The following is a 72,089-nucleotide window of genomic DNA, read 5'->3' on the forward strand; positions in this document are numbered from 1 at the left end:
CAAACCAATGGGCCTACGGAACGTTTGAATAAGACTCTGTTAGACATGATGAGTATGTACATCGAAGTCGACCTCAAGAACTGGGACGACATTTTACCATAGGTTACATTTGCGTATAATACGGTGCGCCAAGAGACAACAGGCGTGACGCCTTTCAACATCGTTTAGGGCCGGGAAGTGACAACAAGGTTGGACGCAATGCTGCCACACGAGTACGGTGACGACGGGATTGGTGCCGAGGAGTTTGCGCAACGCGCAGAGGGAGCCAGGCAGCTTGCGCGTTTCCGATTCCAAGAACAACAGGAACACGATGCCCGACACTACAATATTCGACACAGACCCGTCACATACAACGTCGGTGACCAGGTGTGGGCCTGGACTCCGATTCGTCGGCGGGGGCTGTCTGAAAAGCTGCTGCGAAGATACTTCGGCCCGTATACAGTTTTGCGCCGCATCAGCGATGTGAATTACGAAGTTGCCCCCACAGCCATAACTGCTCCAAACGCCGGCGGCATCTGCCCGAGTTTGCGCACATGCTTCGTATGAAGCCATACTTTTCCTCACGACCTCAACTTTGCATCGTCTGTGCACAGCTTTCGGACGTTGGTGCATCGGGACAATGCCTCCTTTTCAAAGGAGGGGCAAATGCCACATCCTCTATGGTCATCGCGGGTATGTGCCAGGCGACGAAAACGACGCTGAAGTAGTGCGAGAGTAGAAAAACAGAGACAACGACGTCGCGTTGACGGCGCTGATAAAGTGCTTTTACGCGTCCTGGACACCGGCTTTCCTGTCTCCTACTAGTCAGTGGGAATATTGTTGACTGACTTTCTTTAACACTAATGAACTTTCAGCGATTTCTTAGAAAATCTTCGATCGATTGTAGAACTTTGCAGTTACCTAACACGGCTCTTAACTTCTGTAATAGTTTCGTGTGACTAACCGCCATCGAATGCATTTTTAAAATCTAGATAAATTATATCTACTTGTCCTCTTCGATCTAGCACTTCACAGATGAAATGCACTGTTTGCATAAAATGTGTCACTGTCGAGAGGTCGCTACGAAAACCATGCTGCGACGCACTGAAGAAATTTTTGCTCGTCAGAAATTCTTTGATGTGTTTAGAGGCAATGTGTTCAGAAATTTTGCATGGCGTTGACGTTAGTTCAATAGGCCTGTAGCTGGAAACACATTTAAGATCTGCGCATTTTGATATTTGGGTTATTTTAATTCATTTCCAATCGTCAGGTAGAGCCCCCGACGACAGTAATTTTTGAAAGATAACTAAGAGGCATTTGGCCATCCACTCTGCACATCTCATTAAATATGCGTTAGAAATTTGATCAGGTCCAGACAATTTATATCGTTTTAGATTGAGCAATAGTTTAAATATACGTCGCTCAGACAGCTGGAGTTTGCCTAGCGGAAGGGAGCAACGAGAAGCTCACAAAGTTTACTTCTCCATTCTCTGTAGTAAAGACACTGGAGAAGAAACTTAAGCTCATTTGCAATATCCTCTTCATTAGTAATAAAGCCTTCTGTCGCACTCAACTTAGAGATTGCCTTTTTATCTTTTGAAAAGTGTCTCCAGAACTTCTGGGTTGAGTCTTTAAGGAACTTTGGCATTGTAACACTAAAATACTTCTGTTTTGTTTTGTTATTCTATCCTTCAATTCTTTCTTGAGTGCAATAATCTGTTCTAACAGATATATGTCACGCACGCATTTGTACGTTGTTTTTGATCGTTGTATCTTCCTTTTCAAATGGATAACTTACCGTGATATCCAAGGGTTATGCACACGCTTCTTTTTTGCCCGCAAGCACACAAACTGTGTTCTGCATTTGTGTACAAAGGCTTCAAACGTTAGCCAAACTTTGTTGACATCCATACTTTCTTGAAGACAAAGCTCCTTAAACTGTTGAAAAGAAATGTCCAATTCGTCAATTATAGCGGTATCATCAGCCACATTGTAGTCCCTGTAAATCGAAATACGTCTGTATAAATTTCCATTTTGCTGCAACGTCAGTGTTATGCCAACGACGGCATGATCTGAAATCCTAGGGAAAATCGCAACTTTGTGTGGCCGGAGGAACAAGTTTTCACTCAGAAATATAGGGTCAAGGACAGATTTGCTGACTTGCTGGACACGAGTGTATTCATTCACAACTTGGGGAGGACTGTGCGAAAAACACATTTCAATTAGTGCAGTGGCAGACTCGCATTCCGTATTGCCCGGCAACATGCTCTCGCAGAATACTCCAGGAACTATAATATCACCTGCTGCAATGACGTTCCTCTACTTAACACGCAGCAATACATGACATCATTCAGTCTCTCGATAGATGCTGTGCTTGTAACAGGAGGGCGATACACTGCACCGATAACAAATTCGTTTACCCCCAAAACAAGTTTACACCACGCTGTTTCTATATCTACAGGATACTCAACTACTGTATACTGCAGTCTGCTATCAATGAAAATCGCCACACCCCAACCTCGGCTGCTACGGTCGTTCCTTATGATTTTGTACCCCGGCGGACAGATTTCGTGATCCTAAACTTCGGAGTAAAGCCATGTTTCCGTCACTATCACTACATCTGGCTCGTGCCCAGTCAAAACATACTCCCGTTCAAAGCTTTTGTTTAAAAGGATACGGGCAATAATATTAGCAAGTGAAGCCAGGGCGTCTGGGGACGTCAGTCAGATGTTAAAGCACTAGTTCCAGTTGCGTTCGTGTCTGTCTTTTGCTGGTACATCACATAACGTTGCTGCTTCATGTCATCCCAGGCGTAAGTGGTGCCGTCAATCTTCAACTTGTAAACAAGAATAACTTTGTTCCCGCTCTCCCTATACCCCAGAGCACGGTTCCATAGGTTCCGTCACTTCTGTCTAACACCCTTTGAGTAGTCGTCATTATTAAAAATACCTGTCCCTTTAAATTCCCGAGCACTCCTAAGTACAGCCTGCCTTTCATTAAAAGTATTCAGACGCAGAAATATTGGCCTTGTTTTGCCTTTCTCCAGTTCTGTGCAGGCGTTCAATATTGGTAACAGATACATTGAGCTTCTCCAGACAAATTTAGCCAACTATTTCTCCTTTCAATTTCTCTTGTGTTTCATTTTCTATCTCTGAGAGTCCAAACACGATGAGGTTATTGCTTCGAGTGAGGTTTTCGATAGCTTCATGTTTTTTCTGCATACCATCCAAACACGTGCGTAAATCAGAAATTTCTATTTCTGATTGTTCTATTTTCTTAATTAGCCCAGGAATACTAGACTACAATCTCAACCTTAGCAGCTGTGTCCATTAGGTCGGTCACATCAGTCTTCAACCCTTTAATTTCAGCCATAATTTGTTCTAGTACATCTCCTTCAGGACCCGGATACGTTTCATGGTCACCACAACATAACAATTGCATCATAACATCCAAACATTCACTGGAAATCGGACAAAGGGATTGTGGGCTCGGCAGAACTAGCAAACCAGGACGTTCGTTTTGGAGCAAGCATAAGAGCGTTTGTCACCGACTTGTGTGAAGAAAAAAAAGTGAGTTCGTCCGTCCTTTCGTCGCGGTGCCATCGTCGAAGAAACCGCCCCATTCGGTGATACCGATGACCTCGGTGCTTCCCGCGTGCAGTGAATGCCCAGGTCGACACATTTTTAAACCAAAGTAACAATTTCATATGTGATGTAAATTTGCTCATTTAATTTGTCTGCATACAATATTCCTACAGATGCAGCGTACAGAAATGTGATATTTGTTTCCGGAAAAAGGTAGTGATTTCTATACTTCATGCTTCAATTATAATGCAATATACAAATGCTCTATTCTACAGAGGAAAAGTAGAAAGATACCTATATTGAAAGGGGTCAAGCAAGGAGACGCAATCTCTCCAGTGCTATTCACTGCATGCTTGAAAACAGTATTCAATATATTCAAGGCACTGGAATGGCTTAGGAGTGAGGATCAACGACGAGAGAGAGAGAGAGAGAGAGAGGGTAAAACTTTATTCAATGTAAATAAAATAAGGCACGATGGTTGGAGCCCCTATTCCAGGGCCCCACTGGCACGAGCGACCCGCTGGGCTTGGTCCAGAATAGCCAACTGGCTCTCCCGACCCTCATCCGCAAGCCATGCCTCCCACTGCCTATTCCTCATTAGTGGATGTTGGTGTAATATGGGACTGTCTATGTGCGGAGGCCTCCTGGGGCACTCCCATGTGATGTGTTTTAGTGTGGGTGTGTCTGTGTACCACGGGCACTCGTCAGTGAACCTCGTGGGGTGTATTCTGTGTACGTGGTGCAGATTGGGGTATGTATTCGTCTGAATACGACGCCAGTCCCTCTCCTGTTCGCTGTTTAAATCGGAGTGAGGATGTCCAAAACGTCTCCGCTTCTGCCTTTGCTGCAGGAGGATGTCACGAGAATTCGGTGGAAGGACGTCGCTAGGCCATGCCGTTGCTCGGACGTTCAAACCTCGAGCAACACGGTCTGCCCTAGTGTTTCCTGCCAGTCGCTCGTGTGCCGGACACCAGACGATAGTGTGGTGCCCCTCTAGTTGAGTGCCCAAAATTTTGATTATTGATTTGGGTGCCGTTCCTTGTAAAAACAGGCGGCAAGCCGCTTGTGAGTCGGATAATATGACAGCCGAATTGGTTTGGCGCTCGGCGTCCTGAATGGCCAAGGCGATGGCTGCAGCCTCTGCCACGCATGCCGAGGAGGTTTTGAAGGATGCCGTTGTTATGTTGTTGTTGCATGTAGAGACTATGCTGAAAGTGTCTGAGCTGGCTCGACTGGCATCCGTATAATACACCCCCGGTGCCATGCCGAAACGTTTGTGAAGGGTCTTTGCCCTTGCTCTGCGTCTTCCGGGATGGTACGTGGGGTGCATGTTTTTGGGAATTGGGGCCACCGCGATGTGCGATCGAACATTGCGGTCTATCTGTGACGTTTCCTCTCCGCAGTACTGGGGTCTCAGGGGAAAGCCTAACCTCGAGAATACTTCCCTGCCCTGAGTTGAAGAACAAAGTCTATCTTTCTGGGCATATAACGTCGCGACTGCGTACTCGTCAAAAGTATTGTGCAGGCCCAGTCCCTCGAATCTCTCTGTGCTAGATCATTCGGGAAGACCAAGGGCGGCTTTGAAGGCTTTTCTTATTATTGCGGATATCTGAACAACTTTCACTTGGCAGACGACATTGTCTTGTTCAACAATGTTGGGGACAAGTTACAACAAATGATTGGGGACCTTAACCGAAAAAGTGTACGCGTAGGGTCGATTATATGTAAAAGACAAATATAATGACCAGTACCCTGGCAAGGGAGCAAGTATTCATGATCTCCAGTCAGCCTCTAGGTCTGTTAAAGAGTACCTGTACCTAAGCCAATTACTCACAGGGGACCCTCATCATGAGAAGGAAACAGAATAAAAATGGGTTGGAGTGCCTACGGCTGACATTGTCAGATCCTGACTGGAAGATAACCGCGATCATTGAAACTTGAAAAGAAAGGCTGTGCAATCAATGCAGTCTACCGGTGCTATCGTATGGGGCAGAAACTTGAAGGCTGACAAGGAAGCTCGAGCACAAGTTAATGACCTCAGAAAGAGCGATGGAACGAAGAATGTTAGGTGCAACTTTAAGAGACAGGAAGAGAGCAGTCTTGATTTGACAGAAAATACGGGAAAATGATATTCTAATTGACAGTGAGAGAAAAAAATCAAGCTAGGCAGTCCACCTAATGCCTAGGTTATATAACCGGTGGACCATAAGGGATAAGAAAAGAGCAGGTTGGGTGAGGGAAGAAACGCGAGTTAATAACATCTTAGTTGAAATCAAGAAAAAGTAATGGGGGCTGCATGGGCAGGGCATGTAATGAGAAGGGAAGATAACCCATGGACATTAAGGGCTACTGACTGAATTCTAAGGGAAGGGAAGCGTAGCAGGGGGCGGCAGAAAGTTAGGTGGGCGGATGAGATTAAGAACTTTGCAGGGACAACATGGCAATGATCGATACATGACCGGGGTAGTTGGAGAAGTGCGGGAGAGGCCTTTGCCCTGCAATGTGCGTAACCAGGTTGATGATGATGATTGTGATGATGATGATGATATTGAATATGATGATGATCATATATTGTGGGAACGGCATGGTACCTCACTCTATGCCAGGAGGCCCCACTCCAGGTCGGGCGCGCTCAAGAGCGCTCAGACGTGCCTCACGACCACTCGCCATCACGAGTCACCTTTGTCTTCCACTTCGAGAGAGGGCGTCAATTCTGGAGTTCCCATAATATAAAGAGGTGCTACGTAATGCTGTCGCATTTCTCTCGTGATGAAGATTTCTGTCGCATTTGTCTCGCCTCTGAGAATACACCAGAAGTGTCCATCGGCAGTGAGATGCACGATATATCGAGAACTGTCAGGAGGACACTAAGGGCACGAGATCCAAGTTTGTTGTTCCTAATAAGCACGTTAAGCTTGCAAGCGATTATGAAAATTTTGTGAAGTGCTGAAGCAATCAATTGAGTGTGGTGTCTACCTGACCTTCACATGCACTACTCTTTCATGCCATCGACTAAACTGCAGGATTGGGCTTCCACGAGTTGTTCTTACTGAAATTTAAAAAATGCTACTTGAACAGCAGAAAGCATTTGCAAAAATGGAAATGAAATTGAACTAAAACGAAACTTTGTGCGAGTGTCCGCACGCGTAATTGGCAAAATGTAGGTTCGGCTCGTGCCTACACTAGGCAGCCTTATCGCCTAATTTAGCTCCATTTTGCTTTCTATTTCCCCAATTCAATGCAAAAAATCGTTTCTTCTGGAATGGTTTCTCTTCATTCGATGTTGCTCCATGGGGGTGCAGCAAAGGTAAGAAACTAAGTAACTCGCATTCCTTTATCTTGCGCGTCTCCATTATCAAAATTATAGGCTAAATGCCTCGGGCACTGGGCAGATAGCAATCCCACTAATGCAGGTTGCTACAAGATTTGATCATGGCCGCCGCATGGCCTGTGACCCAGTGAGAGGCTATTTTGCAAAACAATAAATGCGAGCCCGTTTCACGGCTTGCCTGAAGCAAATAAGCAACTTTTGCTTAACAGAGCCGTGATCCACTGTAGGATTCCAACGCATGCGGCAGGCAAAAAGTAAATACAGGTACATAGGGTGTCGCCGCTTACGTTAGACAACCTGTAGAAAAAATTTAGTGCCCTTCCACTTTGTGAAGAAGGATAACCAGCGAAGCTCTATTGTGATCGCTATATTGACAACTGTATTGATTGCTGTGGTTATTTCTATATCGAATAAAGAAAGACACATGCACGTAAGTTTGTGGTTTGACAGTTGATCTCCACAGCGCACACGTGGCACCGAACGGGTTTGCGACAAACGTTCCGGCGGATTTTAGACACGTTGGGATCTTGCGCGTTCCTACTCACGGTACTCGGGGTCCTGACGGACTCATCACATGGGCTTGGCGTTGGCGACGCGCGCTATATACATATGCATACAGGGTGACTGTAAGCCCTACCACGGTGGCTGCAAAACAAACCCAAAAACACGGCGCGAGCTATCCGGGCAGGGGGCATGCGTCTCGACGAGATTGTTTGGCACACTTGAGTAATTGCTGTCAACGGTTGACACAGAGCAGGGCCTTGACGGCAAGTAAAGCAACCACGCTGCCGGCTCCCATGGCTGACGCTGAGTTAGGGCATCTGAGAGGACCACCAGCGCCACAGTAGTGGTCGCGCATCACAGTGAAAGGGAGCTTAGGACCCCATTTGCGTTTCACTTCCTCGGAATCCCCGCAGGCGTTTTCCTTGCGCGTAGCCTGCTGGCGGGTGTGAACTCATTCACAGCTTGAGGTTCCCCGAATGGGCGTCAAACGCCCTTATAGGCGTGTGCGTCTCACTTCCGTGCTGCTCTCGTGGGTGACCTTGGAGTATGCGTGGTTGGGGTCTGGACATGAGCAGCGGAGATCGCGCAGCATCAAGTGGGCGGGCAAGCTTCATTACTTTTAATGGGCTTGCATCGCGCGCTGACCGGCGTATGAATTGTTAGAACAACTCAAGAGCCTACGGTTTTGTCTCGGTAGTCGATGTACTCTTGAAATTATGCAGTCTTGTAACTGAACTTTGTAATTTTATTTGTAAATACAAGTTGTTAATTCGTTACGGCAGCATCTTTGTCCTTCGAACCTAAGTCACCCATTGAGCCTCCTGTACAGACCATCTCTGACCGTGCGTCTCGGACGCCGACGGTGGGGGTGAATTTCAACGAATCAATCGATCGATCGTGTTATCCAATTCTTACTGTCTCCCAGCTTATTTTAGCCAAACTGTAGAAATATGTAAATAACACGTAGCTGGGCAGAACCAAGGTAATGTTGTTTGCCGTCGCTAGGAGATACTCAAATTATTTTTAATACCACCTAATTAGATGATTAGACTTAGTTTAATGGTCAACTTCTCAAATATTATAATTAGATGAAAAGTGTCTACGAGAAAATTGCAGAGCAACATGAGAAACTCCCGACACTGCTTTTTGTTGCTCTACACATACTACATATAGTGTTTTGCCGGGCTTGAAAGGAGCTCGCGAATACACGCCCGGTGCCTCGAGCGGCCAGTATATAGCGCGCCCATTACTGTCGCTATCTTAAAAACGGCAATTATGATCGCTACCTCTTGATCAAGCACACATGCTTATATATAGGATGCAAGACGTGGAAATGCTTTCTTGATATAAACGAAGGTTGGAGAGCATCCTAAGCGCCTAACTTTTCCTGCAAGGTATGATTGTTCCGCTAGCTAGGCTGTGTGACCTGGCGCTGCGCTAAGCATGGCAAGCTTGCTCGTCCGGTGCCATACAACAATAGCTGACCTACCCATCCATGCGACTCAATTTTCTTTGTCTGTCGTAGTGACCTGTCACCTCGCCTCATCGCCACCGTGAGCGACGCCCATATTGCTCAACTCATCATCGCGCTGAGCTGTGGAATACGTATTTACACCCTCATTTATCCATGCCTTGAAATCTACAAGCTTGCAGGTCATGGCATAGGCCAGTTTAAAAACGGCGTGGTGCTACCAGCACAAAAAGTGACCCAAGTGGCGAGAGGCTAATAGAAGAGTGGCACATACCCGATGTCGTGATGGCGCACCTGATAGCAAAGTTGGGAGTTTGAACACGCCACACTTGGCATGGCAAATAAGAAGGTCATAAAATGTTTACACTCGGCTCACAGGGCTATAGTCAGTCGTCAACAAACAAGCATTCGTAATTCGTTCGGCTAATGGCGACTGAGATGGAATTGAGAGCTTAACTTGTGACAATTTACAACATAGACCGTATACTAGTACTGAACCTTCTTATTAGTGACGAAATTTTACGCATCGAAAGCTCAATTATTTTGCTGTGCCTTATACTTTTTTCATGAGGCTTCCGTTTTCGTTGGCCGACGTTCTGCAAGCGCATGGCCAGCCCTATTCTAAAGCTCGTTCTTTTGAATGACGCAATGGCCGTGTTCGCGAGGCTATATGGGGCCGCAAAACTAGGGAACCCACTTTGAAATTTCTGTATTCAATGAAGTGTTATAGAAATGTGTACTTACTGCTGGTGTCTTCGCCTTCCACCAATTTGCTTTTATCTCGATGACATTCTGATGAAGAATGCTATAGAGATCGACGATAAACCGCTGCCTATTCTGGCGGCGAGGTATCGAGGATATTCAAATTTTCTCTTTGAGTTTCTTAACTAATTTACCTGAATTTATAACTATTTCTCGTCGTGCTCTTTTTCTTTTATAAAGCACCAGAGAATGTATTATTTTCTGAGGAAGCATAGGAAAGCATTTACTTGGAAACGATGACAAATGCTCACTACCTCTAAAGCGACAAATGTGGTGCGCTTGGTTTCTGTAAATAAAAGCAGAATATCTTAATTATATATCAATGATGTGTTTCTTAAGGTCACTCTCAACACTTATTTCTGCTAGAATAAATGTTTCCACTTGGTCTGAATGTCATCAGCCTCCCGTTACCCGCCACCGTGTTTCAGCCTGACGGACGACAACCTCGAGTTAGATGCAACTCATGCCGCTTGCTGCAGATGCAGCTTAACCTCCTCTCCAAGTCACCAGTTCGCCGAAATTTATTCATGTGACGCACACAACATGTCATGTGGAAATATCATCGCATCGCTACATAGTCAAGAGTGAACGAGAGCGTGAACCGAAGAATTCCGCCCGGGGATTTAGTGGTCTGATGGAACACCTGTTTGGCAATGCACAGATGTATCAGCGCAGAACAACCAATATTTCTTGCCCGAAGCTCGCCGTGTTTACTGTGCAATAAAATTGCTTAGGGCTAGTGCCAGACATTAAAAATAGCTGGTTAAATTAAAATTAAATAGCCTGACCTCAATGCTCTTTCGCCCAGAAAGCCGCACTAGATGTTCCAAATACTGGAAGGCGACCGACTAGAGGACCCCAGTGTAGAAACATTCAATATAATCTAGTGCGTGGGCATAATTTTATTCTTAGCTGTGTTTGTTGCCTTTACTCGCCCTTTCCAGTTGAAGGATGTCAAGCTGGACCACATCAAGTTGGTGCCCCTTCCTTTTCTTTTCTCTCTGTAATCATCCCTCATGTTAATCACGATAACGTGCGTCGAGACGCCACCTTTTTGCTCTGCATTTCTCTTTCACTACAGTTTCAGTAATCGGGGCGGTATCTCACCACCTCTTGGTCAGGAGGAATACGCCTTAACTGCTGGCCCAAACTTTATCAGGAGTAGACGTCTGAAGCCTATCGTTAGGCATTTTATAGGCGGTGTGGTAGGGTTATGTGGTGCTTCTCGTGCACAATTCATTTTCATTTCTGTTTTCTTCGTTATGTGCTACATTTGAATTTCAACAAAAACCAATTACGACCTTGCTTCAATTAGCTTAATTAACTGCTGGCTTTATATGATGGTGACCTAAGAAATTGACCGCCTCTGTTGGCATTCTGCTCGTTTTTAAATATAGCATAAGAAGCCAACAAAGGCACCAAGATCAACATAGGGGAAATTAACAGTACTTACTAATTGAACTGAAGATGTGATAAATTAGGAAAAATGAATATGGATGAAAATGGCTGCAGGTGGGACGTGTGTAGACGTGTGTAGCACAACCACCTCCTTGAAAAACTCACAGCAGCGCCATCCCGCGGAGCTCCCGTCAGATAAGGTCGGACAGTAATGTTGCCTATGAAAAGTGCGTGGAAATACTTTCCCATTCGCTCTCGCAGTTACTGATCGTTGGGTCTGCTCGCAACAACAGCCAGTTGGTCTTCACGTTTGTCGAGTGAGCTCCTCAACAAGAGTTTGCAATATGGTGAACGCTGTTTAAGTCATGGATCTAAGACACTCGAAAACGTGTGACGTAATGCTAGCGCGTTTTTCTTTCGATGGAGATTTCTGTCGTATTTCTCTTGCCGTTGACATTACCCCAGAAGAGTATCTGTTCAAAGTAGGATATTCAATATATCGAGAACCGTAAGAAGGGCACTAAGGGATCGAAATCCAAATTCGCAGTTGACGCAGAAATTTGGGCAATCGGTGTTGATGCATTTGCTTTGACGTGCGCTCTGTCCTATCTCACATTTTCTTCCGTTAGACGTGTTAGCGCTGTCACAGCAAATTTCATTTCATCAGCCGGCGCACACGCTACTCGATTCCATCAAGACAACTCCAGGATTCGTCGAGAACGAGCAGTTTTTATTCATATTTTAAAAAAATAATTCAACTGTAAAAATGATTACAATATTGAATTTAAAATGAAGTAAGACAATATTTCGCATCGGTGTGAGCACGTGTAATAAGCGAAATGTCTGTTTGGTTCCCCTCTTGCAGAAGATTGCCGTTTCGCCTAAGTTCAGTACGCTATAAAGCAAACCTGCATATGGCTAGTTGCCAGGTGATCGATGTCCGTATATCAAAATCATTTTCCAATCCCGAAGACTGTGCAACACCGGGCCGACGCAACGTGGAAGTGAAGCAGGCTTCAAGAACACGGCCAACATCGAAAAATAAGTTTAATATCGAGGGTTCAAACCCAACCCGTATCAAATATTACAAAATCATTTTTTCCCTAAAATAATCTACACATTTACCAACGTCAGCCCTGTGTACGTTGGCACCGCCCTCTCTTTGTGGGTGTTCCAAGCGCTTGTTCCAAGCCCTTTCCTTCCTCTCTCCCGTGGCGACGGTCCCGTCGAAATGTTAAGCGTGTCTAGTTTCCTTGTGTACGAGGGCTAATATGTGGTTTTTGAGTTATCTCACAACCAATACTGTACTCCCGGACGTCCATCAATCCACGATCGCATTGGCTACAGTAAACCAGTGTGTGTACTCGGAGTGCTGTGGTGTTCGTTAGCTGTCGTTCCGCGTTTTGCAGCAATAAATGCCTATGTATACTGCCCGGTGCCTTCATCACCTTTCGAGGCTCAACATCGTGGATGAGCTACTAGCTACTACTAGTGCGTTTGAAGAACGGTACGGAGAGTTCACCATTAAGGGGCTCACATACAAAGCTTGCTAGTCATTCACCTTCATAGAGTGGATTGGCAAGGAAATTTTCGCTCTTTATTTCCACATTTCAACTAAAGAAAGTAGTAGTTGCTCCCGGAAGGCGAAACATCGATTGTGGTAGCAAAGTAGCCTTCCCTGCGTAGGAAGACGATGCATTGGTTCTCCACTGTCTGCCATAGCAAGTGCCACATTGAGCGGCGATTGCCAGCTTCCGTCGCGTGCTATCACTTGCACATACCTGATACGACGCACGGCGACAGTGTTATCGCCCTTGCACTTTATAGCGAACGCCGACGGCGACGAAAAAAATGCGCGTGGCTGGTCTATTTAATTCCTATTCACCGACAATTACGATACTCCCTAATGCGTAATTTTAGCGCAGCTCTATACGTGTGTTCCTTTCGTGCTATATTGGCTGGCGCGGACAATCTCTCTCGTGCAGTACATTACAAGGGGAGCGAAGTGTGGCGCCGCTGTCTCGCTAATTCAAAGATCAGGAGCGGCCGAGCGTGGGTGACGGGTGAGTTACGCGTGGGTACGATTCACAGCACCCGCCGCAAACAGACCTGCACTTTGTTCCAGATATGGTATCGCTGGTATCTACGGTGAACAGAAGACTAGCGCTACTCATGTCACCATCTCGTAGACATCGTCACCGCAGGGCCCATCTTTCGCGGCACTACGCTTTTCTTCTCAGCCTTTCGTCAAACGCTCCTCCTTCGCTTCCGTCTACTCGCTCTCTTCGCTAGCGCCGTCTTTCGTTCCTGCTGCCCTTCAAGTTCGCTCTTTCAGTCTTTACCTGTCCTCGTTCGCTCGGTTACGAGGGAAGCCGACTCTCACCGTAGGAGCAGGTGCCTGAGAGCTGCGCTCTAAACGAACACGCTGGTTCTGCAACGATTTGCCTTCATTTTATGTAGATCCACGGGGTTGCAGCGTACGTAAAAACTTCTGTCCCTCGGCTAACTTTATCGGGCTTGAGCGCAATAGCGAAATTATTTGGCAGGGTGGTATTACCGCTAATGTAGGTTCGTACAAGATCTGCCGGCGCCAGCAGCTTGGGCTGTGAGACAAATGAGACCCAATTTCGCAAAACAGTACCACGAGCCCGTTTCGTGTCTTGCTTGAAGCTAATAAGCAAGCTATCTTGTCAGGTCACCGATCCATGCTACCATTTGAACGCATGCGTCAGGGACCATCTATATATAGAAATATATGGTTGCGCAGCTACATTAGAAAAATAGGTGGATCACTCGCGCTCTGAGAGCAATGTAAGCGAAGGTTTCTGGGATGTTTCCTTTGTTTGGCAATAATGAGCGGTCATATCGCCAGGCAATGTTCATTTTTTTCAACGTTTAGTCCAACAGGAGAGTATCGAGTTGATACTAAACGTCACTTTGCGTCCAACACTGCCGTTTGTCTACGTAGTACAAAGAACACAAACGAAGACGCGTTTCAAGCGCTGTCTTGCTTCATACTGTGAAATAACTAACATTTTCAAGTATTATTGCATTGTTCTGGCAATAGCGCAATATTGTCTTCACTCTGAATTCTTTTCCTACACTGACGTGGTGGATCTGATCAATTTTTATGCGTTGCTCTATCATGTATGTCAGATGCATAGTTTGTTTTATATTATTATTAGTGCTATAAACTTGCTAAATCTGACACTTGGTTTTCCCGCCGTCCCTTTGAGATGAGTGATGCCCAAAGCATTTATTAAGTAAATGGACAAGTAAAAGTACCAAAGTACTATAAACATACAAACGTTCACTGGCAATGTTGCTCCAAGATATAAAGTTTCAGCTTATCCTGTGAATACTGTATGCTTCACTTGTATAAGCGAAACTGCGGGTCCGCTCAGCCAATATGGAAATGAACTAGAGAAATGAATAGGTCATTGTCATTTAGTGCCGCTAATTCTCCCTCTCGAGAAAATAATTAAATGGGAGAAGAGTCTCATAAGGTCTGAAGGTGGCCTATAGGCAAGACCTTCCACTTCGATAAACGGAGCTTATCGTCTTTACTGCTCTCCTGATTAAACAATCCAAAGCTCGCTCTGAAATGCGGCAAGTTAACACACGGTATGTGTCAATGACCTAAAATGTTGGTATGTGAAATGCGTAACAACTTTATGCCTACCCAGCGGGAAATTTCTCAGTCACGTTCACCCTAATTGACACCAGGCCGTAGGTTCGACTCCCGCCAAAGGTCGACAATTACAGTGTCTTAATTACCTTCATATTAAATAATCGCGGCTAATTTCCTTTCTCTTGTGGTTACTCCCAATTGCCGTGGGTTCCAGTGCTTAATGAGCTCCATCTTTAACCTGCCTAAGCATGTGTGCTATTCAACATGATAATCGAAGGACCGATGAGGGTTTGTAAGGGTTTATAGTGGTCGGATAGATATCCATAAAACTGGTTATGACATTGGGCTGCGGGAAGATAAGGAGGCGTCAGAATGCTTATGCATATTTAGACAACCACCAGAACAATTTCTGCGTGATTCTTTTTTTCTTACGGCAGTGCGACAGCTCTTGAAGAACGCCAGATGCTAGCACCGATTTCTCATACAGGGTCATCGAGAGTCATGCCGAGTTGACTTTGGCAGGAACCCCCTGCGCTTGCGTGAGACATTCATTACATTACTTGACATTTTCTTTTGAATGCGTTGTTACTTCCTATTGCTCGCTTTGTGCTACAAAATGTCGTGGTTTTAACTGCTTTAATTACCTCAACCTTAATTAAGTTCACCTAATTAACACTAAATCTCGCGGATGTGACTCCTACGAAAATACTTGTTGAGGAGCGTCTTAACTCTACATTTAACTGTACCTTAACTAATCTCGCCTTAATTAACAGCAAAGGTAATGGGTTCGCCTCGCGACATTTACGATGTCAATTGAAATTCAACTTGGAGATACGGTCACATAGCCCATATCTCCAACTTGGTGTGTAGGTCGGAGTGCCTGAATTAAGTGCGCCTCACAGCAACGTTCGTGGGTTAGACTCCCACCAAAGGTCGAGGATTCGACTGTCACCAAAGATAGTGGGTTTGACTCTTGGCGTTGACGATCTCAATTGGAATCCCGATTTATTATATCGTCGGTTATGCCATATCTCCAAGATGGTTAGCTTAAAATTTGGTACCATTATGCCGAAAACGGATTTTTCAACCCATGAGCCATCTAAAGCCATCAATTGATTAATAAATCAATTGTATACAGCAGACACACAATGCGATCGTGAGGGGCTTCATAACAACATATATGATATATAATTTACATTCTTAGGCCGAGAGGTTCAATGACATGCAAATGAACAATAGATAAAGAAAGTAAGCGCGATTGTATTAATTATGAATGCAGCTCTATCATACTTGGCTGAACAAAAGCACCTTCCTTACTTTTCTTCCTAATTGTTGGCAATATCAGTGCTTCTAGAAAACAAAGAAAGAAGCACAATATTATTTATATTTTCTTTATTGCAAAAAGTTCTTTAAAAGAGATGCACTGAATGCCACGAAACCTCCACTAACGTACGTAAGCGCTCTGCTGAAGTGCTCCTGACGGCGAAGCGTAGTTTTCATACACCGAGCATATGACACCGATCCTGGCATTTTGAAGGATACCTATACCTCCAGGTGGTGTGGCCCGAGAATGAATCCAACAATTTTTCTGCTGTGCCTATGCATCCTGTCTGGTATGTTTAGGACTTGGTAGCGAGTGTCGTATGTTGTGAACGGGATTAATGTGTCTTCGACGCCTGAAGTGATATACGTAGAACAGTAGGATATGCGATTGTCGCTGGCTAGATCTTTCGTAAGCTTTCCGGTGAAAAGATCTCAAAGACATGCGGGGAAATGAACTGAGTGTGAAAGAACGTTTCTCTTTCCGTTCCTGTCGTTCCTCCCAATGGCTTCGCGTCTTTTCTACCGTAAGACAAGTTTGCAAGAGTATTCACATAAGATGAAGCGACTCTGCATTGATACTATTTCGTACACGTTGGTACAGCACTACATCACTACGTTGCACTACGTACGGCACTAGGTTGGTACAGTCACCCTTGACTGCTAGCAAGCATTAGGCAGGGGAAATTCTCATTAGATACACAAGAAGAAATAACATTTGCTTAATGGAAAACATCGCAAGGGTGTGTCTACTTCTGGCTTCAACGGCAGACGGCCTAGCAATAAAAAAAAACTTACTGAAATAAGAGAGACATTAAGCGAAAGTGGCGCGTTGCTTTGGGAGGTCCTTCTTATATATATTCGAACCTAGAAAGAATTTTTCTCCGCAATCATTGGACCGTATTTCACTGTTTGCAGTACTTAAAAGAAAACGCTCGAATTTAGTGACAGTAGGAAACGGATGATCTATATAGATCCTGAATTTTTTCATAAACAATTGCAAGATTGGAAAACTGCAAAATTCAACTTTCAAGTTAATAACCATGCAACTGCACTTTGAGAAACATAATACACTCGTTAAACTGCATTGATTATTCTATTTAGAGCGCATAAAATGGATGCATCTTACACCATTATAACCTATTTAGGGTATAATACGACTTTTGCGATACCCTCGAAATTATCGGAAACAGTTCATATAAGCTGTACATTTACGCGTATGAAATGGTTTGCTTTGAATCCTTCAATAGATGGACATAACACAACTGCGATATCTGTTTTAAGTGTAAGCACGAATTTGTAAATTTCACGTTTTCTTCTTTTTATTTGATATCTTCCGTATTACCGTTAAAATCGTAGGTTAAAGGGAAGCTGAAAGGTCTTCCAGAAAAAATGAGTGAACATGTGTACATAATGGTTTTCAACCCTCCGAATTCGAATATCGTATCGAAATTGAGCGAAAGAAAGCGCAAATATATTTTATTTCGACGAAAAGTGCAGCAGCGGACACGCCCAGCTCGCGCGTCTCGTTTCCGCCTGTGATTGGTCGGGCGCCTCGTGACGTCAACTCTAGTGACCGACCGCTGCCGCTACACATGAAGCGCGGTGCCAGGTAGGTTGGTGCTGTAATGGAAAATTAAGAGGTAATAGAAAATTTAGAGACTGCGTTTTTCTGAGGAGTTCGGCGTTACTCCCTACATGTACGAGCCGATTGCGAAGAGCCGGCCTCTCGAAAAAGCAAACGATGCTGGTGCGAGCAGTGCTTTCAACGCGAACGAAAGCGAAGTCTTGGGATCTCCTTGTGTTGGAAATGCTCTTTGGTGGGTATGTTTTTTGCAAAGCGATCTAGTGATCTCGCCGATCTTTCGCCGATCTCGTCAGCTCGTTTCCGGTCAAACAACTGTAGTGTGTTTCTGCATGCCTCCTCGTGGAACGTAATCGGGGATGCGATCGTCGGCATTTGTGCGCAGTCCAAAGCTGTCGGCAATCTACAAAGACGGTTTAAACGCGTGAAAAGCTTCCCGGTTCATGTAGTACGTGTAGTGATCTTCATATGTGCGCCATCCGCACACTACTCGTAACCGAAGTCGTAAAGGCGGCGAATTCCGTCGGTTACGTGAGCCGGTCGGTTTCTCCCTGTGCGCGAGAGAAGGGGGGAGCGTAGCGTCCTGGCGTGCGCCGACTTTCCAGCACATGCAAACTTTACATTTGCACTGCGTTATGGTAGCTGCATGCAGGCTGCTTTAGAACTCACGTGCAAATAGAAAATTCGCGGCACTTTGCGACGAAACCTGCGTCAAGGGCGGGAGATAAACATGCACCTTCCGTTGAGCGTGCTAACACGAAGGAGCTCGCAGTAAATCAAAATTCAGGTTTGGGCGAGTTCGTGTATTCATAAGGCCTTCCAGCACCAGTTGTCATCAGTCAGTCCGCACTCGTGCCGTCTTTGTTTTCGTTGCTCCGATCTTTTCGCGCTGCGTTTAAAAAGCCTGCTAGTGGCAAGTAGTCCTCTCTCATTCTGTGGCCATATACAGCAACTGCTCAGGCCGAATTGCAGGGCTGGCCGTATGCTACCACTCTACATACACGCAGGCGCACCAACAAAGGAATGCAGGGTCGATCGAAGCAGATTACGATGGCACGCACGGAGAAACATGCACTGTCAGGCATGGTCGCGCAGGCTGCGAAGGAACAAAACACTAGAGTTGACGTCACAACACCGCGGTTTCCGGTCTCCGCTCGCATCGTCAACGTCAGAAGCAGCGCGCGGCATTCGACAGGGGGAGGAGCTACAGCGCAATTTTAACCGACGATTACGTCGCTTCTAATTGAAAAAACCCCGCAAATTTTACCTACATGGTTTATAAGGTTCCCGCATCCGTATATGAGCGTCTTATTGAATTCGACAGACTCTTCAGCTTCCCTTTAAGAAACGTTACTCGAATTTGTCACTACAGTTTGACATTTTCCGCTGTGCAACAAATTTCGTTCAAATTGTTTCAGTGGTGTTCTCTTAAATGCAATCGTGCGTTTGACATTTGTTCGAATGACGCAGTCGGAGTGGGGCTTGGCCCTACTCCGATTAGAAGGGCGCAGGCCCTTCTAAGCAAAATAAGCATCGACGAAAGAATTCATATTAAAGCCTGCTGAAAAGAATGAAGAAAAACGAACGTTTGATTTGCCAGGACGTATTATACCGCCGTTGACAATACTGCTCACTGTGTCAGTTATTTGTGTGCTAGAAGAATGTATCCATGAGCAAAGTAAAAAACTAGAACAATTTTGAATGTTTTATAAGGATTTGTAAGTGCTCGGCGCAAGTCGACTACTGAGGATAGTGACCAGGAAAACGTGGAAAATTATTATTTCGAACACGGTTTATTAGCGTAGCTTCAGGATTTTTTGAGGTACTCCCAACGCTTTGAGCGATGTGCCTGCAATAACAATTTTTACGTTTTGCATGACAACAAACAGACATTAACAACTTTTTGTGTGTCTGATGGAAGATATTACCACACGCAATGTTCGCCCGAAAGATAACGCAAATATGTTTTCTTTTGCAAAAATCTGTACACAACTTATCTTCAAAGCATGCTCCATTTTTGCTCATCGTTTTTCCATGAAGTCTTCCTGTATCTTGGTTTGCTAAAATTTTATGGCCTTTGTTGTGTAGGTAGTTTCAGAACAAATTACATGTCAGTGTTACAACTGGCTTGATCGACGCCTTTCTGCTTTCTCGAGATGGCTGCATTTCTTAAAAGACTTCTTAAAACATAACGTGCTCGTGTACAATTGAAAGAATATCAAACGTAACGAGCCCACCATAGTGGCCTTCATGGTTTATTTTTCTTCATGAAACACTGAGCGCTGTGAAAAAGATCATCTGAGTGAACCATTGCAGGTAATAGGTGGCGGGTTTGTAGGAAGCAAAAAATGTGAGGCCCTTGATAAACACAGGGTATATTGTTTAACCCCAAACGCCATAACACGCATTTTCGGTTTGCGCAATCAGTCTTTGCTTGTGGAATTAAGAACACGCTATTGCGTCTTCCCACTCGATCTTGAATACATATTGACACGTGTACCGAACTGACGCGTGTACTGACACGTGAACTTGAATACATATTGACACGTGTACTTGTCTTTATCGGGCGACACGTTTCACCGTCTAACAAATGTTATCGCACAGCGCAGGGCGCGCCAGCATGTATCGGAAGTTTCTGGAAGGTTATCGATGGTTCCATCCGCTGTCTGTGACCGAACCTTGTGTAAACTGCTTGCATGTGCGCGCGACACGAATAATGTAGAACTTTGTGGAAGACACGCGGGTCCCAGTGATTAGTCTGGAACATTCGACGATTGATGTATAAAAGCAGACACGCTTGACCCGTTGATCAGATCTTCGACGAACGCCGACTGTGTGCGCCGCTCTCGTTGTGCTTTTAGTGTAGCCTGTTTTGTGGGCACGGGTTCGCCCAATAAAAGCTGGTTTTCCCTTTCACAGTATTGCTACTGTGTTCTTTGACGTCACGACCACGTAACATCTGGTGTAGGTGCTTTGCGTTCATGTACCGGACGCCCCCACATAGCCGTGACCCAAGCCCCCACGCGGACGACAACACCAACGTCGCCAAGAACCAGCGAGGTAGCCGCAGGCTGCAATGACTGCCCCCGGAACACAGACTTTTGCCTGAGACGACAAGGAAGATCGCCACCAAGTCCACCCCAATGGCAGCCCCAGCGTCCCCCGTCGTGCTACAGCATCCCAGGGAGCCTCCGACGTTCCGCGGTTCAACGTTCGAGGACCAGGAAAGCTGGCTTGAGACGTATGAGAGAGTCGCTACATTTAACAACTGGAACAGCGACGACGAACTGCGACATGTTTTCTTCGCATTGGAAGACGCGGCCAGGTGTGGTTCGAGAACCGAGAAGCCACCTTAACCACCTGGGAACTGTTCCGAAGCGGCTTCCAGCAGACATTCGCAAGCGTCGTTCGCCGAGAACGAGCCCAAGCGCTATTAGAAACCCGGGTGCAGCTACCTAATGAGACAAACGCGATCCTCACGGAGGAAATGGGCCGTCTGTTCCGCCACGCCGACCCTGAAATGCCCGAGGAGAAGAAAGTCCGCCTACGCATGCGCGGTGTGAAGGAGCAAGACCGTCGACGAGTTTCTTCGCGAGGCCACCAGCATCGAGAAGACACTCGAGATGCGAAGCCGACAATTCGGCCGCCGCACGAACTCGACGAACTACGCCGGAGATTAATCACTGGCCACCGATGACCTATGCGAGGCTATCCGAGCGGTCGTGCGGGAGAAGCTACACAAGCTGTTCCCATCATCACAGCCTCGAGTGGCTTCGATTGCTGACGCCGTACGTGAGCAGCTCCAACAACAACTCGGAGTAGCTCCTGAATAGCCGTAGCCTCAGCCGCAAGCGATGACCTACGCTGCCGTCGCCCGCCGTCAAGGTAGCCCTCCACGACCGCGCCAGGGCCACGTAACGCCGCAATTCCGTTGACCGCCACCGCCGCCGCCTGCACGCCCTACCGTCGCCCAGCGCAGCTACCCGAGGGAGACAGATGTTTGGCGCGCTCCTGACCCCCACCCGCTCTGCAAACACAGCGGAGAAGCGGGTCACGTCTACCGACGAGGCCCATATCGGGAAATGGGACTGGGAGGTTTCGCCGTCAACGCTCCGCGACCACAGATTGGCGAACGACCTCGCGATATCGCCGACTACCTCGCCGCCACACAGTGGAACCCTCGACGACCGTCCCGTTCGCCGTCACCAGGCCGCTACCTGTCGCCGCAGCGCCGACCATACACCGGCCCAGCCCTGGGCCGGTCAGCGAGCCCATATCCGGAAAACTAAAAGCAGCAACCGATGGAGGTGCGGCTGCTGTTCGTCGAACTGACGAACAACCTCCGCAGCCTACGAAAGCACCGAAGAAACTACCTCGACGACATAACGACACGCCGCCGTCCCGACGAAGTCTGGAAGCAAAGAATACGACGACGAAAGACGACCTGAAGACTCGACTTTCCAGCTTCAGTTCAACACGACGCAGCCGTGATCCGACACCGAGACTTAACTGAAACGCCAGACAAAGAAGCACCGACCTCGACGTGCTTCTCGACGGCCACGCAGTTACCGCCTTAGTGGACACAGGGGCCGATTACTTCATAATGAGTGGACACATCGCCGCCCAGTTGAAGAAAGCTAAAACTGAATTGGAAGGCCCTCAAATTCGAACCGCTGGACGACCTGATTACGCCGAGTGGAATCTGCACGGCTAGAATTACTGTTCATGACCGGACTTACCCTGCCACGTTCGTTATCCTGCAACAGTGTTCACGACACGTCATTCTCGGCATGGACTTCCTGAACCAACACGGTGCAATCACAGACCTGAAGTCAAAATCGATAACGCTGTCGGAAGATCGAGCGATACCGCCGGAAAACTTTCGTAGTCACCACGCCTTGCATGTGCTCGAAGGTCAAGTAAGCATCCCGCCTCGCTCGAGCATTGTTATTTCGGTCGGCACCAAAATACCCGCTGACGTAGAAGGCGTCATCGAAGGCGCCCAACGTCTACTGCTCGACCGTGAAATTTGCGTCGCTATAGGAATCGCTCGAATGCACGGACAAAACGCGAAAGTGTTGCTCACAAACGTCAGCCAGGAGTTCTGGAGACCAGCAATGCGTTCGTCCTCTCGGATTCTGCCGCATGTACCCCGACGACTGTAGTTCCCCAACCAGACTTCGACATAAATCAGTCTCTCCATGATTAGGCGACAGCTGAGACGCTTACTTCGACGATACAAAGAGTGCTTTTCGACGTCATCAAGGATTCGACAAACGCAAGTCGCAAAGCATCGCATAATAACCGAAGAGTGTGCTCGACCACTCCGCCAAAGCCCCTATCGAGTTTCTACACGAGAACGTGAGGCTATCAGGCACCAAGTCGACCAAATGCTGCGAGACGACATCATCCAGCCGTCCAAAAGCCCCTGGGCATCTCCTGTAGTCTTGGTGAAGAAAAAGGACGTAACCCTACGTTTCTGTGTCGATTATCGTCGTCTGGACAAGATCACGAAGAAGGACGTCTACCCTATCCCACGAATAGACGACGCATTGGATCGGCTCTGCAACGCTAAATACTTCTCCTCGACAGACCTAAAGTCTGTCTATTGGCAAATAGAAGTCGACGAAAGAGATCCCGAAAAGACGGCCTTCATCACCCCAGACGGCCTCTACGAGTTCAAGGTTATGCCATTCGGACTGTGCTCGGCGCCTGCAACGTTCCAGCGCGTGATCGACACGGTTTTAGAAGGATAAAAGTGAAAAACCTGTCTCGTTTACTTGGATGACGTCGTCGTCTTCGCCGGAAATTTCGACGATCACCTCAGGCGGCTTGCGACACTACTAGAGGCCATCAAGTCATCAGGGCTTACTCTGAAGCCGGAAAAATGCCACTTCGCTTACGATGAGCTTCTGTTCCTAGGCCACGTAATCAGCAAATATGGTGTCCGTCCAGACCCGCAATAGGCAGCTGCCATCGCACAGTTCCCGCAATCCATCGACAAGGAGGCAGCGCGTAGATTCCTTGGCATGTGTGCCTACTACAGACGCTTTGTCAAGGACCTTTCACGCATCGCTGAGCCGTTGACACATCTAACTAAATGTGATGTTGACCTCATGTGGGAAACGCCGCAGGCCGACGCATTTGAAGAACTGCGCATGCAGTCGCCGCCGGTACTTGCGCACTTCGATGAGTACACCAATACAGAAATCCATACTGACGCGAGTAGCCTACGTCTCGCAGCCGTTCTAGTCCAGAGGAGAAACGGAGTCGAACAGGTGATAGCTTACGCTAGCCGGTCGCTGTCAAAAGCGGAAGGCAACTATTCTATGACCGAAAAGGAATGTCTCGCCATCGTTTGGGCTACAGCTTAATTTCGCCCTTATCTTTATGGCAGACCATTCAAAGTCGTCAGCGACCATCACGCGTTGTGTTGACTAGCAAATATAAAGGATCCTTCAGGACTACTGGCGCGGTGGAGCCTCAGACTACAAAAATACGACATCACTGTAACCTACAAGTCTGGACAAAAACATTCCGATGCCGATTGCCTATCACGCGCCCCCATTGACCCGCCATCGCAAGATGACCAGAATAACGACGCCTTCCTTGGAATGATAAGCGCGAAAGACTTCGCTGAACAGCAACGGGCAGACCCGGAGCTAAAGGTCTCGTCGAATATTTGGAAGGGCACACCGATGTTGTCCCCAGGGCATTTAAGCGCGGATTATCTTCCTTCACGCTTCAAAACAATCTACTCGTAACAATCTACCCGCGCCAACTACCTTCTTGTTCCGTCGGCGCTGCGTCCAGAATTACTGCGCGCACTACATGACGATCCGACCGCCGGGCAACTCGGCTTCTCCCGGACGCTATCGAGGATACAAGAAAGGTATAACTGGCCGTGCCTAACCGCCGACGTTGCCCGTTTCGTCCAGACATGCCGAGACTGTTAGCGACGCAAGACACCACCCACAAGGCCAGCCGGATTACTACAGCCGATCAAGCCTCCTTGCCGACCTTTTCAGCAGATAGGGATGGACTTGTTGGAACCGTTTCCGACGTCAACGTCCGGAAATAGGTGGATCATCGTGGCGACGGACTACCTCACCTGCTTCGCTGAAACTAAAGCTCTGCCGAAAGGGAGCGCAGCCGAAGTGGCGAAATTTTTCATCGAAAGCATTCTGCTGCGACATGGCGCCCCAGAAGTCCTCGTCACCGACAGAGGAACGGCTTTACAGCAGAGCTCACCCAAGCCATTCTTCAGCACAGTCAGACAAGGCACAGGAAGACAACTGCCTACCACCCACAGACGAATGGTTTTACGGAGAACCTGAATCAAACCCTCGCCGACATGCTAAGCAATGTACGTCGACGTCGAGCACAAGACCTGGGATGCCATCCTGCCGTACGTAACCTACGCTTACAACACGGCGGTGCAAGAAACAACACAGATCACGCCAGTTAAGCTGGTTTACGGCAGGAACCCGACAACGACGCTTGACGCCATGCTGCCTCACGTCACTGAGGAGGAGAATCTTGACGACGCTACCTATCTCCAACGCGCCGAAGAAGCCCGACAGCTCGCCCACCTACGGATCAAGAACCAGCAGCGTACCGACTGCCGACACTACAACCTCCGACGACGCTTCATCGAGTACCAGCCCGGTGACCGTGTTTGGGTTTGGACCGCAATACGTCGACGAAGACTCAGTGAGAAACTATTGCGACGTCATTTCGGACCCTACAAGATCATCCAACGTGTTGGCGAACTGGACTATGAGGTCGTGCCAGATGGCATATTGCAGTCAAAGCGGTGCCGGACGCGATCTGAAGTGGTCCACGTAGTGCGTCTTAAGCCCTTTTACGCACGCTGACGAACTTCCTTATTGTTGGTTTCGTTGCTACGAGTGCTTTTCTTTATTACATTCGTTTGTTTGCAGCATCGGGTCGATGCTTTTTAAGAGGGGAGTATTGACACGTGTACTTGTCTTTATCGGGCGACACGTTTCACCACCTAACAAATGTTATCGCACAGCGCAGGACGCACCTGCATGTATCGGAAGTCTGGAACATTCGACGAATGATGTATAAAATCTGACGCGCTTGACCCATTGACCAGGTTTTCGAGGATCGCCGACTGGGTTCGCCGCTCTCGTTGTGCTTAAAGTGTAGCCTGTTTTGTGGGCACACGTTCACCCAATAAAAGCTAGTTTTGCCTTTCACAGTATTGCTACTGTGTTCTTTGACGTCACGACCACGTGACATTATCAACGCAGAAGACCAATGGCAAATGTTCTGAGTGCTCTGATGCATCTTTATTGACTGTATATTGAATAAACATTGGAGATGATTGTAAGAAAACTACATCCTTAAAGGTAATCATTATCGGCGCTTCGATTGCGCTTCGATTAGTGTCATCCAATTAGAAATAACACCGGTCGAAAGAAATCGGAAGCGGAAGAGCAAAACGCTCATCAGTTGCAACGGTGGCCGGGTGAGAGGGCCGCCTACAAAGACTCGGTGATGGGTTTCGAGGTTTTCTTGGGGATTGTGTGGCTCCGGGCTAGGTTAAAGGATGGTGGCAGTGTAATGTAGGCTCGTGCTTGTTGTTGTTGCTAATCCTGGAGTTGCTGTTGTCAGTTTTAGATCCAGGAATTCGCCTAGTGGTCACCCGGAAGTCCGACATGCGAACCCCCCCCAGAGGCCTAACTGAGAGGCCTGAACAGGCTTAACTATCGCTTATTTGGCGAAAGTAGAAACTAATGTGAGACGTCGGACGATAAGGCTACACATAATGGGGACCTTGAACATGCATGGAGTCATTCCAGTCGTGACTTCGTCGTGAATAAGTTTTCCGCTTTGTCTGACCGTCATCGCCTCCCATTACACGTCACTGTGTTTCAGCCCGACGAACGACAACCTCGAGTGAATAAGATGCAACTCACGCAGATTAATGTAGATGCAGCTTAACCTCCTCTCAACTTCATCAGTTCAGCGAAGTTTATTCATGTGACGCACACAAAATGTCATGTGGAAAGGTCATTGTATCGCCAGATAGTCAAGAGTGAACGAGAGCGTGAACACAATAATTCCGCATGGGGATTCAGTGGCCTGAAGGAACAGCTGTTTGGTAATGCACAGATGTGTCAGAGCAGAACAACCTATAGTTTTTGCCTGAAGCTCACCGTGTTCACTTTACAGTAAAATTGCTTGGGGTTAACGCCAGAAATTGACAATAGCTGGTATCGAAGCAAATGTCCTGAAAGCCTGACCTCAATGCTCTTTCGCCCAGAAAACCACAAGAGATCTTCGAAATACTTTAAGGCGACTGACTAGAGGATCATAGTGTAGAAACATTCAAAATTATCTAGTGTGAGGGCATAATTTTATTATCAGCTGTGTTTGCTGCCTTTAATCGCCCTTTTCAGTTGAAGGAAGGCAAGCTAGACCACATCAAGTTGGTGCCCCTTCCTTTTCTTTTCTGTCTGTAATCATCCCTCATGTAATCGCAGTAACGTGGTCGAGACGCCGTCTTTTTGCTGTGCATTGCTCTTCCACTACAGCTTATGTAATCGGGGTGGTATCTCGCCGCCTCGTCGTCAGAAGGAGCACGCCTAAACGGCTGACCCAAACTTTATGAAGAGTAGATGCGTCGTCCGAAGCCTGTCTTTAGGCATTTTATAAGCTGAGTGGCAGAGTTATGTGCTGCTTGCGGCATCTTTTGCGATCGTCATTCGTACATGAAGTTATCGTGATTCTCTTGCACAGTTCATTTTAATATCACTTTTCTTCGTTATATCCCACATTTGAATTTAAATTAAAACTGACTGCAACCGTGCTTCCTTTAGCTTATTTGCTTGCCGGTTTCATGGGATCGTGACTTAAAAAATTGAGCCCCTCTGCTTCCATTCTCCTCGATTTTATATATGTATAGATATGTATTATGAGGCAAGGACAACATATAGGAAATTACTTGCACTTACTAATTGAACTAAATCGCCTTACGCATGCGATGCTGTTACCATTTGCGCGTAATATATATATATATATATATATATATATATATATGAGAGCGAATCAAAGACTTTCCCATATAGTACCAGCTCACACATTTGTCCCATAGCAGGGCTAAATTTGAGACGCTCCTCAGCCATGTTGTCGTGAGTCAGCGATGCACGCGGCCTCCCCGAACGCTAAGTTCCCCACATGTTTTCAGGACGTTTTGCAAATCCAGCACCACCACCTCATACTTCTCAACACGAGACACCTTTCTTCATTCGTGGGATGCATTTCCCGGTGAACTATGATCGGCGTTCGTCGCTTGCTCCATAGGACAATCACACTTCGTCGATTGCGCGCGCGGGCGTGCGTAGCACAACCGCTTCCTTGAATAACCCACAGCAGCGCCGTCCCGCGGAGCTACCGGCAGATAAATTCGGGCCGTAATGTTGCCTATGAAAAATACGGGCAAATATTTTTGATTTGCCCTCGCACTTACGGACGGTGGGATCTGCTCGCAACCACAGTCAGTTGGTATTCACGTGTGTCGATTGAGCTCCACAACATGAGTTTGAAATGTGGTGAACGTGGTTTTGGTCATGGATCCAGGACACTAGAAAACGTGCGACCTAATGGCAACGCATTTCGCTCGCGATGGAGATTTCTCTCGTATTTATCTTGCCTTTTACAATACCCGAGAAGAGTACACATTCGCAGTAAGACGTTAGATATAACAGAACCGTCAGAAGGACACTAGGGGCTCGAAGTCCAAATTCGCTGCTGACGCAGCAGGTTGGGCTAGTTTGTGGTGATGCATTTGCTGAGACTTGCGCTCTGTCCTGTCCCACCCTTTTTTCGTTAGTCTTGTTAAAGCTTCTAACTATGTCACAGCAAATCTAAATTCGTAGTTCCTAATACGTGCGTGCTGATTGAAAGAGATTGTGAAAGTACTGTGATGTACTAAAACAATGAGTGGTGTTTGCGTTATGTACCGGGAATTACATTATTCCTGATATAGCACACATAAAGAACGTAGCATTGTCGGAGAGATGGCGAGCACACCACTTCACTTGGCGCGAACACACTGTCCACGTGACTGTCCCACAACAGGGCTTGCCAGGGATGTAGCGCCACCCATCGGCACAGTGGGGACTGTTCACATGTAGTTCCGGACACTCCCACTATGCGGCTGCACCCGTCCGCACCCGAAGACCGAAACAACTCATCACGGACACAACACTTTCCCTCCCTTAGAAGGATGCCTTGTACAAGTAGGTTGCCGTCTGATCCTTGCTGGTCGTTTCGGTATGCTCGATTCGGATTAGAGTGGACGTGAAGATGGCATAGCTGGTGTAGTTTCCACTGGATGACTGTCCATGCCCCACGCGAGCGTTGCTGAGGCTTGTCTGTCCAGCTTTACTTCGCCAGTGCGCTTCCTGAGCTGGTTTAGATGGCGTCTAACAATTATTCCTGCGCATTTCACAAGCCAGGATCTGTGGTCCATCTTCTTAACCAGAGTTCCTTCTGTCCAGTCTGGCCCCTTTCTGAATTGTTTTACCCATACAGCTTCTCCTTGCATGAGCTGACGACTCTTGGGTAGGTCAGGTTGTGCAGCCCCCTGTCCTTCCGATGCAATGATGAGGTCCAACTGGTTTGGCAGCTCCCGCCCGAACATGGCTTTAGCCGGTGTTAGCCCGGCTGACTGATGTACAGTGGTACGCTGCCGAAAGAGGAAACGTGACAAGCGAACACTGGGCGAACCGGATGGTTCTCTGGCCAGTGCCCTCTTCAGTTCTCCAACATAACGTTCTGCTTGCCCATTTGTAGCAGGGCGGTAACGAGCTGACATTACGCTTCGAATGCCATTTCTCTGGTAAAATTCTTGTATCTCGAAAGGCACAAATGCAGCCCCATTGTCCGACACAACCTTCCGTGGTATGCCAAATATGGCAAACAAAGAGCACAGCACACTAATGACTGCTGTTGATGTCGGGCTGTTCACTGGTCGGACCTCCACCCACTTGGTGAAAGCGTCGACAACAACCAAAGAGGTATGTCCTGCTACCGGACCTGCGAAGTCTACGTGCAATGTGTGCCATGGTGTCGTTGGCTGCGTCCAATTTGGAACTGGAGCCTTTTTTGGATCGCTATGGGTGCGCTGGCACTGGTCGCATGACTTGATCGCTGTTTCGATCTCAGCGTCCAAGCCAGGCCACCAAAGACGACTGCGCGGACAAGCTTTCATGGCTACAATTCCACGATGGCCAGCGTGAACCAATGAAATAGCCTGTTCTCGTGCTACTTCGGGTATGACAATTCTTGAGCCCCAGCTGATGCATCCTCGATGGATGGCAAGTTCGGTGGCTCTTCTGCGGTATGGGGTGAAACTGTCTCCCTGCAGACGCTGCACGGTGCCATTCTGTACTGCTGAAAATACCTCTGCCAGAAGTGGATCCTCTTGCGTTAGTGTGGCCATAACCTCAGCTGTCAATGGTGGCCGTGGTAAAGCCTCGAACATGAGCACGTCTCCAGGTGGGTTAGGCTCTTCAATGCGGTCTGGCAGAGGCAGTCTACTCAGCGCATCTGCATTCTGATGACGACTACCGGCACGATACTGGAGGTTGGAGTTGTATGCTGACAGTTTAAGGCACCACCTTTTCATTCGGGGCGAAACCATTTCTGGTACTGGCTTCTGTGGTCCGAGAATTCCCAGTAACGGCTGGTGGTCAGTCACGAACGTGACTTCTCGACCCACAATACACTTGTGGAAGTGTGTGGCTGCAAAGACTACAGCAAGACCTTCACGGTCAAGTTGTGCATAGTTACATTCAGCAGCACCCAATTTCCGGGATGGAAATGCAATCGGTGCCTCTCTGCCTTGGCTGTCCTGCTGAGCAAGCACCGCACCTACACCATAAGGTGAAGCCTCACATGAAATCAAGAGGGGCTTGTTTTCGTTATAGTGTGACAGGACAGTCCTCGACAACAAGCAACGTTTGAGCTCATCAAACGCCTTTTGATGCCTTTGCTCCCATTTCCAAGTCTTGTCCTTTGCCAGAAGTTCATACAGGGTTGCTGCAACTGTAGCACGGTGTCCAGAAAGCGATCATAGAAGGTCAACATGCCTAAAAATGACTGCAGTGTCTGCTTACTTGTTGCCGCTGGTGCCTTCACGATAGATTCTACTTTTTCCTCAGATGTGTGAATCCCTGTTGCATCAATCTTGTGAGCCAGGAATTTAACCTCCGCCATACAAAACTGACACTTGGATTTTTACAATCGTAGGTTTGCCTGAGCCAGCCGCTGGAGAACTGACGCTAGGCGGTCCTTGTGCTCTTTTGCTGTTGCTCCGCTCACGATGATATCGTCCACGCAAACACAAACTCCCGGCAAGCCGCTCAAAGTGGTCTCTATGAACCGCTGGAAAATGGCTGGGGCGGCTGAAACACCAAATGAAAGCCTGTTTACCTTGTACAGCCCTTTCGTAGTGTTTACTGTGCGAATCTGTGCTGTCGCTGGAGTCGCATGAAGTTGAGTGTAAGCTTGAGCCAAGTCCAATGTGCTGAAAACCCGGCCACCTTTCAAAGTGTTAAACACTTCCTCTGTTGTGGGCAGAGGGTATGAAGCCTTTTTCGCAGCCTCATTCACTGTACAGCGGTAGTCACCGCAGGCGCGCAAGCTTCCGTTTTTTTTCCGCACACATACTAGTGGTGCAGCCCAGTCTGGGAGTGTTGGACTGGCTCCCAAATACCGTCTTCTACGTACTTGTCAATCTGTGCCTCTGTAGATACGCGCATGGCAAATGGCACAGGCCATGCCTTCAAAAACTTGGGGCTTGCCCCCTCCTTCAGTTCCAGATGCACTGGCTCACCCGTGTGTCCTGTGGTATCTTCACGAAAAATGTCTTCATGCTTCTGTGGCAACTCGGTCAAACTGCCTTCCTCCGTTGTCGGGTGAATGCCGTGAAGCTCGATGTCCAGCCTGTCAAACCAATTGCGTCCCAACAAGCTGCATCCAGCGCCCTCGACAACGAGAAGTGGTAGTTTGCAAGCTGTGATCTTGTGCCGTACCATTACTGTTGCCGTTCCGACAACCTGCAATTGCTGACCTGACCAGGTGCGCAGATGTATGTCGTCCTGCCTCTGAGAGGGTGGGTGTGCATGACATACGGTTTGAAATGTGTCTCTGCTAAACATGGTGCACGCTGCGCCAGAGTCGACCTCAAAAGTCACAGGTTTGCCGTGCACTGTAAGGGTCAGAGTAAACTTCGGGGTGCTGAATCCGTCTGACAATGCACAGAGGTCATGCAACGTTGAAACCTCATGTTTGGTTTCTTTAGTCAATTTTGCAGTCAGTGAAGTTTCTAAGGAGATGCTACGCCGGTATGTCTTTTTCTCAGCCTTCTTCCTGGAAATACAAGCCTTGGCAATGTGCCCTTGTTTCCGGCAGTTATTTCTAAATAGTTGTGCTGAACTTTTATCTCTTTTATCTTTTTTTTTATGATCACCTTTTATCTGTCGTTGCTGCTGGACGACGCTTTCCGCTCGAATAGCGAAATAATAAGCCTTGCAAAAAGTCAGATCCTTCTCTGCAAACAGTCGCTGTTGAAGATTCTGGTCGCGGAGACCACACACGAAGCGATCGCGCAACGCCACATCTAATGGCAGAAGCGTTGGATTGCAGCCCGTAGCTCCCTGCTGTGTTGGTGATGCCGTCAGGCCCCGCACACTCTCAAGTTCAACAAATGGCCACAGAGGGCGAAAGATCAATCGAGGCGCGTTTCAGCGTAAGCGCGCAAGTGGAGCTACTGTAATTTGGTCGAATACTTTAATTTGTGCTTTCTCTGCTAGGGGCGCTGAACATGCTAAATTTTTTAATTTACAGAAACCATTGACATGAACAATCGAGGTGTCTAAGGATGTTTTTTTACCTCAGGCAAATAGGCAGTTGATTTTTTTTTAAATTTGATTGTTGAAGCTGCTTTTTAGTCATAGCGTCAAAGTTTTTGTACTTGATTAACCATCGACAGCCGACAGCCTATTGGTATCGATGTGTTTCCTGGCCGTTGGCGTTCGAATACTACGGCGGTAAACCATTTTCGAAAACATGCTGGTTTCGTCTGCGAGTCATTACACAGACTTGCTGTAAAGAGGTCTACTCTTGGCAAAAAATAGTGCCTCATTTTGTTTAGGCGTTGATTATCATAATGAATGCGGCGGAGGTTGACGGAATACGCTTGAAGGTACGTTTTTATGCCGTTGATCTCCATAACACCGTAAGTACGCAAACCGATGTCACAGAACACCCGATGCATCATTGTGTGTTCTCCGTCATCGCTTGTTTGCTGTACGCCTACTAATTCTTCACTTCTTCTTCAAGTGTTGCATCCTCCTTTTGTCCTTGTTCTCTTGTGCTTCACTTACAGTATGTCGTTCCGTCAGCTGTAATGCGCATTTGCAAAACCAATACGTTTGATAAGACGCAGTGGTTATCATAATTTCACTACACATGTATTAGGCTGGCACATATGGTTCAGATACAGATACCTGTATGCGGACTTGCACGACGTTGATGCGGAGATTAGGATAATTATGACACCCGTAAGGAAGAGGCAGCTGACGGCCGTAAGCTGTTGCGTTCTTTCCGCCAAATTACCCGGCCTGGTAGTGCTCTGAAGATGCTGTATAAAAGTGACACGCGGTGACAGGGAAATTATTATGTTTAGCAGCCGACTGTACGTTCGGTAGCTTAGGTCTTTTTTCTTGTGCGTTTGTGCTACCCTTATTAATGAGCCATTTCTTGACTATGTTCTTGACTATGTAACCGCGTTTGTGTGGATCCGTAGACGTGTGCTTTTTGTTGTACTTGTAAAATGCAAATAAAATATTTTCAAGCTTACTCAATCTTTGGTGTGTGCGTTTATTCCAGTCGAGGCCATCGTGCCACCTGGAAACCGCACTCTGTCAGTAGCCCTACACGAAATGCAACAGCTGGAGCGCGGCGGCACAACTCGGGGTAACGGCGGCCTAATAAACGAAAAACCGCTCGGGATGCCCTTAAAAGTCAGTTCAGAGTGTGCCTTAACTCGATATGACTCAGCGCTACATATATTCTGCTGCGCCTTGATCGTGCTCCCGCCAGTTTGGTTGCTGCGTGGCAAACGTAGCGCCTACATACATATGTAGGCGCTACGTTTGCTACACAGCAACCTAACTGGCGGGAGCACGATCGATGCGCAGCAGCCTGAACCCAGTAGCTAAAGCGACCATACTGTGCAAAACCCCGTTTCCGTTTGCTGTTGTACAGCGCCACCTGTGGTCACATACTTTAGTTCACGACGCCACCGCTACGCTTATTTCCGTAGCACTGTGGAAGGTACAGTTTCCCTTCTCTAAGTTTGTATAGGTGTTCTGTGATGCCGTTCCCTCAGTTGGCGTCGTCGTTGCTGTTGTTGCAGTCGGCAGCGTGCCGAAATTGCAGCTCGTAGCCAACTTGCGTAGAGCGGCAACGTAGTCGTTTACCGACTCGCCTGGGAGCTGATCTCGCCTTTGGAACATCGCACGACTGTATACCTCGGACGGACGGGGGTCGTAGTGTGCCTGAGGTGCGGCCACAATCTCGGCATAGCTCACATGGTCGGGCGTCTTCGGTTGAAGCGGCGCATAAACCACGTCGTAAATTTGAGCACCGCACAGTGTAAGCAAGTGTGCTCGTTGCTTGACAGGGTGAGTCACATCGTTGGCCTCGAAGAAAAACTGTAGCCGGCCGAACCACGATGCCGAGTTGGAGCCAGAAAACTCTTCCAAACGTGCAGAAAAATCATGCTGGTGCTCAGCCATGACTCACTGGATGCTCCACGATGCCCTCGTGGCTTCCCTGCCATGGGTGATCCGCCTCGTCGCCAATGTTATGTACTGGAAATTACTTTATCCCTCACATAGTACACATAAAGAACGTAGCCTTCTCGGAGAGATGGCGAGCACACTACTTCACTTGGCGTTGGCGCGAACACACTGTCCATGTGACTGTCCCACAACAGGGCTTGCCAGGGATGTCGCGCCACCCATCGGCACAGTGGGGAACGTTCACACGTAGTTCCGGACACTCCCACTATGCGGCTGCACCCATCCGCACCCGAAGACCGAAACCCGAACTCATCACGCACACAACACTTTGGTCTCTAGGAGGCCTGCGCAGACGGCTCGATTCCGTCAAGACAACTCCAGGATTGGTCGTACATGTGCTGTTTTTAGTATTATTCTAAATATAGGACAACTGTGGAACGATTAGAATATTGAAATGAAATTGAACTAAAATGAAACTTCGCGCAGGTTTGAGCACGTGCAATAAGCGAAATGTCTGTTTCGTTCCTACCTGCAGCAGGTTGTCTTCGGCAAAGTTCAGTACGTTTTAAAGCGAAGCTGTATATGGCTAGTTTTCAGGGGATCGATGTCCGGATATCAAAATTATTCCCCAATCTTGAAGATAGTGCAACACCAGGCCGACGCACACTGGATGTGAAGCAGGCTTCAAGCACTCTGCCAACATGGAAAAATAAGTTTAATATTGTGGGTCCAAATAGAACCCGTATCAAATATTGCAAATCATTTTTTTTAAAATATACTACACTTTTACCCTCGTCGGCGATATCTTTGTTCGCACCGCCCTCTCTTTGTCGGTTTTCCAAGCGCTAGCGTATCTCTTTTCCTTCCGCTATCCCGTGGTGGCCGTCCCGTTGAAATGTTAAGCGTGTCTAGTTTCTTTCTGTGTCCGCGTGTGGTTTTCGACTTACCTCACAACCAATTCTGCACTGCCGGACGTCCATCAACGCATGATCGCCTTGGCTACGGTAAACCCATGTATTTACTGGGATTGCGGTGACGTGCGAGCCTGGACTACGTGCTGCGATTCGTTAGAAAAAGGTGTCGTTCCAAGTTTTGCAGCAGTGCATGGGTATAGATACCACCCAGTGCCTCTTTCCGTTCCATTGCTCAACATTTTGGATGAGCGCCTAGTCGCGCCTCGCCTTCCTTTTATCTACATAGTTGCTTTGACGCACGGCAGTGGAGAGTTCATCATTAAGGGGCCAACATACATTTGCTAGTCATTCACCTTCACAGAGTGCAATGGCAGGGAAGTTTTACTCTTAATTCTATATGTCAATTAAAGAAGTCGCGGTTTCGCCCTAAAAGCGAAACATCGATTGCGATAGCAAATTGGTAGACAGCTGTACAAAGTAAGGTTAGTAGTTTTGTCAGTCGTATATGCTTAGAAACATAGGCTTCATAAATTGGTAGACAGCTGTACAAAGTAAGGTTAGTAGTTTTGTCAGTCGTATATGCTTAGAAACATACGCTTCATAAATGAATAAACAAGCGTGGTGTCTTCGTGCACAAGTAAACATGAACATTTCCCGCTCGATGAGCCAGATACTCTTTGTGAAAACGGTGGTGGGAGCAAGCGTGGCAGTCGCAGCGAGTAAGTGACCTTCGTGTGGTCTATCAAGAGCGGCGAAAACACAGCGGGCATCAATCTATGAGCCATCTGCACATGTCTTTCGAGATACGGTGCGCGCAGCCGTGCAGAGTAAGCACTTGTTGGTGGAGTCGATGCAGCCCCCCTCGCTCCCACGCTACCTCTCCACTTTCCTCTATATATGGCGCGTGAGATTTAGCCGCAATCGTCAGTTCTCCTTGCGTTCAGTCACAAAATGCGCAGTCTCTGCCGGAGCAGAACGCCCCTCGCCCCCTCTCTCAGTCCCATGCTCCTCCGGGCTTCCTTGCGAAGGAAGACGGCGCGTTTTCTCTCCGTCGTTTTCCATAGCACGCGCCAGATTGAGCCGCGATCGTCGACTTCCATCACGTGCTATCACTCGCACATACAGCATACAACGCACGGGGACGGTGTTATCGCTCTTGCACTTTATAAGGAACATCACGTCGACGCCGACGGTGACGGCAAAAACGCACAAGCATTGTCACAAGATTATGATACTCCCTTATCCATAATTTGAGCGCAGCTCTATACATGCGTTTGTTTCGCGTTATATTGGCCGCCACTGACAATATGTCGCGTGCCGCAGGTTACAAGCGGAGCGAAGTGTGCCGTGGCTGCCCCGCTAATTCAGAGATCAGGAGAGGCAGAGCATGGGTGACCCGTGGGCACGATTCACAGCAGTAGCCGCAGACAGACCTGCAGTTTGTTTCCGGCTCTGGTATCGGTGGCGTCATCGGGGAACAGAAGACACGCACTACACTGGCGACATCTCGTAGCCATCATCACCGCAGGGACCAACTTTCGCGGCACTACGCTTTTCTTCTCACCCTTTCGCCAAACGCTCCGCCTTCGCTTAGGTCTTCTCGCTCTCTTCGCTATCGCCGTCTTTCATTCCTGCTGCGCCGTAAGTTCGTTCTTTCATTCTTCCCTGTGTTCGTTCGCTCGGTTACGACGATAGCCGACTCTCACCGTAGGAGCAGGTGCCTGAGAGATGCGCTCTAAAACCAGAGGTTGGTTCCGCAACGCTCTGCCTTCATTTTATGTAGATCCATGGGGTTGCAACGTACGTAAAAACTTCTGTCAATTGGTTTCCTTTATCGGGCTTGGTCGCAATAGCGAAATAATTGGGTAGTATGGTGTTCCCCCTAATGCAGGTTCCAAGAAGATCTGCTGACGCTAGCCGTTTGTGCTGTGAGACAAATGAGACACCATTTTTAAAAGCTATACCGTGAGCCCGTTTCGTGCGTTGCTTGAAGCTAATATGCAAGCTTTCCTGTCAGGCCAGCGATCCATGCAAGCGTTTGAACGCATGCGACAGGCACATATATATATATAGGTATATATGGTGTCGCAGCTCTATAATAAAAATTGGCGGATCCCACGCGCTCTGGCAGCAATATAAACGACTAAAAGATCCAAAGCTTCCCCTGGAGTACGGCACGGTAACATATGGTATGTGCCTACGGCCTAAAACGTTGGTATTTCAAATGCGTCAACAACTCTGCGCCTACCCAGCGAGAAATTTCTCCGTCTCGTAAGACAATAAATGGCTGACACCACCTTAAGCAATGGCTCATACGCACATAAGACAGAGACTACAAGCGATCAGCGAAGTGAAGTGAACAGTGCATACTTTCATTGAAATTACCCATACAATACACACAACAGCGTACGTTTCAATAAAGAACAAGCTCAAAAGAAGCATCCGAGCCTTCAATATAGCTTTGCATACCCGCCTCCGCAAATGTAGTGGTGCCTTCGCAATAGCTTCGCTAAATTAACCCCAATTCACACTATTTGACACCAGGTCGTGGGTTCGACTTCTACCAAAGGTTTTGAAATCCAGTACCTTAATTACCTTGACATTAAATGTCCGTCCTCTTGTAGCTGCCCGAAATGGTCATGTGTTCTAGTGTGTAATGAAATCCATCTTAAACCTGCATTATCGTGTGCTCTATTTATTAATTTAGGTAAACGACCGAGGAGGGTTTATAAGGGATTATAGGGGTCGGATAAAAATCCATAACACTGATTATGACATCGGCCTGCGTGGAGACGAGCAGGCGTCACAATGCTTATGCAGATTTAGACAACCACCAGAGCCGTGGTAGGATCGTGGGTCTGACTGCCTTAATTAACTCTACAATAATTAACTTCGGCGTAATTAACACTAGATGTCGTGGGTGTGACTACCGCTACAAGTCGTGGGTTCAATTGTCTCAATTATATTTTTATACGTGTCTTAACTAACGTCGCCTTTAAGAAAACTAAAGGTAGTGGGTGCGACTAGCGACATTTACGATGTCAATAGAAATCCAACTTGCAGATATGGTCGCATAGCCCATATGTCCAACTTGGTTCGTGGGTTGGAGTGCCTCAACGTGGGAGCGGCCCGCATCAGTCCCAGACTGATCCCTCAGGACCTAAATAAAGTTCTTCATACCATAACATAGCAAAGTTCGTGGGTAAGACTTCCACAAAAGATAGTAGGTTCGATTCTTGGCCTTTAAAATCTCAATTGGAATCCAGATCTGAAATGTCACCAGTGCGCTTCAATTTTGGTGGCATTATACCAGAAATGAATTTTGCAAGCCATGAGCCCTCTAAGGCTTTCACCTTACTAAATCAATTATACACAGAAGTGTATATATATATATATATATATATATATATATATATATATATATATATATTGCTAAACTGAGAAGTTCAATCGCACACACAAGAACAAAAAAGAGAAGGGAACCGAGATTGTGTTAATTTTAAATGCAGCTCCATAATACTTGCTTGAGACAACGCGCATTGCTTGTTTTTTTCCCCACTGTTGGCATTATCAGTAGTTCCAGCAAAAGAAGAAAAGAGCACAACCTTATTATGCCATGATTAATGCTTGCTCCAATTGACATTTTTATTGTTGGAAAAAGTCCTTTGAAAGAGATGAGCTGAATGCCACAAAACCTCCGCTAACATATCTAAGTGGTCTACGGAACTGCTCGTCACGACGAAACGTAGTTTTCATACACCAAGCATATGACACCGATTGTAGCATTTTGAAGGATATCAATACCATCAGGTGTTGTGGCCTTTCTGTGAATGCAACCATTTTTCTACTGTGCCTATGCATACTTTCTGGTATGTTAGGACTTGCTAGCGAATGTTGTATGTTCTCAACGGGATTAGCATGCCTTCGACGCCTGAAGTGATCTGGGTAAAGCAGTAAAAAATGCGCTTGTAGCTGGCTAGTGCGTTCATAAACCTTCCTATGGAATGTTCGCAAAGTCATGCGGAGAAATGACCTGATACAAAGAGTGTCAAAGAACGCTTCTCTTGCCTTTCCGGTCGTTCCCTCTACTAGTTTAGCGTCTTTTATACGGTATGCCGAGATTGCAAATGTGTGCACATTAAGATAAAGCGACCCCGCAGTGACACTGTTTCGTACCGCAATAGGCATTACGTTGGCACAGCCATCCTTGTCTGCTAGCAAGCATTAGGTAGAGAAATCATCATTGAGTACACAGGAAGACAATACACTTGCTTTAGTATAAAACATCGCAAGGGCGTTTCTACTTCTGACTTCAACGGCATACGGCCTAGCAATAAAAGGAAACCTTACTGAAAGTACAGAGACAATAAGTGAAAGCGGAGCGTTGGCTTGCGAGGTCCTTTATAGAGACATTCTAACGCAGAAAGAACTTTTCTCAGACAAAATGGGACCGTATCTAATTGTTCTTTTTTCTTTTTAATAGAAAATGCTTCAATCTAGTGACCGTAGAAGGCGGATGTTCAGTATAGATTGCGAAAATTTTATAAACAATTCGAATGTGGCAAAACTGCAAAACTCAACTATCAAGTTAATAACCATCTATCTAACTGCAATAAAACATCTTAAACTTGCTAAATTGCGTCTAAAATTGTATTTAGAGCGTACAAAAGGAATAGATCTTACACCATTATAAACTGTATCACCTATTTGGGGTATACTTGGACTTTTGCACACACTCAAAAATATTGGAAACATTTTACCTTAGCTGTATATTTATGTATCAAATGGTTTGCTTTCAATCCTTCAATTGATGCACTTAAGAGAACTACGATATCTGTTTTGGTGTATATGCACGGATTTGTAAATTTCGTATTTATTGTTTTTTTATTTTGTCATGTCTTTTGAATTGCCGTTAAAATTGTTGGTTAAAAAACTCTACTGGGATTTGTTACTACACGTTACTATTGTTTCCATTATGCAAATTGGTTCAGTGGTGTTAACCTAGTCGGAGTGGTCGGAGTGGGGCGTCGGCCCTACTCCATTTAGAAGAATATAGGCCCCGCTAAGCAAAATAAGCATCGACGAAAGAATTCAAATTAAAGCGTGCTGAACAAAATGAAGAAAAAGGAACGTTTGATTTGCGAGGACGTATTCGCGCGCCGCTGACAAAATTGCTCACGATGTAATTTAATTGGGTGTTAGAAAATCGTACACAGGAGCAAATTACGTAGCCAACTAGTACAATTTTGCATACTTTATATGGATTTGTAAGTGCTCGGCGCATGCCAATGACTCAGGATAGTGCGGAGGAAAACGTGGAAAATTATTATATCTAAAACTGTTTGTCCGCTTTAGCTTAGCTTGTGGATTTATTTTGAAGTGCTCCCAGCGCTTTGCTCGAAGACCATGCAATAGCAATTTTTACTTTCGGCGTGAAAACAGGGAGACGCTAAGAACTTTTGGTGTCTCTGTTGGAACACCTAACCAGCCGCAATGTTCTTCCCAAAGATTACTCAAATGTGTCTTGCTTTGCAACAGGTTACAAGCACTTGTTTAAAAACCTTATGCATATCTTTCTTTTTACGATAAAATTATTATTGTACACATTCGATCATGAAAGCATGCCCTAATCTTTCTCATCCTTATTCTAGGAAGTTTTCGTGTATCTTCGTTGGCTAAAATTTAGTCTCCCTTGAGGCGTAGATAGTTTCAATACTTATTGTATGACAGTGTTACAAATGAATTTATCAACGCCTTTCAGCTTTCTCGAGATGACTTCTTAAAACAATTCTTAAAACATAACAAGCTCTTGCACAATTGAAAGAATATCGAAGGTAACGAGGCCACCATAGTGGCCTTTGTGGTTTACTGCTCTTCATGAAACAAAGTTTACTGCAAGAAAGTCGTCTCAGTGAGCCATTACAGGTAATAACCGGTGGGCTTTTTAGCATGAAAAAAGTGGCGCCCTTGATAGACACCGGGTGCGAAGTCATGGGCTTGCTCGTAAATGCCATAACGCGAGTTTTCGGTGTGCGCCACCAGTCGTTGCTTGTGGAATTACGAGCACGCTATGGCGGCCCGCACAATCTTTCAGTGCAGTTTAGGACAAATCAACGCGAAAGACTATTGGCAAATGCGGTCGCAATCCCAGCCGTGTTTGCACGCAACTGCTCCCTATGTCTGGCAACGCGGATTGGGAACATATACCCGCGAGGCAAGCGCATCAAAGTATAAATTGGAGCCAGCCACCAGCATCGTCGGGCACGACACCGCTGTAACCATGCGCTGCTCACAACTGCTATTCTTCCAGGTCAGTTACTTGAACCGTGCCGCATGTGCCAAAACTAGCAATTGCTGTCTCATTGCGGTGTCGTGCCCATTGGAGCTGTCTAGCGTTAAAAAGCTGATATTGACTTGTTTGCAGTGTGTATCTTCTTCCCTCGTTAACTTGCTTCTCATGTTATCGGGTGATGTTGAGTCGAACCCTGGCCCAATGAGCAAGGCCGAGTCCGCTGCTTTCGAATCCGCCCTGGAGGCAATTGAAAACTTGGAATCTGGGTTGAAGTCAGTTCTGCTTGAATTTAAGGGCATCAAGGAAGAACAAGCCGCTACTAACGATGAAATAAAAAAACTTTTAGCGAGAGTCACTGCACTTGAAGCTAGTGGAACCGTAACTGCTACCGCTGAAGCGGTTCCCCCTCAGAATACCCTGCAAGATATTTCAAGCCAGCTACAACGAATAACAAACAGATGTGACGATGCAGAAAACAGATTAAGACGATCAAACTTATTATTTTTCGGGATCGAGGATGACGAAAAAGAAGATTGGGCCACGTCTGAAGAAAAGATTAAGAAGTTTTGCGAAGAAAAACTCGAACTTCCCACAACCAGTATGCAGCACGAACGGGTTCATCGCCTAGGAAAATATTCTACTGAAAAAAAAAAACGGCCCATAATCGCAAAACTGTGTTCATTCAAGGACAAGCAAAGTATCCTGTCTGCAGCACGTAAACTTCGGGGGACAACATTTTCAATTGGTGAAGACTTCACGCCATGAACACGTGTGGCTAGAAGAAAGCTGGTAGCTTTTGCCAGGCCACTTGAAAAGCCGTTTAAGTTGGTGCTCGACAAGCTCTATATAGACAAACAAGTATACGTCTACGACACCGCTAGCGACTCTGTAATACAATCTACCAGATAGCTAGACACAAGCCCAAGCTCGCAAAATAATCAGCTGCCTTTCTTGCCGCAAGCCGCTCTCTCGCTCTCAGTGGCCTACACTAACATCCGAAGTTTGCTACCTAAACGCGATACACTTTGTGCTTTTTAAACGATAGTGACTCTGACATAATAGTACTAACTGAGGCATGGTTGAATCCAGATATCGACGACAATGAGATCCTGCCAACAAATAATCTTTACAAAATTTATAGAAATGACCGCATCGATAGGCGCGGTGGGGGTGTACTCATCGCCGTTAAAAAAACCCTTCATTCATATGTTATCGATTCAGGGTCATCTCTCGAGATTGTGTGGGCTGCTTTTTATGTGTCCTCCAGTGCTGTACCTATTGGCGCCTGTTACCGGGCCCCAGATTGCAACCATTCCTTTTTGAATGACTTGCGGGACAGTGTCACCAAAGCGCTCCAGCTGTGTCCATCCAACCACGTTTATCTTCTTGGTGATTTCAACTTTCCGCTTATCGACTGGGAACATATGTCATCTTCATGTCACGCGTCTCTGGAACTAATCAATCTAACGTTAGATTTTAACCTGTTCCAAATAGTGAAGGCCCCTACACGCACTTCCAATATCTTGGACTTGGTTTTCACAAACGCTCCTGACACAATTACTTCCATTTCAAATATGAGCGGCTTTAGTGACCATAACCTCATCGAACTAGCTGTTAGTATCCCGAAGCTCGTGTCTGGCACAACAACTAAACAAATTCGCGATTATAACAGAGCAAATTACGATGAGATTAACTCGCAACTAGAAGAATTTTTTTGCCAAGTACTACTACCTTCATTTCATTGTCGATCCGTAAACGACAACTGGGTGCTCTTCAGGGACAAATTAACAGCATTAGTAGACCTTTACTTCCCGATAATCTCCATAACTAACGACAAATCCAGCCCTTGGTTCAACAAGTCTCTTCGCAAACTAAGGAATAGAAAGAAGCGTTCTTATAACAGGGCTAAACGCGTGCGCACTGCTGAGGCTTGGAAGATATACAAAGACAGTTTAAACAATTACTGCTCAGCGATATCTTCCGCCAAAGACAAATATTACTCTCAAGACCTACCATCGCTGCTAACTTCCAATCCTAAAAAAATTTGGCAAACCATATCTCCGACAAGAGATACTAACGCTATAACTTTGCACGGAACAGAAAAGATACCTATTTCTAGAGCCGATTGCCCCACCGTATTCAACACGTTTTTTTCATCTGTTTTCACTCAGGAGGACCTTTCCAATGTTCCAACTTTTCCTGAACTTGATGCCGCATTCATGGAACCAATCGACATCACTGTTGAAGGCGTTAAATTACTCATTAGTAACCTCAAAGTATCTACTTCCGCCGGTATTGACAACAATAATTCTAAGATTTTAAAGAACACCATCGCTGCCTCAAGCAAGATCCTATGTCATATTTTTCAACAATCTCTAGCATCTGGAAAGTTATCCACCGATTGGTTAATAGGAAAAATAATACCAATTCACAAATTTGGAGATGTTCATACACCTGACAGCTATCGGCCCATATCTTTAACCTGCATATGTTGCAAAATGCTCGAGCACATAATCACTTCCCACGTCTACAGCCACCTAGAAGCTCAGAATTTCTTTTTTTCTAATCAGCATGGTTTTAGGAAGGGATTTTCTTGTGACACGCAATTGTTCGAACTAACGACTGGCTTGCACTTTAACATGGACTGCAACCTTCAAACTGACTGTATCTTTCTTGACTTTTCTAAAGCTTTTGACCGAGTGCCCCACTGTCGCCTAATTTCTAAATTGTCTGCCTTACGACTTGACTCTTTAACATTATCCTGGATTCGTAATTTTCTTTCTTTTCGAGAACAGTTTACTGTTGTTAACAATTTCTCTTCCCCGCCTTCTTCTGTTAGCTCTGGTGTGCCACAAGGCAGCGTCCTTGGCCCCTTACTCTTCTTAATCTACATTAACGACTTGCCCACCCAGATTACTTCCTGCATGCGCCTTTTTGCCGATGACTGCATAATCTACCGTCCTATTCACACGACTGACGATCACTTGAAACTTCAAGCAGATCTTAACCTTATCGCTAACTGGTGTAACAAATGGCTCATGACACTAAACTTTACAAAGTGCGAGGTGATGTGCTTCAGCCGAAAATGCGTGAATTCTAAATTTTCGTATCATCTTAATAACATTATGCTTTCCCACACTTCATCATATAAGTACCTTGGAGTTGTTCTTACAGAGAATCTTTCATGGGCCCCACACATCACTTCTACATGCTCCAAAGCATCACGTTCTCTTGGCTATCTACGACGGAATTTGCGAAATGCCCCGCCAAACATTCGAAAACTCGCTTTCCAAACATTCATTTTGCCACAGTTAGAATTCGCCTCCCCAATTTGATCCCCTCATCAAAATTACCTAATAAATATGACGGAAATGATACAAAACAGAGCAGCCCGTTTCATATCCCGTAACTACAGTATAAACTCGAGCATTACACAAATTGAACTAGACCTACTGTTGCCGCCATTAGATATCCGCCGCAACATCGCTCTTCTGTGCTTATTCCACAAATATATTTACACTAATAAACGAACCCGGTTGCAACTACAAATACCCCACTCTTTTTCACGCAGATTACATAATCAGTTCAGTTTCATGTGCATATACGGTAAAACAAATGCATTTAATTCATCGGCACTACCACGTGCCATCCGTCTCTGGAACGACCTCCCTGATAACATAGCCTCCATATCTAATCCCGACACGTTCCGCTCTCAGTTACTCATGCTTTTCCCATTTAATACCGTTAACGAGTGACCAATCTAGTGTATGTTATCGTGCATTCTTGCCATGTTGTATATCATTTTCATAAACGGTATTCCTTGCTCTGTTAACAGTAACAAGTGTTCGTGTGCCTTCATATATTGCTTTGTATTCCTAGTGCCTTCAATATTGTGTAACACGGTAATTTTCTTATAGCACTGTTCCTGTTGGCAATTTGTACTTTTTATACATTTTACTGTTTAATATGCCCCCCTTACTTTATGCCCTGCCATAGGGCCTGTAAGGTGCTTTTGAATAAATAAATAAATAAATAAAATGTCCTGAGCTCTGTGATGCATGTTTGGTGATTGTATAGTGATTAGGCATTGGGGATGATTCTAAGAAAACTACATCGTTAAAGGTCATCGTCATTGGCGGTTGGATACGCTTGGATGGCGAAGAATCAAAGTTGCCCGTGGTGAGAAGTAGTGTCCCGCAATGAGCAATAACACAAGGCAAAAGAAAGAGGGAGCGGCAGAGCAAAACGCTCATCAATTCCAACGAGGGCCTACGAATACTCCGTGATGAGTTTAGGAGTTTTGTGGGGACTCTCGGGCTCCAGGCTAGGGTCAAGGAACACGGCAGCTCAATGTAGCCTCGTGCTTGTTGTCGCTAATCCCGGAGTTCCTGTTGCCAGTTTTCAATCCAGGAGTTCGCCTGGTATTCATCCGGAGGTCCGACCTATGGATGCCCCCAGAGGCCTAACTCAGAGGCCTGAATAAGCCTAACTATCGGGGATTTGGCGTAACTAGAAGCCAAAATTAGGCTCTTGACCATAAAACCCGACATAATGTGGACTTTGAAAACGCGTGGAACCTTTCCTCTCATCAACTACCCATCAACACTACATTCATCGCTGTGGCCGCATCCCTACTTCTGCTATCGTCCCTCAAGTCGCCATGCACTACCGGTGAAAGGCTGAGTTGACTTGAGTTTTACATTCTTTTCTGTGTAGACTGTGCTTGAAGGTGTAGTTGCTGTGAGCGCTAGCTTTTCCCCAAAATTTTTTTTACGTCGAGTACCGTAACGTGTGCTTTCAAGCTTAGGCATCGTCATGGCTTTACATGCTGGCTTTGCGTCAAATGCAGACACTAACGAACAATCGAGGGGCCTGGATAACATGCGTGCATTGATAACGCAAGTGTTTTTCGTAAGAGTTCAGTATAACAGAGGGCAGTAAGGTTATGCTCACTAGGGCTCAATAGCATGTCCGGAGGAAAGCCACCGTATGCATAATAGTCAGCAGTGTGGACGTTTTGGCCTCTACCACGAAGGAACCCGTCATCATATACGGACGGTTTCACTGAAACTTGCAAATGCCAATTCTTATAGTTTCCATCGACTGCATACTCGGTTAATTTATGCGTTATTGCATACACCTTTTACATCATAATTATCACAACTGATACAAGTGTCTTGTACTTTTCTTGCGGCACAAACCTTGTGAAGTCAATACTATCGTCAATTGATAGCCTGCCACAAATGATAGCCACCACTAGACCCAGAAGCATCTTATAGCGGTGAATACATTTGTCTAGGAGCATAAGAAACGTAGCATCAGAATCATTGCATAAGCATAAAAGACGCTTGTAAAATACAACAGTGAAATTTCTGAGGTTGATCCCGCTTTTGTTATCGCAGAAGACGACGAATGCTGCTTTTAGTAAAATGAATATATATAGAATATTCACATAGACTATGCTGAGCAAGGCCAAAAAAGAAGAGAATGTGCAGAGTTTGTGCTGATGGCCAGTTCGCCTGGGGGATTCACGCATAAGACTGCTGGAAACTGATTCTCCGATTGCACACGCACATACGCCCCTACTCATTTCCCTCTCTCTTCGTCAAGGTGCCATCAGCTAGGCAAACGGGTTTGGCGGCGGCTCCCAAGGGCCTCCAACTTTTTTCCGAGGGTTTCAGCGAAAGTGCCCCCCATATGAGGCGCATTTGCACCCGCTACAGCCGGGTACACTGTATCCGTCGTCCTCTTGAGGTACAATGCAGCCTATACTGTTTCAATCGTGATCTACATGGCGAAGGGAACACGCTTGTATTTTTGTGCCATCGCTAAGGCAGCGGACGAGGTTATTCTGCAATTTGACATAGCGCGCCTTATGATTACATTATCTCCTACTTCTCAGACACGAGGATGATTATTTCTAGCTCTTTCTGGTTGAACAAGCGCACGTGGTGAGGTCGATAGCACTGCGCAGCATGTCGCTTTGGGAAAGTATGACATGGCTTGTACCAAACGGATTGGCGAAGCGTTGTACATTTATTTTCTCTACGGAACGGAACCAGCACGAAATAGGAACTTGAACTGGAACCCTAACTAAATCGGAATTGTATTTCTGTTCGACACCATGGAACAAGATTTATATTTTTGTGCGCTTAGAGGTGTTTCGATTTTTTATAACCATTATGATTGATTATTACTAGGTTTAACTATTTGGTTATGTCTTTTCTGCCTTAGGGGTATTCCAGCAACGGCCCTATTCTCGACGCCTCCTGCAATTTGCCTAGGCGGTTGCAAATAAGTGCTCACTCTGTAGGTCACTACCAAAAAGAAAGATGATACCCTACACATGAAGAATCATTGCATAATTACACCGCGTGGCATTACGCAATATGCGCATTGTCGGCATTCATGGACATGTCTCTCAACATCGTAATCAATGCACTACAACAAGAACTTGACATCTCGCTGACTAGAAGCCATTGAAAAGCAAGTCCTACCCAGATGACGTAGTAACAAAACAATTGAGATCCGTTGAAAGGTTACATCACACAAATAGCAATGTACACTTTTTCCACCAGAATATTCCTATAACAGAGAACAGCCCGCGCCGCAGAGCCACAAACGCAGTCTGATTTCACGGTGTCTCTATGCTCTACACTTCACGTTTTGCATCCCATGAGATGCAAGGGTGCTGTGTACTTGTGAAGTTTCTGGTTATACTTACGAGAAAGAATACATTTCCTTTATACATTTGTCATTATTTTCTCCATTTTGACCAACTATTAACAAATTTCGCCTATGTGTAGCAAAGCAACAATAAATCACTGTACTAGCGTATGCCCCCAGCCTCAGGTATAAGCAACATTTCTTCTACCTGAACTTTCTCCTCGGAGACTGTGCTACAACCTCAGACCATCAAGATCAACGGTGGCTCATCCAATGGGAATGTGAGGTGGAGCTAGACAATAGGGACCTAAAATATTGGTTCTACGATAAAAAGAAGATGCCTCAACGTGATACGAATAACTGATTCCTTCCACTCCAGTTTGTATATCTGCCATGTTTGAGAATCACTAACAACATAAACGTGTAAGCCTTGACTGTACCGCCGACGCTGTATTCACGAAGATGCACTACATATCAACATACCGCCATGCAGCACACCGCAAAGCGAACTGGGTGTTTTAATGGATGAGTGGAGATGCAAACGTGAATGGCCTGCGCGTAACAGCCACCTGGTGGCGCGGAGCTCAATCAGACATACACAGAGCTGAATGGCAGTTAACAAGCGTATCCTACTTTGTTGCTGATGTAAATATTAAGTAGTTGGGCTGCCATGTTGCTCCTGAAAATTTACACCAGCAACAATGTAAAACACACTTGGTTTCTACACTATCATCTGTGTTTACTGAGATTATCTTGCAGGCTGCTCAAGTTTGCACTTTCGCTCATTGGGTAAAAACCCAATCCACTTGCGTTTACCGGAATACCAAACAGTGTAAAACATTCTAATAACGGCAACAGTAGCGCCAGGGTAGCAGAATGGACTGACGAAGAATAAAAACATGCTTTTGACGTTTTCACAGTTGTTACAGCAACAGTAAAATTTACTAGAATATGCGTTCCTTTAGCTTGATCAAAGACTGAGCGCACGACTTTCATAAAAAAGGTTTAAAGTTAAGAGCGCCATGGCACCGCTTTCTTGGCACTTTGTACGGCGACAATAATACCGTTGTGGTGTACTATATATATATATATATATATATATATATATATATATATATATATATATATATATATATATAGAAATTCTGCGGAACGTGAACATGAACGTGAACTACACATTGCATTCTCATGTGTAGTATGTGTAGACCTATCGTTCAGGATAAATTATTCGTGGTATTCTATGCAATATTATAGCCATTTACCTGAAATAAATAAGTACCGTGTCGCCAGCCGAAAGTCAATTGATAGGTCCATATTCTGTCAAGGCACTGCGTTAATTATGTAAGCTGTCATTCCATGCACATTCATTCACTTGATTGAGGAACGCTTGCCTCTTTGGAACACAAAATTCATTTTGCAAAACACAATGACATGGACCGTGTCTTTTCAGCTGCTGTATACAACGTCAGCGCCTGCACCAAGTGTTGTGGAGTGTGCATTAAGCCTCAGTGCCTGGACAAGGGGAAAAATCAAAAAGCTTCAGCAAAGCCAGTTTATCACTATTTCAAAGAGACAGAAGGATGTAAAAAATACAAAACTAATGGCTGCAAAGGACGCTTCTACACTTCAGAAGGCGAATGCAAGAAATGCTGCAAATAGTTAAATAAAAGTACAAAAGTGGTAATAATTACGATCTTCAAAATCGCTTGGGTTGTAATGATTCTCAGTATATTGTAGTATATTTTTATGAATGGTACTCTAATAGAGGACATTAGCGTTTATGCTGCTGCATTTTTTTACACTGGATAGTCTTTGAAATCGATAGGCGGAATGATAAGCATGGATTTAATTGACATCTGTGATGAACACCACTACCGCAAAAATGATGCCTTGCATATCGAGTAGACACGCATATATTTTCGAAGTTGAGTTTTACGACATTTCAGCTGGAAGCTAGACAACCCCTGCCGACATATTTTCTAGTTTACAGAACTGGCCGCTTGAATGATCATGAGCCTCAATACAAGAATTACCTCCCTTCTCGCCTTTTTTTTTTGGTCCCGAAATTTTGATGTGGTATATTCTCCAAACTGTGCGTCTTGCTTTTTTGCAAGTAATTTTCCCGCAAATACGTCTGTGCATTGAATTTCACTGATGCATTTACACCGACAATCCTTCCTGAAGGCTTTCGCCAATCGCTAGAGGTCTCTGCAGTATGCAATGGCGGGAAATTGTGGTGTCTGGGCCCTCTCGGCAAATATGCTGACATTTCTTTTAGCAATAATTGTCGACAAATTGCTTTGAAGTGCATATGATGTAAATTTCACACACCGTAATATATTCGTCTATCATTCAGTTTCTACAGTATAACAGTTTCCCGAACTGTTTCCGTAATAATTGAAGCAGCTTCCGTTACCGCAGGAGTACGGTAATGAGATTAGTATTTTTTCACGGCACTCCAAAGCTCAGGCTTCATGTACGACATGTGTGTTCTTTCATTTATTTCTGATACTGCATGCACATTAAAAATGCTTTGGGCGGTTTTTTTATAAGTTAAGCGTGCATATGGTATGTCCCGGTTTCGTTGAAGCTTGTTCAAACCTGTGAGACAGGCCTCATATATTCTCAAGGCTTCTAAGAGCAGCAACTTCGAATCTTTTCCTTTCATTGTTAACGCCAGACGTAGGCTCCCAACAAGGTCGTGATCGTTTCTTATGTACGTAATGTACACCTGAGGTAACAAGCACACATCGTATATGTCAGCGGTGTGTAAGCGAACAGGAGCCGAGTCCACAAAGCTTTTTTTTATCGTCGGGAAGTGCCCTTTACCACTGGCGCCCACCTGTATTGACATGTCCAGTTTCAAGATTGGCCGGAATGGTCTCTTATGAGGCAAAGCTGCCGTGATAGCTTTTTGTGTGAATATGTACCCATAAGTGCATCGGGCAGGCCGAGGAATTAATCACACTGCTAAATAATTTTTGTGCTAGTGTGCGTTTAGGCGTTGCGGCAAGCATGGTGATCAGTAAGAACAAACATTCATTATCATGAGATTGTTTACCCGAGAGCAGCGTTTTCAGAATGAACGAAAATTAACTACTGCGACTCCACAGATCATTCACTGCTGAGTAATGTCGCAGGCGGAAAGAAAGGAGAGTTGCAGAGAAGAAAGACGGTGGCATGTTCCACGTGCCTCGCACACTGTGCGGTGGCATCTAGCTTTCACGTGCAGATATCAAAGTCTCGCACGCTTAGTGGATGAGGCCCCAATGCCCTGGTATTGGATGAGGTAAGCATAACTTATGAAGGATCTAGAAACACATCAAGCGACGCCCCCTTTGAAGCGCTGAAAAGGAGAGCCTACTTTAGTAAAGATGCATAGGCTAGGGATCGAGTTGCGTGACTGAGCACTTATATTCATTATCATCAGCGTGGTTACGCCCACTGCAGAGCAAAGGCCTCTCCCATACTTTTCTGAAAACCCCGGTCATGTACTAATTGTCGCCATGTCGTCCCTGCAAACTTCTTAATCTCGTCCGCCTACCTAACTTTCTGCCGCCCCCTGCTACGCTTTTCTTCCATTGGAATCCATTCCTTAACCCTTAATGATCATCGGTTATCTTCCCTCCCCATTACATGTCCTGCCCATGCCCCATTTCTTTTTCTTGATTTCAACTAAGATGTCATTAACTTGACTTTGTTCCCTCACCCAAACTGCTCTTTTCTTATTCCTTAACGTTACACCCACCATTCTTCTTTCCATAGCTCGTTGCGTCGTCCTCAATTTAAGTAGAACCCTTTACGTAAGGCTCCACGTTTCCGCCCGTACGTGAGTACTGCTAAGACACAGCTATTATACACTTTTCCCTTGAGGGATACTGGCAACCTGCTGTTCATGATCTGAGAATGCCTGCCAAACGCACCCCAGCCCATTCTTATTCTTCTGATTATTTCCGTCTCATGATCCGGATCCGCCGTCACTACCTGCCCTAGGTAGATGTATTCCCTTACCACTTCCAGTGCCTCGCTACCTATTGTAAATTGTTGTTCTCTTCCGAGACTGTTAAACATTACTTTAGTTTTCTGCAGATTAATTTTTAGACCCACTCTTCTGCTTTGCCTCTCCAGGTCAGTGAGCATGCATTGCAATTAGTCCCCTGAGTTACTAAGCAAGGCCACATCATCAGCGAATCGCAAGTTACTAAGGTATTCTCCATTAACTTTTATCCCAAATTCTTCCCGATCCAAGTCTCTGAATACCTCCTGTAAACACGCTGTTAATGGCATTGGAGAGATTTTATCTCCCTAGCTGACGCATTTCTTTATTCGGATTTTGTTGCTTCCTTTATGAAGCGACTACGGTGGCTGTGCAGCCACTATAGATATCTTTCAGTATTTTTATAGGCGGCTCATCTACACCCTGATTACGTAATGCCTCCATGGCTGCTGAGGTTTCGACAGAATCAAACGCTTTCTCGTAATCAATGAAAACTATATATAAAGGTTGGTTATATTCCGCACAATTCTCTATCACCTGATTGATAGTGTGAATATGGTCTATTGTTGAGTAGCCTTTACGGAATCCTGCCTGGTTCCTTGGTTGACAGAAGTATAAGGTATTCCTGATTCTATTTGCGAATACCTTAGTAAATACATTGTGGGCAACGGACAGTATGCTGACGGGCCTATAATTTTTCAAGTCTTTGGCGTCCCCTTTCTTATGGATTAGGATTATGTTAGCGTTCTTCCAAGATTCCGGTACGCTCGAGGTCATGAGGCATTGCGTATACAGGGTGGCCAGTTTCTCTAGAACAATCTGCCCACCATGCTTCAACAAATCTGCTGTTACCTGATCCTCCCCAGCTGCCTTCCCCCTTTGTATAGCTCCCAAGGCTTTCTTTACTTCTTCCGGCGTTACCTGTGGGATTTCGAATTCCTCTAGACTATTCTCGCTTCCATTATCGTCGTGGGTGCCACTGGTAGTGTATAAATCTCTATAGAACTCCTCAGCCACTTGAACTATCTCAACCATATTAGTAATGGTATTGCCGGCTTTCTCTTTTTTAATAAATACATCTGATTCTTGCCAATTCCTAGTTTCTTGAGTGCTTTTAGGCTTCCTCCGTTCCTGAGAGCATGTTGAATTCTATCGATATTATACTTCCTTATGTCAGCTGTCTTACACTTGTTGATTAACTTCGAAAGTTCTGCCAGTTCTATTCTAGCTGTAGGGTTCGAGGCTTTTATACATTGGCGTTTCTTGATCAGATCTTTTGTCTCCTGCGATAGCTTACTGGTATCCTGTCTTACGGAGTTACCAGCGACTTCTATTGCACACTCCTTAATGATGCCCCCAAGATTGTCGTTCATTGCTTCAACACTAAGGTCCTCTTCCTGAGTTAAAGCGGAATACCTGTTCTGTAGCTTTATCTAAAATTCCCCTATTTTCGCTCTTACCGCTATCTTATATTGCCTATATAGTAATGCAATTACTAGAATCCTGCGGTAAATTTCGGAAATCTTTTATTTCGTAAGTGGTATTCGCGATTGGCCGGCCGTCTTACCTAACAATATCCGCAGCATAAAAATTGGCTGAAATTTTCTGTTCCGAGGCAATCCTTGAGTAAGAGCTTCTTTTTGTGAATACGGTTCTCGATTTGGAATTCATTTGTTTCGCCGTATTCTCGGCACCACATTGTCTTCTTTTTTCATATCTCTCTTTTTCTGCTTATGTCGCAGCAACAATGCAATCTTACAGACAAGCCTGATGTACCTTTTACAAAATAGCGATAAATGTCATTAAGCACATGGGGGCCATTTCACAAACCTTATCGTTCGTGCGTGTTCCCTGGTATTATCTGGTTTCCTTCGCTAATAAGATGCCCAGCATAAAGCTTCAACAATTATCAACATGGATTTCACAAATTCTTTCTTGCAGAATACAGCTTCGATATCTTACTAACCAGCTTCTATTCTGTTTACATTCACTTCTTAACTGTGATAGTTTTCCCTAAAACTGACTGTTTTCCTTCATTACGCAAGCTTTTTTTGAGATAATTTATCTAATCTTATGCCTAACCTGACACTGCTCCACTCATGCTTAACTCGACAAAATATTTACTATTCAAACGAAATAAACATGTGAACTTTCTTCATCAGTATCACTGCCCATCTATCACATCTGGCGCAACACCAGGTACACCAGATGCTTGTTACATAACTCTTTTCTTTCTTCAAAAATGCGTAGCGTTTGCGATAGTTTGACTATTTGCAGAGGACTGCTTACTTCATGAATAATCACTACCGACATGTAAAGCTAGAAGCCTCAATATCGCGAATAAGTGGCTCTCTCGGTAAATTATTTACTGTCGTATGTAAAGCCCCGTGTGTATGCCGTTAACCTCAAGTCCAGAATATCACCCTATGAATGCCATCGTTCCTTAATCCACACTTGCAAACCCATAACTTTCACCTAAGGAGTCGGCAATTGAAGGTATCAGTAATGTCAGCGTGGGGCATTAGGATAATTCTGCAAGCATAGAAGAAATTACATGCAGCCGACGAACAATTATGGTAAAAGAAAAGGAAAGGCATGGAAGCCGATGCCTTCTTCGTAAAGTGCCTACTATAGGGCTATTGTCCATGAGTACCCGTATGCACTAGTCCATGGTCACTTCATTTCTGCACTAAGTACACACCAGTGCGCTGTGCAGCCACTTACAAGAAAGAAAAAAAGCTTAATGCTCTAAAGCAAAGGCAAGCTCTGTTAGGTTATGTTTAAATTGTCTTCCTACAACTACTCAGAACCTAAACATGCTGTTCTCGGCAAGAGGAAAAAAATTTCAATACTGGTGCCTTGCCTGAGCAGGAGCAGATGAAAAATTGCGCCCGATGAAACCTAACGAGCTGTTTTCTTTGCTAATTATTTCGCTAATATGAAGAGGCCAAGAAAGAGAGGAAGTTATCTAAGTAGCAATAGTATGTTACGGATTCGTGAGCGGAATTGTCGACCAAGTAGAAAGTGGGGCAAAAGTTCTACGGGAGATACGTAATACCTTACATTTCGTTGTTTTGAGTTCCATCAGCCACACTTTACACCAGTTACATATACAGTTGATATCGTTTTGAAGGATCGTAACATGAATTTGGTCAATAATTTTTCGGAAGGCTACGCAATCGTCGGCGACTAAGTGAATGGTAGGGGTCACGCATTGCGGCAAGTCATTAATATAAATGAGAAACAGGAGAGGGCCGAGCACTGAACCTTGGGGCACGCGAGGTTGAACTGACCTCGACGGAGAATTGTAAGTATTAGCAGACACGAATTGTGAGCATCCGGTTCGAAAATATTCGATCCAGGAGAGAAGTTTCCTATCAATGTTCAATTTGCTTAACTTAAAGAGAACTAAACTGCGGCAGACTTTTTCAAAAATTTTGAAAAATATAGGAAGATACAGTTAGCTATAGAACGACAATCAAGAATTGTATGTAGCTTGTGTGTAAAGGAAGCCAACTGTGTTTCGGAGGAAAGAGATCGGCGGACACCCTGTTGGGCCTTCGAAAAGCAGTTGGCATCGAGGAAATTAACAATGTTTGTGTAAAGGACATGTTCGAGAATTTTGTGCGGAGTACTAGTTAGTGAAATGGGGCGGTAGTTTAGGGGTGAATTTTTACTTCCAGATTTAAGCATTGGAAACACCTTTCCGACTTTCCAATCGGATGGCAGTATGCATTCATCAGTTGATTGTTGGAATATTTTGGATAGCATAATACTAGAATACATGTTGGTACTTTTTAAGAATTTAGCATTGATAAGGTCAATTCCTTGGCTTGAGAACCCTTTTAATGATTCGATAATTTTTCGATGCCAAAGGGTTGAATAATCTATAAATCCATTGTTAAAGAATCAAAACAGTGCACGTTGGGAAGTGTTGTAGACGAGGTTGTAACAAAATTACGATAAAATACATCATTTAATACCACAGAGCAGACGGCAAATGGAATTGCATCACCAGAAAAGTCAAGTAACGTGATTTCGCTATTACGGTCGGGGTGAATGGTTCAACAAAACTTTTTTGGATCATTACTGAGCATAGTTGGTAGAGTATTTTCTAGGAAATTATTGCGAGAACATTTCAGCGCGGAGACATTAGCATTATTTGCTTTCACATATGTTTCCCACCGCTGCTCGCTGGGAGAATGCTTGGCATAGTGATATAGGCGCTTCCTATATTTACGAAGTCGTTTTAAATGCGAGTTATACCAAAATGCTTTTGAAAGCGAAGAAATAGTGTCCATAGGTACTCACCTGTCAGTTAGTTGATGTACTTTTGTTGTAAAGAAATTCCAGTTGGTTTTGATAGTACGGCTTTCAAAATCATCTATGAAAACGTTAAGAAACGTAGACAGTTCTGTATTACCCGTATAACCCAGACGAGATATAAATTTTCGCAGTTGAGCCGAAAGTAAGGGTGTAGCCTTAAGAGTAATTTTTCGAGATTTCGCAGATGTTCTGCCGCATTGCCAACTAGCATCTCCTCTTTATACACAACACAGGTTTGGTCTTCATGACGTGGTGAAACGCACTTGGGGCTGTTCGCAGCCCGAAATGCACTTGACTGAACACGAACAAGCCAGAAGGTGCAGGGTAGGCCGCCTTGCATTTATCTGCTTTCCGACGCTGATTTGTTAATACCCAGCTCTTAAACATAGAGGAAATATAACCTAGAATTTAGTACTGCGTAAATGGTGTCGTTGATACATGTCAGCAGGTATTATTCACATGGGGTGTGCTTGTTTAGCTGAGTGTACTCAAAGGAAAAATCTATACTGCAGTTCTTTGTTCGGAAAAAGACGATAGGTGCAGCCCACGGACTTGAAGACGGCCGGATGCCTTTAGCGGCTAGCATTTCCTATATTGTTGTTACAATAACATCGCGCTCTCGTTTAGCGCATCGTATCAACGGTACGGACACTGGCAGATTATTGGCGGTTGGAATCTGCTGCTCTCGTAAGCTAGTTCCATGAAGCCGCACAGTACTGCCAGCAAAAGAATGCGTTGATTTTGCTTGCTCATCTTTGAAACACTGTGGAAGTAGAGGACTCGTGGTTCAGTAACGAAGATTGACTCCATCGTCCTGGATGGTGAGCTGAACTTCTCCACAGAGGAAGCAATCTGCCCCGAGAATTCAATCAGCGCTAAGTCCACCAACATGAAAGCTAAGGACGGGGGCTTGCTTCCAGCTTCAGCGTGCAGCCCAAGGTCAAGCGCCCGGCAGGCATCACCTTGACAACGGGATCTTGAAGACGTGCTTCCGTTTAACGCTGGAGTCCGACCTGGGCTTGTCAGCTAAGCTCAACTGTAAGCTCAAATTCAACGTCCACAAGAGCAATGACTTCTCCTATCTTGTAGGTGCGTACCGCAGTGCAGAAATTGCCCACGTTTGGTAGAGAATGGCCTGAAATGGAGTTACTGGGGAGTTCTTGTACCCATGTCCTACGTGTCCACAGGAAAAGCATTTAGAGCGCGAGATAATAGGCTCCTGTGCAGTAAAAGACCCACAGCGCTTTGCGGTGTTCTTCAACTTTGCCCCTCATCGGGCTAAAGCCGCGAAGTCATCATCGGATGGCTGCACGCACAGCGTGACCGCTTGCGTCTGGTCAAACATGAGATTGACGATATATTGTTGGCTGCCGGAGAAGTCGAGGTTAAGCTAGAACCTTCCAGGACTCGTGCATTTTTGTAAATGTAGACTGCGATGTTATCTGTCATGGCTTGCCGGTGCAACCGCATTTGGCAGAACCGAACGTTATAAGCGCTCGCATATTTTGACGTCCGCGCCGCACTGCAGGATTAAAATGTTCAATACGTGCTTCCTTTTAAGCAATGGAATAATTTAGCCACTCCTTGGAGGCGGCTAGCCAGAATACATTTATTGAGAGTTTTGGCCGCGAATGTTGCATAACTACAGACTTCATGGTGTGGACCCAAATTGTAGGATTATTTTAGAAAACTGTAAATCTGCAAGCCCCGTGAAGGAATGAGGTGTAAACACCGTGCACACAATAGTCGCAAGTGAAGAGATTGCAAAGTTCTAGAGAATTTACGATAGCATGGCGATGAACCGAGCAAGATCAGCGGTGTTGTCATGCCCTGAGTCGCAGGGGCATGACTCCGGTTGGTGCGGCGTGGGCTAGCGACTGTGGTAGCTGCTACTCAGAAAGCACAAGTCTACTTCTGGGCTTCACTGACATACCGGTTCCTAGGTTGTTGTAGGCTTTGTGTTCTGCGAGTGCGCCGATGTCGCGGAGAAAGGCAGACAACTTCAGATGAATGCCTAGTTTGCTCTGCTACTACGTATTTTATTATCCTGCAGTGCCCCCCATCAAATTCTCCTGCCCCGGTGCATGTCTCCTTGGCAGGCTCCTTGAAACCAAAATTGGCTGGAAAAAGAGCGTCTGTTAGTCGATGTCAACCCGCCCCGCCTTTCGTCACGTCTCCGAGGTCACCAGCGGTCCGGCTCCGCAAACAGCTTGCGTTATCCCATTTCTGTCTGCGGCGTCGGCGTAGCGTTTCGATGCCAGTGGGCCGCCAAATTTACTTTATTTCTATCGACTTTCCTTGTACTTTACTCATCAGAACATCTTTTTTACAGTGCCAGTCCCAAACTACCATGGCATACTCAAGTTTAGACCTAATATAGGCAATGTATACCAATAATCTGGCTTCGTTAGTAAAAGATTTAGGTTTAGTTTTAAGAAACCTCAATTCCCCTAGGGGAATTGAGGTTTCTTCACCACTTGATCACCACTTCACCACTTGATTATCTGTGTCAAAGTGACTCTGAGGTATTTGTAATTATGAGCATCCTTGAGTGTACTATCGATCAAAGAATAAGTATAGAGTCTGGGAACTTTCAATGTTGTTATTCTTAAGAGAACAGTTTTATTCTTATTAAGCTCCATGTCCCAGCGTTACCACCATTCTTCTATTCGTGTAAGGCACTCCTGAAGTAACACATGATCATTCACGCAACAAATTTCGTTAAAGACGACGCAGTCGTCAATAAGCAGTCGAAAAGATGCGTCCCTACGTATGGCATCCACTAAATTATTAACAAAAATAAGAGCAATGAAGGACATAACACACTACATTGTGGCACGCGGGAATAAACACTGAGAGAAGAAGTAGCGCAGCCTCTGACCTTCCCAAGATGACTTGGAATTTTTAAGTATGCGCTAATCAATTAAATAATCATCGAAAGAAGCTCAATATTCTTGAGGTTAAACAAAAGTTTTCCATGAGGAACCTTGCCGAAAGCCTTACGAAAATTCAAGGACATCACATCAGTCTGTGCAAATATATCTAGAACCCATGCGAATTGGTGCACTGTAGGTTCATGCGTAGTTAATGTAGACATATTTCTTCTGGTATAGCGACAAAATGTTTTTTTCACCTAAAAACTTGTTTGAACATTATATGTGAATTGTGATTTATTTGTGATTGGTGAAATACTAGTGATAAAAACAGGGCGATAATTTGACAAGGAATAGCGGTCTTCTTTTTTTGAAGATCGGCACAACTGAATATGTACCCAAGTCGGCTTGTATCTTTTGAATCGTTGAAACGAACATTCTTAAAATGGCTTATTTGTTCTGCATAGACTCTTAGGAATGCATAAGTGATTCCATCAGGCCCCGAGGATTTCTCAGGGTTAATTTTAATTAAAATCTGGAAAATGCCATACCGAGTTATAGGATTATTATCTTGGTTTTTTGATAAAAGGCCACGCAGTTCATATTCATGTGGTTCTGAAAAGACACTCTGACAGCATTTGTTAAAAGGATCATCAATTTCTATCGGAGTAGTTGTCGTGACCTCCTCAACTACTATTTTGGAAAGCTTCTTTACATTGTTTAGGATGGCGCCAAAACATGTTTGGATCTAATTTAAAGAATTAGAGAAGTGTTTGATTAAAAAATGTATGCCTAGCAGTATTAACATACTGTAACCATATTGTTACGTGTGGCTGTAGCCCAATGCTATATACAATTTATTCAGGGAAAGCTAACGGAAGGCCACAATGGCGACGCTATGTAAAGCGGGTCCACGTCGTCTTCCTCCTCTTCAGTGCAGCCACACTGTGGTGGCTGTTTCGTAGCATCACCCCCGGCAGTAGAAGCATCGTCCCGGTGCTTAATCTACACATCCGTGGTGAATGGTGTCTGGTATGGCTTTAGTCTCGCCACGTGAACTATGTCACTTGCAGCCGACGATGACGCTAAGAGGTCGGGGGGGACGACTTCATACGTGACATCGGTCACTTGTCGCACCAAACGGTATGGGCCAGTGTAGCGCGACAGCAGCTTTTCAGAAAGGCCCACACGTCGAATGGGTGACCAGAGAAGTACCAGAGAACCCGGAGTAAAGTGCACGTCACGATGGTGGCAATCATAGAGGCGTCTCTGATGCTCCTGTGAGGCTTCGAGACGGGTGCGGGCGAGCTGGCACGCGTGGTCGGCGTGTGCGATCGCGTCGTGGGCGTATTCAGTGGCTGAACGTGTGGCCGAGGGCAACAAAGTGTCTAAGGGCAGCGCGGGTTCCCGGCCATATAGGAGATAGAATGGTGAATAGCCGGCGGTGTCGTGACGCGATGAATTATACGCGAACGTCACATATGGTAAGTGAAGATCCCAGTCGTGGCGGTCCATGCCAACGTACTTCGAAAGCATTTCGGTGATGGTCCGGTTGAGGCGCTCCGTGAGGCCGTTGGTCTGTGGGTGGTAGGACGTGCTGAACTTGTACTTTGTCTAGCAGGAGCGGAGGATGTCCTCGACGACTGCAGAAAGAAAGCTGCGACCACGGTCAGCGAGTAATTGGCGCGCAGCACCGTGCACTAAAATGAAGTCATAGAACAGAAAGTCAGCAACCTCCGTAGCACAACTTGTCGGAAGGGCTCTGGTGATTGCGTACCGCGTAGCATAAGCAGTAGCGAAGGCGACCCATTTATTTCCGGAGCCCGAGAGAGGAAACGGTCCAAGCAGGTCTAGACCAACACGGGAAAAGGGTTCCGGTAGGACGTCGATGGGCTGGAGACATCCAGCTGGAGGTGTGGAGGGCTTCTTTCGGCGCTGACAGGGCTCACAAGCGGCAACGTAGCGCTGCACGGAGCCGGCGAGACCCGACCAAAAGAATCGACGTCGTACACTGTCGTATGTGCGCGAGACGCCCAAGTGTACAGCCAAGGGAGCGGCATGAAGTTTTTGGAGGACAGTCGAACGCAGGTGCGATGGAATTCCGAGCAGAATGTCAACGCCGTGTGGATCGAGATTGCGGCGGTATAATGTCCCCTCCTTAAGGAGAAACATCCGGAGAGAGGTGTCGCCAGGCGTTGACTCCAGATGGTCGATGAGGGCTCGTAATGAGGGATCGTGGCGTTGCTCGTTGCCGACTTCAAGCAACTGGGACACAGAGAAAACGCAAGCGATGGCGTCCGCATCAGACCGTTCATCGACGGGTTAGGGGGACAAACAATCGGCATTCTGGTGCAAGCGTCCCGTCTTATAGACAACGGAGAAGGTATATTCTTGCAGGCGTAACGCCCCGCGAGCGAGTCGTCCCATGGGGTCCTTAAGCGAGGATAGCCAGCAGAGCACGTGGTGAGCAGTGATCGTCCGTAGAAGTATGGACGAAATTCGCAACAGCCCACGCAAGAGCGAGGCACTCGCGCTTTGTGATTGAATAATTGCGCTCGGCGGGTGATAGAAGTCGGTTGGCATAGGCTATAACACGATCATGTCGACGCTGGCGTTGTGCTAACACTGCTAATATGCCGTGACCACTGGCATCAGTTCGAACTTCCGTTGAGGCAGACGGGTCAAAGTGGGCCAAAGTTGGAGGCGTGGTAAGGAGAGTAGAGAGCTGTGAAAAAGATGTGGCATGGTCAGGTCCCCTAGAAAATGGGGCGTCTTTCTTCAAGAGGTCGGTAAGTGGACGTGCGATGGTCGTAAAATCCTTCACAAAGCGTTGGAAATAAGAGCACAGCCCTACGAACCACGAACGTCCTTGGTAGACTTCGGAACAGGAAAGTTCGCAGCGGCGTTACTTTTGTCCGGATCAGGTCTCACGCCTCGGGCGTCCACGAGGTGTCCAAGGACGGTGATTTGGCGGCGAGCGAAATGGCATTTTGTCGAGTTCAGCTGGAGACCGGCACGGCGGAACAAGTCAAGAAGCGCGGAAAGACGGTCTAGATGCGTGTCAAAAGTTGGCGAATAAACGATGACGTCGTCCAGATAGCACAAACAGGTGGACCACTTGAATCCCTGAAGCAAAGAGTCCATCATTCGTTCGAAGGTGGCGGGCGCGTTACAGAGATCGAAAGGCATCACCTTGAACTCATAAAGGCCGTCAAGGGTAACAAATGCAGTCTTCTTGCGGTCCATGTCGTCGACGGATATCTGCCAGTAGCCGGATCGTAAGTCGACAGAAGAAAAATGGGTGGCACCGTCCAGCAGTCTAGAGCATCATCGATACGTGGCAGAGGGTATACGTCCTTCTTTATGATATTGTTGAGATTGCGATAATATTCACAAAAACGCCACGTTCCATCCTTCTTTATGACAAGTACGACGGGAGAAGCCCAGGGACTACAGGAAGGCTCGATAATGTCCTTTGCAAGAAGTTTTTTGACTTCCTGTTGGATAACAGCTCGCTCAGACGCAGAGACACGATATGGACGTCGGTTAATAGGGTTGGCATCGCCAGTGTTTATGTGATGGGTCACGACGGACGTTTGACCTAAGGGTCGATTGTCAAAGTCAAAAATGTCGCGATAGCCTTCAAGAACGCGGCAAAGAGCTTCAGCTTGAGCAGGCCAGAGGAAACCATCTTCTCAATGTCGACGTCAGTACCGTGCGATGATGTTACGGTATGGGCTGAGCTTTGACGATCTTCCACTGTGAATGGCTCGATCTCATCATCCTGCAAAGCGCTAATTTTAGCCAATGAAATCCCCTGAGGCAGAACTTTTGTGGTTAGCGCGAAATTGACAAGGGAAAGGCAGGTGCGGTTGCCATTAATTGTCAGCACAGTGTACGGCATTGTAAAACCACGTGTAAGTGTAACTGCCGGAACTGGTGCGACCACATAATTACCGTCAGGTAGAGCTGGTGAGGACAACAAGTCGACGTGTGTCACAGAGTGGGGCGGTAGGCGAATAAAATCCATGCAGCTCAGACGGCTTGGAGGCGGGTCCACAGGGTCGGGAAGAGGGAAGTCGAGGCGAAGTGAGCCGGCTGAACAGTCAATGAGTGCAGAATGCTTGACAAGGAAATCCAGACCCAGAATGAGTTCGTGAGGGCACTGCTCGATGACGGTGAAGAGAACGACGGTGTGTCTGTGAGCAATGGTGAGTCGGGCAGAACACACGCCAACAATAGCGACAGTTTCTCCGTCGGCGACTTGTACAACGCGGTTCGTTGCGGGCGTCAGAAGTTTCTTGAGCCGACGGCGAAGAGTAGCACTCATAATGGACACATGCGCCCCGGTGTCAAACAGTGCGCACACAGGAACATTGTCGACGGGAAAGTCCAAAAGATTATTGTTCGTGGGTAATGTGAAGCGAGGATTTTGTGCCAATGTCGTCATTGCTGCTTCCCCTCCAGAAGCTGCACTATCTAGTTTTCCTATCGGGGGCGCGCTGAGTAGGTCGGAGAAGGAGCTCGGCGTGACGGGGGCGAACGAGATTGACGACGAGACGGAGATCAGCGGGAGTATCGGGGTCGTGTCAAAGGTGTCGCAGGGCTAGATGTTGGAGCGGGCATAGAAGGGGCGAAGGAAAAGGATGCGCTAGAGGGGCGAGGATGGTAATCAGAAGAATAGAGCATCGGAGAAGTCCAGCGGCTGCGGCAGTGGCGAGTGACATGTCCAATGCGTCGGCAGTAAAAACAGATCGGCTTGTCGTTCGCCATTCGGAGGGGCTGCGCTGTCCATAAGAATAAGAAGAACGCGGTGGGGACGTGCGTGGAGAGAGAGGTTCCGAGCGTACGGAACGAATGGATTGCAGGCCGACGTTGGACAACTCTTGGCGGACGACGGCCTGTATCAGGGAGATCGTCGCCGGCGAATGATCAGGCGACGGGAACGAAGGGGCCGCCGGTTGTGCCGCTTCGACCTCACGACGAATGATGCGGGTCAAGTTGTCACATCGCGACGGCTGGTGGAAGAGGTCGTCACAGGATTACGTAGCAGCTGTGTTGGGAAGTCGCGTGATGTGCTGGTATACCCGGCGGCTTTTAGCCTGCTCGAGACGGCGGCATTTCTTGAGGATCGTATCGATGCTGGTGACGTTCGTAAACACCAGTAAATTGAAGGCGTCGTCAGCAATGCCTTTGAAGACGTGATTAACCTTCCCGTCCTTGGACATGGTCGGGTCAGCCTTGGCACAAAGGGCCAAGACGACGAGAATGTACGACACGTAGGACTCGGTCGACGTCTGTACACGTGTGGCAAGGGCTTTTTTGGCATTGACTGGGCGACCGAACGGATTGCCAAAAAGGTCGCAGAGCTTCTCTTTGAAGAGATCCCAGCTCGAGATCTCCTCTTCGTGATTCTGGAACCATGCAAGTGGAGCACCGTCGAGGTTGGAAAGAACGTTCGCAAGCATAATAGTCGGATCCCGCCTGGGACTGGTGCTGACACGTTCGTAAAAGCGGAGCCAGTCGTCAACATCAGGACAATCCGCCGTGGTTGCTCAGTGGCTATGGTGCTAGGCTGCTGAGCACGAGGTCGCAGGATCGAATCCCGGCCACGGCGGCCGCATTTCGATGGGGGCGAGATGCGAAAACACCCGTGTACTTGGATTTAGTTGCTCGTTAAAGAACCCCAGGTAGTCGAAATTTCCGGAGCCCTCCACTACGGCGTGCCTCATAATCAGAAAGTGGGTTTGGCACGTAAAAACCCACAATTTAATTTAACATCAGGACTACCGACTCCGTTGAAAACACCAGGATCCTGAGGGGGGGGGAAACGGCGAACTAGGTCGAGGCTGCAGGCGGAGACGCTTGTGTAGATGAAGTGCCGCCAGCAGGAGGCGAAGTTGCACTGTCGCCGTTGCGACCGCTGCGAAGCTCCATGACGGGTATGGGGAACGTCCACCTCCATCAAATTAATGTTACGTGTAGCTGTAGCCCAATGCTATATACAATTTATTCAGAGAAAGCTAAGGGAAGGCTACAATAGGGACGCTATATCAAGCGGGTCCTAGTCGTCTTCCTCCTCTTCAGTGCACTCACACTGTGGTGGCTGTTTCGTAGCAATATTATTGCTTTGAGTTCGGAAAAATCCTACGTATCATTTTTGTTTTCTTTTTCGTAACCTCTTCATTTGCAGCATTATTTGCATAATCTACCGGTTGATACATGAATTATGCCAACGCTTGCGTATCTTGCAAACAGCACAAAGTTCTTCTTGTGCAGGAATTTTTTTTTTAATATTTGGGGTTTTACGTGCCAAAACCACTTTCTGAAAATGAGGCACGCCGTAGTGGAGGACTCCGGAAATTTTGACCACCTGGGGTTCTTTAACGTGCACCTAAATCTAAGCACACGGGTGTTTTCGCATTTCGCCCCCATCGAAATGCGGCCGCCGTGGCCGGGATTCGATCCCGCGTTTTTATGTGCAGTAATAAACAATGCCAAGGGAACGTTTCGTGCAACGGAGGTTTTTTTTTCTCTTCAGATATTATCAAACAACATATGGATATTGTTTGCGCGGAAAGGTCCCCTTCACATTTTTCAGTGAAGGAATAGGTGAAACAGTCTCTGCTAGGAAGAGAGAGCATTGAAGATGAGCGCCGTATTGTAGGCCTGTGGAGGTGACGACCGAAGGGTTATCGAATTCGTTAAGGACGTAGTTCTCAAGAGGAGGCCGAAGTTTAAAGAATTCGCATGTCGGCTGTTGCTTCTTTTAGCGATCCTTTCTCGAATAATGCATGATAAGCTTCACATGACAACGGTCACTGCAAGAATGGTGCACCGAATGTTTTCTTCAGTGCAGAAGGAGCGTAGTACGACGTGCTCTATTAGATTGTTATAGCTTTGCCATGTGTTTGAGATAAAATTGCTGGAGTAAATTGTCAGTGAGGATGAAACCATAGTCATTTACTACGCTGCCCTTCAAAAAGAGAATCAATGTAATGGAAAAAAACCAGAAGTGCCACGAATAAAACCTAAGCTGACTGAGTCGATATAGAAGATAAAGCAAAAATGTGCTCGCATTGCCACGGGATTCTATTAATCGACTTCAAAGATAGGAATAGCAACAGAATCGCACCGCATAGCGGCTGACTGGTATACTACCTGCATGATGCAATAAACAAGAAGATGCGAAGGATTTTCCATGGGAGGGGGGGGGGGACGGGACGTCTGCCTGCTGCAGGACGATGATCCAGATCACATGGCCAGTGTTGCGAAGGCTGAAGTGAAGCACTCTTCAATCAAGGTAATCGAGCACGTTTATTTATCCCAGACCTAGCGGCCAGTGACTACTTTTTCTTGGAAAAGCTGTAGAAAGTAGTTTCCGGCACAAAACTGCTCCTGATGATGACATTTGTGAATGCAGTAGCCGACATTATGAGGACAAAATTTCTGAATACTTTTAAAGGGAATAGAAACGCTAGTTTCTAAATGTGAAAAATTTGTTAAAAAAAGTCTGACTACACTGAAAAGTGAGGCCGTTCTTCAATTTATCTAGCCATTGAACCTCAGTGAGGCCGGAAATTGAAGGAGTTAGACCTAAATACATCACCACGGGTTGAGGAAGGATATAATTGCCTACTTCGTCAGCCACCCACTTGTTTCGGTGCTGTCATGAGGACGGGATATTTACGGTTACTCGTAAATTAGCTTTTGAAGGCGCTAATCTTGTCGTGCGACGGGCAGTTCAGGCGCGTTTCGACCGACGCAACATGCTACGTCTATCAGTGCCTGGCGTTCCGTTGCTGCCAGCAGTTTCCCGTTGTATTGGATTTGACGGTCCCTTTTTCGGATATCAACTATGTCTTCTAGCAATTTGTCAGAATGAGTGATTATGTGATCCTGAAAATTTGGAGTGCCTGCTGCGCCAGCCGCCTCTTGGATTCGCTGCTGCCATAGGGACGGGATAATCAAGGTATCACGCTCTTCTGCACAGTATACCTTACTTTCGTGATTCCTTTAATCGATATGACTAGTGTCACGTGACGGCACCGATAACAACCTTCCAAGCCGTGCGCATGCTTGTTTTTTGTGGCTTTCGGAGACCATTTCAAAGAAATTTGCGGTGGTCTTCTGTGTGGTGGTTTCCGGTGGTCTAATCCGCGGTCGTTCACTGCGAAACACTAGCAAGAGCTGCGGCACAAGTTCTCGATGTGCTGAAGGACAGCAAAGCTAGCCAGAATGCCGCTAACGATAAACTTATGACACTTACGGCTCCAATGTATATGACGAACACAACCTTGTGACCTTGGTAGACTAAAACAGCAGGAACCGATTTGCACAAGCCCAAATCCGAGATTTTTTTCGTAAGCGACACATATGTACAAATTTATGAGTCAGCAAGATGGCATTAAAATAGCGAACGTACGAAGAGCTTAATCTTTTACGGCTTCATGGACACGTCGAGCGAGACTGGGACATTCTGGGTGCCAAGTGCCGTTGCCTTAGGCAGATAGATCATTTGGGAGTTTAGGTGACATCATCAGAGAATGAGTGCCCTTACAGGATAGGTGATTCTTCTGCCACAACGCACAGAGCCATCCTTGGTCAGTTTTGTTTCTTTAAAGAAAAACAATATGTACTTGTGAAGCCGCACAAACTATGAGGTACTACCCTGTCAAAAATTGAGGATACCTCAAATAGCATCCAATTTGAACAGAAAAAGCTGGCCGTTTTTCCCAAAGAGGAGAATTATAATTTCAAGTTTCGCTTTAATAAGTTGCTTGTGGGTGCTAATGCATTTATGTATACTACATGCAGTTATAACGTACAAATGTTGCAATAGCAATCAAAAACCACCCCTAGGACGCGACTAGCACAATCAGCAAGAACTTGTCTTCCTCATCGTAAAATGTCACAGCATAAGAAATAATCAGGACGTGTTTTTCACCCCGTGGACACTATGAATGCCATTATTATTTTGGGCACCCAGGTCTTCACTCGACGACAGTATTTACAATGCACACATGGTTTCATCACATGCAAACGTGCATTGCACTGGTCGCGATATCGCGAATGCATTAAATTGACCTGACAATATTTCGGCAACTAATTCCAAGTAACGTATATATAACACCCAGAGGTGTACCTTGTCTGGGGGCCAGCAAATTTGACGCACTATTGTGCGCCACTTCGAACGGAGCATGCTGATACAAGTCGACAAAGAGACATTTTTCACATTTCTTGTGTCGAGTTTTACGCTTCAAGATGAAACGCGAAATTGTTCTTGTCTGTATCCTGGTAGATAGGAGCGCTGTTTCTCGATTTCCAGCTATTTCGGTAGCCCTTCAGTGTGGATAGAAAAAATGCTTGCCAAATACTTTGGGAAACTTTAACGAAATCGATAGGTCAAAAATCAATAACCGCCCACAATGGCGTCGTACAGCCTTCGTGCGACTTTCGGAAGCTGCGTTGCCAAAATGTGCATAATGCGTCTCGGCTGATGGAATCCTCCCGCAGACTGCTTCCGACGATTACCCTAGCACCATTCAGATCGTAGAATTAAAAAAAAACATTGGCCGCTTTTAGGGAAGCCTCTAATTGCCAGGAATCAATCATCGCTTTTTTTTTGTCTCTCGAGTAAACACATCTGAAAATTATAAGTGATTTGCAGGCGACGAGCGGCTGCTGCTTATGAAGAAAAGTGATAACGCCGCAAGCACAAGTGTGTGGTGAAGTTCACGCCACCTAAATAGCTTTTAACTTATTTATTTTTTTAGTTTACCTCATGACACCTCACCGCGGAATGCTGGAAAAGTTTGTAAGTACGTTACGTGCTGGCGCAGGGTGTTTAACAATAGACATACTGAACGTCAACTCGAAAGCAAGCACGCATGGGCATGTTGAAAAAAGGTGCTTTATTTTGGATCCCTCCGTTCAATGTTCCCCTGCTGCGTTCTACGTAAACAAGTGCTGTACAGCTGCGAAGCAATGCTTCTCACGAAACATGCTATACGCTCATAAAAAATACGCTTTGCGTCATCTACCGGGTGCGTCAGTGCCTTTAAGAAAACATGTGGTATGATCTGTGTGAGTATGAGCAGTGGTTTGGGGACATTGAATGCGTTTTTGAACGACATATTTTTTCAATATGGACCTGCGTATGTGTCTTACGGTTTTTGAAATATCAAAAGGCAAGCCTCACCCCAGAAAAGCAAACTAAAACCGCCAAGCATATACTTAGCGGCCTAACAAGTTTAGATGCGACGATATAGTAACCGTGTTTATTGCTTTGACAATGACGAAGTGATTGCCATTTATTAATGGCGTCACACCAAAAGCGTTATCGCCACAGTGCCCGCCAGAACAACGAAGAAAAAATGACATTATGCCAATATACAAATAAAACTGCAACTCTGTAGGCTGCCAAGCAGCGCATGGGTATAGGTCATGTGGTTTATCCACTACGTTGACACGACAAGCCAGAAGCGCGTTTCTCAGAAATACATAGTCGCTTTGGTACAGCAGCCTTGTTTTAACCGCTCAGTAAAGTACGTGCGTAGATGTGTGCACATGTTCACGCATGCGCGTGCGTTCGTGTGTGTGTGTGTGTGTGTGTGTGCCTCTGTTTGTGCACGTGTGCCTTGCGCGAAGCGACACCTTCAAGATGGAAACAGAGCTGCGGCCACCAAATGCATTAAAACAGCATAAACCGCGCATCAGGGCAATGACGCTAAACCGAGGCGAGTATTTGACCTCATCTTTGGGAACATTCAACCCGGATTATATTAGACCGCTATGAGACGGCAACGTTGCCGACATTGACTTAGGGCGATGATCTCTCCATATTGGTTGACAAAGTTCGTACCAATAAGTACGTCTCATGAGGACTGCAGCATAACAAAGGTCGCAGAGTATTTCTGGCCATATGTAGAAATTCTTCCGTTGTAGATTCCACCCATTAGGGGACATTTAGCGGTCCGCATTTCAAGGCCATCCATAAAGTCCTAACATTCTTAAACGTGGTGGCGAAGGGTCTACTAATGATGGAGCAGTCAGCTCGTGTGTCGACTGGAGAAGCAACTGTACGTCCTTCGAGAAGCTCGCCGGGGTCATTGGTCATTTGCCATAAGTTGCAATTAGGTGGTGGCGTCGGAAAAAGCTGTGCCGCGTCGTTTAACTACTGTTACATCGCGTCGTCATATATTAATTAAGGGGCACAACTTTCGCTTTGAACCTTATTTTATTTGGTGGCGTGTTGTCTAAACTTAATCGAGAGTGATACAGAAACGTTGTGCTCAGCGGCGGATGATTTTCGGCATTTCGAGGTTCCACAACCGCATCTTCATTGGTTGCTGCTTTTAGTTTTGCGAGTAAGGGCTGACAGACCGTCCACAGGTTGCGCCAATTTACGATTGACGCTTCAGCGACAGGTTGCTTCCTAGACGTCGAATCGGAAGCTCGTCGACGCCTCCACTTAGTCGCTGCATGGCGCTCGATGAGCAAAACGAGAACAAGGTGGAAGCACAAGCCAACGTTTCGATAAGTGGACTTGTCTTCTTCAAGGCGTCATATACGGCATATGCCTTGAAGAACACACGTCCACTTGTCGAAACCTTGGCTCCTGCTTTCACCTTGTGCTCGTTTTGCTCATTGTCTTGAATTTCCATCTCCCGCCTTCGCGTGTCTTCATGGTACTCGGAAATTTAAGGTGGTAGTTTGCGTTGCCGTAAACGCAGCGAGTTGACGGAAAACTAGTAGTATGGGTACCTCCAGTCGACTTGGCCGTGGTCTTATTCGTAGTTGTAAAAGTGCAGTCAATGGCCGGGGGCAGTCTATTAGCCCCTCTTGCGACGATCCCGTGGGTGCTGCCATGTTTGATCACGTGGTAGGCGTCCATTGCTTGCCTCAACTAGCTGCAAGTTAAGAATGAGTGTGTATGACGCTGGTGCGGTTTATCGAACGTCTGTTTGGCAAGATATCGTAGACGGTAACTGGGTGGACGACACGAACCTTTGGCCACAGTTCTCAGAGCATGAAAAAGCGCTTTCGGAGCTGTTTAAGCGATGTTCGAATGGCGCAATCAGTGTATGTGTTGCTTCTCCAAAAACAGTGCTAAATATGCATTTCAAGGAATCCAGACTTCCTGCTCACGAACTGAATCAGGATTAGTGTGTTTTGTTTCTCATTGTTTATTTGGTAAATATTTTGAAGCAGCACCTCTTGAGCTTTCTACTGCGTAAATTTCCTCCGTGCAGGCACTATCTCAATATTTTCAGCCTAATAGCTCGCTGGTGTGCTCAGTTCCGATAGGTTTGTTTTCGCGGAGCCTAAGGTTTGAAACTTCACTGTTTTATATATTGCAACACCTTGTAGCAAAAATGTATTACCACTTTTGACTCGCTTACTCATAGGGACCATCACGAATTGTTCAGCATCGGCCATTCGTTCCCTATCTTTGTAGTACGTCATTTATTGTGCGTCTGAAACGCGTTGTAATGTGTCCGCAACTCGTTGTTCCGCGGTCGTTCTCTATAAACATGGATTCTTGTTTTAAACAGGTACTTGAGAGGAGGTGCAGTTGGTAGCGTGTCGGGCACAAACTTTCAAAGG

General features: G+C 46.1%; 1 protein-coding gene and 1 long non-coding RNA gene across 2 annotated transcripts; one reads left to right on the plus strand and one right to left on the minus strand.

The window, feature by feature from the left end:
- Positions 1-16,099: 16,099 nt before the first annotated feature.
- On the plus strand, positions 16,100-49,986 carry LOC142578009 (uncharacterized). Its single transcript, XR_012827127.1, has 2 exons — positions 16,100-16,273; positions 49,735-49,986. It is a non-coding gene; the product is annotated as an uncharacterized LOC142578009 (long non-coding RNA).
- LOC142577662 (uncharacterized) lies at positions 31,272-34,518 on the minus strand. The gene is made up of 3 exons (XM_075687133.1): positions 33,924-34,518; positions 32,075-32,264; positions 31,272-32,002 (listed from the first exon to the last, which is right to left on the minus strand). The coding sequence occupies exons 1-3, from the start codon at positions 34,404-34,406 to the stop codon at positions 31,272-31,274; spliced, it is 1,404 nt and encodes a 467-aa protein (XP_075543248.1). The 5' UTR covers positions 34,407-34,518.
- Positions 49,987-72,089: the final 22,103 nt, after the last annotated feature.

The sequence above is a fragment of the Dermacentor variabilis genome, chromosome 4 (assembly GCF_050947875.1).
Source record: "Dermacentor variabilis isolate Ectoservices chromosome 4, ASM5094787v1, whole genome shotgun sequence".
NCBI classification, from domain to species: domain Eukaryota; kingdom Metazoa; phylum Arthropoda; class Arachnida; order Ixodida; family Ixodidae; genus Dermacentor; species Dermacentor variabilis.

Excerpts from the sequence above, each read along its gene's own strand:
- LOC142577662 (XM_075687133.1), bottom strand. The coding sequence starts at position 34,406 with ATGGCTGAGCACCAGCATGATTTTTCTGCACGTTTGGAAGAGTTTTCT. Across the intron at positions 32,265-33,923 it reads CCTTCCACAGTGCTACGGAA|CAGGGAGCTACGGGCTGCAA; the intron begins ATAAGCGTAGCG and ends TCACCAACACAG. Across the intron at positions 32,003-32,074 it reads GCAGCAACGACAGATAAAAG|GGCACATTGCCAAGGCTTGT; the intron begins GTGATCATAAAA and ends GCCGGAAACAAG.